The 61,025-nt window shown below is 44.7% G+C and overlaps 1 protein-coding gene across 7 annotated transcripts; it reads right to left on the reverse strand.

Annotated features, from left to right (window-relative positions):
* Positions 1 to 4,866: 4,866 nt before the first annotated feature.
* LOC117873503 (epidermal retinol dehydrogenase 2-like) lies at positions 4,867 to 31,172 on the reverse strand. Of its 7 annotated transcripts, none has more exons than XM_034762954.1 (7): positions 30,983 to 31,172; positions 16,466 to 16,809; positions 11,898 to 12,029; positions 10,552 to 10,651; positions 8,871 to 9,015; positions 7,819 to 7,944; positions 4,867 to 5,686 (listed from the first exon to the last, which is right to left on the reverse strand). In XM_034762954.1, the coding sequence occupies exons 2-7, from the start codon at positions 16,784 to 16,786 to the stop codon at positions 5,593 to 5,595; spliced, it is 918 nt and encodes a 305-aa protein (XP_034618845.1). In that variant the 5' UTR covers positions 16,787 to 16,809; positions 30,983 to 31,172; the 3' UTR covers positions 4,867 to 5,592. The 7 variants fall into 7 exon arrangements, with proteins under 7 accessions (XP_034618845.1, XP_034618844.1, XP_034618850.1 ...); XM_034762953.1 differs by having other exon boundaries at positions 16,466 to 16,812; XM_034762959.1 differs by lacking the exon at positions 30,983 to 31,172 and adding an exon at positions 30,912 to 30,931.
* Positions 31,173 to 61,025: the final 29,853 nt, after the last annotated feature.

The following is a 61,025-nucleotide window of genomic DNA, read 5'->3' on the forward strand; positions in this document are numbered from 1 at the left end:
TTTGGGGAATTTTCGCACTGCATTTTGGAGGACACACAAGTCATGCGGGGGTGGGGGGGAGGGAGGAGGAAGAGGAAGGATCTAGGAGCAAAGGGCCAAGTTCCCAACATAAAACTTTCTCTGTCCCATAATGTCATTCTTAACCCATAATTTTCACACTTAAAAAAAAAAATGCCATAAACCTATGCAGCACCTTTCACTGTCTGCCATCTCTGACAGACGCATGGAGCCTGCACAGCCCTGCACTGTTATCATGAAATACAGTTGAACTTGCCTTGAACTGAGACACGGTGGTCTTGTTATATTACAACAGGGATCAGCAATCTTTGGTGCTGGCCACCGCTTCCTGCAGCTCCCATTGGTCTGGAGCGGTGAACCGCAGCCAGTGGGAGCCGCGATCGGCCGAACCTGTGGACGCAGTAGGTAAACAAACTGGCCTGGCCCGCCAGGGGGCTTACCCTGGCGAGCCACATGACAAAGGTTGCCAATCCCTGTATTACAAGTAATGTGTGCTTTGAGGAGTGCTAGGTATTCTGCACTATATGTTATCAAATAATAAAGATGAATTTATTTCCAAATACCTTATTGCATACCAAAACCAGTGCAAAATAATCACGTGCAATTAAAAATAAACAATACAGTGCAAACCTAAAAAGTTACAGGACAGAACCTTAAAAATAGAATGGGAGAATCGTGCCATTTCAATCCCTTTCTGCCAAACATACAGCAACCATGGCTCTCACAGGTCAGTGTATGTGAAGCTGTGGTTTTCTTTGCTATCCCCCAGGGTGGGATGTGGCTTATGATGCCATGTGGAATGTGTGCGTGGTGGGTGAAATGGAGTTCTCCATAGGTTGTAAAGGGAGGCAAGCACATGACTGTTGGACCTGTAGGTCAACAAGAGCCTGCAGCATTTGTGTTTGCTGCCTGAGAAGCCCCATTATGTCCTGGTGCATCTCCCTCTGCTTTTCCCGCTGGGACTCCTGGGCCTTTCTCCTGTCCGTGCTTTCCTTCTCCACGCCGTCTGCTATATTCACTCTCCAGGCCCTCTGTTCACAATCGGACGCAGCACTGGCTTGCGGGATCTTGGTGAACACGTCTTCCCTAGTCTGCTTTTCTCCTTCTCCTCCTAAGGGTCAGGCATTCCATGGGTGTGGAGGGGGCACCCCTCAAAGCTGCAATGGCAACAACTACAGATAAAAAACAGATGTATCATCGTATTTACGGTCACAACGGAGAGCATTTAAACAAGACAGGCTCTGCACAGCACTGCTGTCCAACCACAGGCATGGTGAGTATGCTCTGCCACAGGTGAGGGCTGGGGAAATGAGGAGGAAATTGTTTGATTAAAACAAAATTTAGGCCTCTAGTTTCCATGGGCATGAGTATAGGCAATGGCATTGAGCAGTGGTACTATTTTCCACAGGCATTGGTGATTTTAGTGGATATCTCACTTCTGAGGGTCACAAAGGCACAGAGCGCACAGGTGCCCAGTCTGTATGCCACTGACCTGTTTATTGCAATGGTGCCTGCTGCAGTCATTGCAGAGTGGCATCAGAAAGCGTTCCAGCAGAGGAAGAAATAAGGCAGCCATCCCTAGAAACCTTCAGGAGAGCACTGCAGGGTATCTCCATGGAAGTTTTATCAAGCTCACTCAGGAGGATATAAGGGACATCCTTACATGCATACACAAATTGCTCTGTATGGTCCCACCACCTAATCCCACAGGGGAATGAAAAACAGATGGGGTAGAGTTGTTTGTATGAGTAAAATGATGAAAAGTAGATACGACTGTCCCTGCTAACTTGGCGTTGGGCCAGGAACCATTTCTACATTTACACATTGTAAGGGAGACTTCATGCACACGCTTACCCAAGGTTTGCTCCTCTGGATTGAGCTTATCCATGCTTGGCTGGACTGGCTAGACTCTGGTGGAGGCTCAAAAAATCCTGGCTCACAGAATTAGCTGGACCGCTTCCCTCCTCCTTGCTGTTCAGAGCAGAAGTCTGTGTCTTGGGTTCCTCGAAGGTATGCATAGTGGTCTGCAGGATGATGGTGGGATCGTGGCCACATACGGCTTGCAGCTCATTGTAAAAGCAGATCTGCAGCTGGGCACCAGACTGACTGTTGGCCCCTCTGGCCATGTGTTATGCCTGCCACAGCTCCTTCGCTTTCATGCAGCACTGGTACTGATCCCTGTTGTACCCCTTTGCCTGCCTCCCCCCCGGCAATCTCTTCATAGATGTCCACATTTCTATGACTGGGCTGTAGCTGTGCGTGCACAGCCTCTTCTCCTCATAGGCCCAGGAGATCCAATACCTCCTGGCTACTCCAGGCAGGAGTACGTCTAGAGCAGTTGAACACGTGCACACCACAAGGGAGAGTGGCTAGGTGTGCTCACCAAACTGGGCACTCAGGAAAAGGGGTGGCTTCCAGTCTCCATGACCCTTGGGCAGTGTAGTTCACCATTGTGACCAAACCGGTCACTGTCAGGCATTGTGGGATTGCTACTTGAGGACCCTTAGGGTTGCCATAGGTTACACAGTGTCTACACTCAGCCTGTGTCTACCACGTATGTCAACGATAGCTCAACATTGTTTGGGGAGGTGGTGTTACTGTGTTGCCATAATGTGATACTTAGATTGCTGGGAGACAAATTTCAGTGTAGACACACATACAAATAGGTAGATGCAAGGTGACTTTCATTGACTTATTTCTGTAGCCTAGATTAGGCCTGCCAAAGCCTTTAATCCTAAATCTGCAAGTTTTGTACAATTAGAAGTTAAATCACGTATGTTGCATTCTTTGTTTTTACTAGGTATTTTGTGAAAATAGACTTAATAACTTTTTTGGTTTTGGATAGTTAAACCATTAGCTCCCCACTCACTCTTCTACTGAAGATTTAGATGCCATAACTGTGAAGTGATAAACATTTCCCACCGGATACTTTGAAGGAGAGCACATCACACAACCCACCTGGCTTTCATTCTAACTTAAATATATATTTACAGTAAAACTGTAAATCATCTGAGGTATGATTATGTAGCATTGGCCACCTATCCATATAAGCATACATCTTTTTGTATGAATATATAAGCATACACCTTTTTGCTGCAAAAACAAACAAGTATTGATGCTCAAGTGAAATTTAGAACTTGATTAAAGTTTCTGGTCAAATGGTGCACTTCATCTCTGGGATAAGGGTTATCTGGCAAAAATATGAAGTCTGACCATTAGGGCATCCAAGGTAGCTTTTGGCAACCGTTTTTTTCCAATAAGCTAGTTCTTGTTTAAGGTGAAATGTGACTCAGATCTGTGTTTCTCTGGTATGTTTAAAGTTTACTACCAGTGGGAACAAGTTCAAGCTCTGCAGCTGGTGGTCTATCCCTTCAGAAGGGTCACATTTACAGAAGAGGCTTTTGGTTTCATAACTAGAAGGCCATTGCAAAACACTGAGGACAGACCATCCTTCCTTCCTAAGTTTTAAATACATGGTTTCTTAATTATCTAAACTTTGGTATGTTTACACTGCACACTCTTTGGCACCCCAGGCCCAGCACAGGTATAAATAGCAGTGTACATGATGAGGCACAGCTTAGGCAAGTAAAGACACTCCTGAACTCTGGGTATGTACCCTGCAGGGCTTCCTACTCTTCTAAGGAGAACCTTCCCATTTACACTGCTATTTTTAGCAGTGTAGTGTCCTGCTGTTGGGAGTCTTTCCCCACCGCGGGCAAAGCTCCAGCAGCTGAGAGGCAGCAAAGAAATATAGTGCTCCCCACTACCACCCCCAGCAGGGCCTTTTACTGATATATGTAGCTACATACCAGTGTGGACACAGCCTATTTTTCATCATTGCATGTAGCTACAACTACCTTACATGCTGTCACAAGAGGTGTACAGCAGTGTTGCCTCTAATTTTTTACAGCTATGTGTGGAAGGAATTTTGTTATGTGCACCAATATGGAGGTGATGTGTGGCAATATGGGGGTGGGGCAGAAGGATTTGGAGTGTGGGAGGGGGCTCAGGGCTGGGGCAGACAGTTGGGATGCGGGGGGGTGAGGGCTTTGGCTGGGGATGATGCAGGCTATGGGGTGGGGCTGGGATGGGGGATTTGGGGTGCAGGAGGGGGCTCAGGGCTGGGGCAGAGGGTTGGGGTGTGGGGGGATGAGGGCTCTGGCTAGGGATGATGCAGGCTATGGGGTGGGACTGGGGATGAGGGGTTTATGGTATAGGCTGCCCCAGGGCTGCGGTGGGAAGAGAGCACTCCCCCCAGCCCTCTCTCACCGCAGCAACCTGGACCTGGGGGAGAGGTGCCTCTCCCCAGTCACAGCAGCTCTGGCAGGGCCGGTCCAGAGGAGGGGAGGGGTGCCTCTCCCTGCCTGCGCGGCCCTTGATACCTTGCTGCGCAGCTTAGGGGAAACTTAGGTGTGCAGCACAGATGTAGCGTAAGAGAGAAATGAGGAGTGGCAGAGCTACTATAATGAATGAGATTAGTATAAATGATGCAAAGCCAATTCAGAGGAGCAAATAATAAGTTATTTAAACTTTTAAATTATTGCATGGTTGATAGTTTGTCCTTGTTGATTTTTACAGGTGTAGAATGATTCCATCCAATTTAACTTCCTCCACCACCACGCTCTGTAAGAATTTCTAACAAAGAAACTCATGTTAAACTATTTATTGCCAGTGGTTTGCTTTTAGTTGCCAGTTATCTCACCTGAAAGGATTTCTAAAGCCTCTTTCATTGCCACTCTTATTCAGTGCGTCTCTGTATCTCTTGTTTCAAGATAGCGTTAAGAGTTACAATATTTTAGACATAACTTTGTATTTTTACTTTTTTATATTTGATAAATGACTCAGTCCTACTAAAAATATGGGCATTTATTTAGAAGTTAACATTTGTAATCAGACAAGCATGTACAATTGTTGTATCCCTTCCAGAGATGGGCTGATATCTATAATCATTGGCTATTGGAATCTTTTCCACAGACGTTAATAGTAAATTGATTATTACCCTTCAGATGTATTTGATTAGTGAATCAACATCACAGGTATGGAAAATATTTTCAGTGTGTACAACTGCCATTTTACTTAATTTTATGAATGTGAATTTTAGTGCTCGTAAAAGATGCCAAACAGCTCAGGAAATACTTCCAATCATCAACTGAACAGTAAAGACAATGACAAAGATAAATTTTCTCAGACAGCCCTCACAGCAATATTGTTCTGGAGGGGACTATCTTGAAAGCATGCAAAGTCAATTTAGCTTCCCAGCCCATTACACCATTTCTTAACTGAGAATACCCATATAGGTGCCAATTGTGATTAGTTTGTGAAATGGATACCCATACTCATTCAATAAGGATAAGAGACTATGACAGGCATCACATCGAGGATAGCTATTCAGGGAATGAAGGAGAGAGAGCTTGTGTTGGAAACTGTTGATTAAAACTGTTAATTAACAAAAGCATGAGGCACAGTTATATAGAAGGCAAGTTCTGTGCAGCTGAAACAGCAGGCCATTTTTTAAACTCTAAACTGGTCCATTAATTTAGAACTGCTAGTATTGGATATTTTCATTCTTTATTTTCAGTCCTTCTTCACTCGACCTCTGAAGTTGTCCATGAAGTGGAAGGCCCCAATGTAGTCTCCAAGGAGTATTCCCATTTTCACAGGCAAAATACTGAAGGATAAAACACACCAGAGTATTTACATAGTCTTATAAATCACAGAAGTGATCCATGTGGCTAAGTCCAAGAATACAAAGTGTTACAGCTTCTAAAGTACAGTATTAACAGTCTTCAGGATGTATTTATGGGGTAGCAAGTATTCCCAGTGTACAGTGAGAAACTGAGGCAGCGATTCCCCAATATCAGAGCCAGGATTAGAACTCAGGAACCCAGTCACTAAATGGGCACATTCCTTTAGAACATATTGCCTCACTGTCCACATGATAACGTACATAAAGAAATTGAAATGAAAGACGTTCCCCAATCTGAGTGGGCCCAATTTCTCAATTTATTTTGGAAACTGTCAGTCTTAGGAATAATTATTTTTGTGCTCAAGACCTCAGAAGCCAAACTTCTTCATATTAGCATAACCCATCTGTACAACAGGACTTGCAGTTTTGTAGCGATACTTAACTCACTCAAGTGTTGGTAGAAACAATTACAAATATATAATTTTTATAGAAGTACAGGATTTTTGTTGAAACAGTTTTTTCACTCCTCCCTAAGAGCGTCTCATGCATGCTCACCTAGATGATCAATGTCTCTAGAGTGTTTAGGATGGGACTATGAATAGATGTCTATTAGAAAGACAAGGGCAAATGAAGAGGGAAATCGGGGGAGGAGGCTAGAGAAGCGAAGTTAGGAGGGAAAAAAATTTAAGCTGCCTTTCTCCCGCCTCTGAAGCTATCTTTTCAGCAGCTGTTTATGCTCTTCCTGGTACTTACAGAATCACTTTCTACCGTCAAAACCAAATTGGGAATGGTTACATTTAAAAAAAAATAAAAATAGAAACATTGATTTTAAAATAGGCGTTGGACCACTAACTGCTGCTGGGAGTGCTACCAGCCTTCAAATAGTCCAGGAACTTAAAAAAAAAAAAAAGCCTAAACAACAAATATATTTTGAAAGCACTAAGGAAAAAGGTCTTCATAGCCTTCTCTGTTTTATCCTAGGTTTTTTTTTTTTTTTTTTTTTAAAGCAGTGGGATAATATTGCATCAAGCGTCCAGTAAAGTTAATAAGCTCCAATAGAAATAAGCCACAACAGAGCATACATTATTGGTATGCTCAGCATTCAAAACAGCACACACTATCTGTGGCCTTCAACATACCCAGGGTGTGCAAGCACTTCAGGGCAGAAGCAGCATTTTTGTGTGTTTATGAAATGCAGCACTGATCCTCACTGGGGCTTCTAGATGCTAGTATGATAGCTCAATTAATACACAGCAATATACATGCCTATTAAATTGCAGCAAATTGTGTTATCTGAAGCAAGGAAGATGATAATATTTCCAGAACCAGTTTGTTTCTGATTCAGTAGTCCCTTTCTTTTCAAGGTCCTTCACAAATCCTTCTGAGACTCAAGTGGCTCCTCCCCACCCGCCTGCTATCCCTAATATTAGAAGTTATGTGCTACAGCCATCTTTGTTGACTGATTGTAGTCTCTGTGCTGTTACATGGGTTGTTCTGTGTCCCCATTTGTGCCTGCACTGCTTTAACGCATCCACTGTGGCAGTACTCTTGGCTCCCTTTGGCTTAAGTAGAGAGATTTAGAATCAAACTATGGGCCAAGATTTTAAAAAATAAAATAAAATAGGAGCCTAAATCTATATTTGGCCACCTAATTCAGTGGCCAGAGTTTCAAGAATGTTGAGCATCCGGCAACTCCTACTGCCCTGCATAAGTGCTCAATAGTATTACAAGGGCAGCCCTCTACACAGCCAAGAAGAAAACTGTTGCAGTTTTGTTCAGTCAACACTAACAACAGTTTCCCTTTAGAGATTATTTAAATATGTACAGCAATGAGAAAGTGTTCCTTACTGGGACTCTTCAGAGTCTGGTATAAGACATGTAGACATGCAAGTTATCCAAGACCACCACCTGAGGAAGGCTTCCTGTAGCAACAACTTATCTAAAACTTAAAAGCAACTTGAAACCCATGAAGGTAAACATCTAAGTAGGCTTAGACTTGACAGCCCAAGTAATCATTTGATATTGTAGCATGTAGAGTCCGTAATCATGCAACTAAACATAACGCATTTGACAGAAGAAAGACACAAACATGACAAGGAGAATCCCATCCTTACCTTTTCAGAAAACATAAAAAGTACATGCTTCGTGGCATCAGCAGAAGCACTTGCTCCCGTTGAATAGCACTCACAATTTTCTCAGCTGCATAGTTCGAATCTAGAATAGGAAGTAGACATGGCCACCTGGAAAAAGTCAACATACCGCTATTAATACGACATTGTCAAAACTTTCCCCTCTATGTTTCATCTGAATAACTTCAAATTTAGAACAAGACAGCTTCAAATTTAAAGTTGTGCTCCTTACAAAAGAAGAATACCCCATTTTACAAAGATTTCGCCTCTAACTTAGAGGCAAACATTACAAAATTAAGTTCTGTTCATGGAATTGTATAACACCTGACAAATCAGTTTGAAAGTGGTGAACAGCCAGTGTCTTGTTTTCACTTGGTATTGGTGCCTGTAAGCTCAATTCTTGCTATCTTCAAATCAAGCAAAGTTTTTATTTAGATAAACCTATTCTGCTTCTATATTTTCTGTGTTTAACATGCCATGAAAAGTTGTACTGACAATGACAAGCTACACTACTGAAGGTGAGAGATTTGGCAGCCAAATAGGAGACAGTTGAAGCTTTTGACATCTAGGGAGAAGGTATGAGACTGTAAGAAAAGAAACACATAGCCTGTGTCCTCTCAAATGAGCAGCGAAGTAGTTAAATGTGTTGACAATTAAAGTGACACCATCACTAGGTTGTAGAGTTAATAATTTGAGGGTCAGTTTACACTTTTTTTTCAGAGTTACTGTTTCAGGCTATTTGCAGAATCAGGAAGAGACACTTCATTGGATTACACTAGGTTGATATTTGGAAGAGTCATATTCTCGCCATGGGGCTAGAAATTGAATTAAAAAGTCTTAGATTCTGCAGTCTGGCAATCATTGGGCTTTGTCTATGAGCCCTAAAAATGGCACAATGGAGAAAAACCTACCTTATAATAGTTTCAGATTATGCCATTTCTACTGATTACTAATTTCCTTTCATAAATCATGTATTTAATCAAACATTTTTGACCTGCCATATACTAATTACATACAAAACTCCAAAATTCACTCACTTGGTTTTACAACCATCAAACATTCCTGTGTTGATGAAGTAAGGACACACAATAGTGGTTTTAATGCCGGTTTTCCCTAGAGCCAGCATTTCTAAACCGACTGCTTCTGCAAAGCCCACTGCTGCAAATTTACTTGCACAATAATCTGTAGAGTGAAGAAAGATGAAGAGTTATTTATTGCAGCTAATTATTTTATTAAGAGAAAAATCTCTCAACTCTCGTAAACAACCTAACTACATGGTTTTAGTCCAGTGTCTCATGCTGAGCAAACCAAGCACAACTTCTGGCTGAGAAGAAAGTCTGGCAAAATTATGCTCTAACAAGAGTAGTCCGGGTACTGTTAAAATAATTGTGCCTACAAATTTATCTTAATTGTGAGCTCAACTGCAAACAGTGAGTGTAAGTTTATGAATTGTCACAACAACCTGTAACAAATGCTGATGTGAATAGGTATGAAATGGAGACAGAAAGACTAAGTTAGTTCATACAAAAAGGCTGAATAATATAATTCAAGGACAGTGTTAAGATTATGCTTGGTCAACAAAAAAAGTGTGGGACCAGAAATTAATGAACCCAAATTGGTGTGTCAAAAATTAGGCCTACTTGGTGAACAAAATAATGAAGGGGATGGGCTACTCTGCCATTGCTCCCTTTTGGGGTCCTTAAAAGAAAAGACTCCCCACCACCAATCAAAAGCCATCTGACAGACAGGAAGACAGGAAAGGGACAAACTTTACCATCATAGCTGCCACCTCGACTGTCTCCTAGGACAAAGAATCCTCCGTGACACCACTGGGCTTTTGTCGTTCTAATCCTCAGACATGACCTGACTAGACTGGGCCAGAGAGAGGGATTCAGATGACTTTATCACCTCCACTGGCTCTGGGTAAACCACAACCATCACCTGGTATGTGAGATGCCTCCCGCCCCCATCATGTGTCTTTTCCCTTCCTCACAATATTTCTTTTCTTTCACCTTCTGTGGCTAACAGTGGCTAAGCCAGCCATGCCTACATGTTTATCAACACTGCTGTAAGCCTGTTATCGGAAAGGCAGCTAAAACCAAAGGTCCTAAACGGCCAGATGCTGGCACAAGTTTGCCAGGTCTCAGCGTGGCTAGTAAGACGATGTGCCATGCCTGTTTTTTTCCAGCAGTAATGCTGCAAGTAAGAGTCAACACCAAAGGCACAGAAGCTTCATTTTCTATCTTTGCTGTTCTTCTCTCCCATTGTGTGTCAGGATCAGACTTAGTAACAGCAGCAGCTCCAACCCTAGTCCATTTCAATTAGCGTCTCCTTCCCCCCAGAAGGGTAGTTGTTATCTTTAATACCATCTAAAATCTCAAATGAGGGGATAGGATGAAGGGGTGGAAATTCCTTGTACAAACTCTCCAGCTAAAAGTAAAAAGCCACAGGATGTTATAATAAAATACTTACTTAACACTTTATATTTCAAATGTTCTCTCCTTTCTCTCCCCATCCCCCACCCGGTCCTTTAATAAAAGGTGAAAAGAATTTTTAATGGTGCTGAGAACCTAGGTCCCATTGAGGTCAGTGACAGCCATTAAGTGTACAGGTGTCAGACCATTTTATTTAGATGACTTGGCCTAAGAGCTGTAGTTGAAGAGTATAACCAAGACCATACCTTTAGATTCCATTTAGAATGATCTCGAATACACTAACCTGCTAGCCCATTGACTCCAATCAGTCCTGCTGAGCTTGCAATACTAACCAAGTGTCCATGGTTAGAGGCCATCATGGCTGGAAGGAAGGCTTTGTAAGTCTATGAAACACATTGAAACCCACACTTATAGTTAAACATTACTTAAAGTGATTTAATTGTGCAATTAGTTAGAGCATTACTATTGAAAAGGTGCCACCTATTAAGGAGACCTATTAAGTCTTAATGTTTCTCCCTCATTCTACAGAGGCTAATAAGACACATATTAGTTAGGACAGGAAGTATTTCTCCTTTGTCTACTAACTGAATCCACAGAAGTGGCTCTCTAAGGACTCTCCAATATGTTTCCATCGTTTTCTTGATGTTGTAGTCATCCACTAGGGGGAGTCCGAAACTAGATTGCTGTCAGAGAGATTGCAATCCCTGAAGTCCTGGGAAGCTGTAAATTCCCTACACTTAGGAGCTCAGTACTGCAACATTTTCCAAGTAGGCTTCCATCTTAAAAATAGTAGCTGAGAAGGGAAAAGTGAACTCCTAATCTTTCTGCCATCACTTGCTGATTTCAGCTACTCATTCTGTGTCATTTCCCCCGTTTTCCAGCAAACAGAGCAGCATATTTTAATTCACCATTCCCTCTTTATTAGACTATAATTCACCTTCAGTGCTTTATTACAATACCCGTTCATCTCCTTCATAGCAATATGCAAATTAAATGACTAATTTTAAGATAAAAGTCTTCAAATCAATCATGCCAGCATATGTCAGTCTGACATTTAAGACACCAAGTAAGAGTGCTTTAGAGGAACCACTCTAATAGTGCAAGTTCCCAGCAGCAAACAGGTGATAGGATGCAATCAGAACAAGTTCTGACCCAACCCATGGCAGCACCTGAACCAGGCTCTTTTCTGCTAATGGTTGATGAAGTAGCCAGTTTATGGCTGCTTTGGCAGCCCTGCTCTGAGTCAGTTCATATCCAAGGCTATAGCACCAGACTGCCCACAATAACAGTACTTTTCAGCTTTACATTTCCCAGAAGTATCTCTTAATATCAGGCAACCAATACTGAGGGGGATCTCACATTTTATTGATTCTTTAGGCAGAAGTGATTGCCCACACAAGGGGCTAAACACATCCCTTAACTCACTCCCACAAGCTTTCTGTGGGCCACCTCCCCATCCCCTCTGTTTTCTGGAACTCACAAACAAACATTGAGTTGCGTGTAGGGCCTTACAAGATCAACCAGTTAAACAGCAATTATATAAGAGATTTCCCGCCTCATTTCCAAAACAGACTTAAGTGCCAATAGTCTTTCACAGTTCCCTATAAAAAAAGAATATCTGTATATTACCCAGAAGTGTGCCATGGTGTTCACCTCCATGGTTTTCTCCACAAGTGAATCTGGGGAATCAATGAACTTCTTTCCAGTTACAATACCAGCATTGTTGATTAGGATACTAACATCACCAACTTCTTTTTTAACCTAAAGGCAGGCAATCAAATCTAGATGTTATTCCATAGCCAAAACAAAGAAAGTCTGTTTAGTTATACGTTTATATTACAGGAAGTTGCAACATTGCTAATTTTACAAGGCTAGATAGTGAGAAAGCAGTTCATAAGACTGAAGTCTGTTCACTCTGCAACTTTTCCCTTTAGTCAAGTGTTAGAACTCTGCAGACAACAACTTTACAGGTCTGTAATTTAACAGATTTGTTTTATTTATTTATTTAATAAATAGCCACCCACACTTTATATACCATAAAGATGGCAGGAAAAACATGATGCCATGAAAGCTAGCGTAAATGGTCATCACAAAAAGCTAATGAGTTTGGAAGAGGGGAAGCTTTTAGTCAGACTTCACAGAAGTTAAACAAAATTTGAATATTTTGAATAAAGGAAATCTTTGTCATATTTCTAATACCTTCAATTAAGGTGTTATGAGCTCACAAAGAGATATATTCAACCTCCCCAGAGTCAGTGAGGCCCTGATAAGCCTCTTAGGGTATGTCTACACAGCAAAGAAAAACCTGTAGCTGACCCATGACTACAGATTTGGGCTGCCCATGTCCGGAAGTCTATACAGCAATGAAACAGCCCTGCAACCCGAGCTGGAGTTGGCTGGCATGGGCCAGCTACTTTGTTGTTGTGTAGACATACCCTTATGAATGTATTCATCCTATTCATATGAATGTATCATTTTTATATCTGAAGTTATGAGCGTTGGCTCTATGCTTGTATTTAGAGTGTTTGCTGTAGAGAGCACCTAAGGCAGATCTGATCAACATAGTGTGAACGGGTTATTCAAGTAATTGGCTAACAATGGGCCTTGACAGACGCCAATCCACATCTGAACTTTCCTGGGTACGTTCCGGCTAACATGTGGGCAATGGCGTTGGCCTGTAGAGAACTGAGTCATGCATGGACATGTGACTTGCCCACGTGACTCCAAAACTCCACCTTGTAGCTATGATTCTACACAGGGGGAGAGAGGGGTTTCCACCCACAAGAGAGAGACTATATAAGCTCCTGGAAACCTCTCCATTTTGTCTTCAGCTGGCTCAAGAGATAGCCTCTGCACCCCAAAAAAATGCCTGAAAGAAGCTGGAACAAAGGACAGTAATTACAGGGGTGTGAATGATTGCTGGACCCAGACTAGGAGGAAGTCTAATCTGTAAAAGAAGCGTAATGGAACATCTCTGAGGTTGAGGTTTACCTGCATTTAGTTTCTTATTGTATTAGGCTTAGACTTGCGTGTTTTTGTTTTATTTTGCTTGGTAATTTACTTCTGTTCTGTCTGTCATTACTTGGAACCACTTAAATCCTACTTTTTATATTTAATAAAATCACTTTTTACTTATTAATTAACCCAGAACAAGTATTCATTCCTGGGGGAGCAAACAGCTGTGCATCTCTCTCTATCAGTGTTATAGAGGGCAAACAATTTATGAGTTTACCCTCTATAAGCTTTATACAGCGTAAAACTGATTTCTTTAGGGTTTGGATCCCATTGGAAACTAGGTATTGGAGACAGGAGCACTTCTTAAGCTGTTTTCAGTTAAGCCTGTAGCTTTTGCGGGATGTGGTTCAGACCTGGGTCTGTGTTTGTAGCAGGCTAGTGTGTCTGACACAACCAGGCAAGGTACTGAAGTCCCAAGCTGGAAGGGAAAACAGGCTCAGGGGTAGTCCCAGCACATCAGGTGGCAGTCCCAAGGGGATTTCTGTAACCCAACCCATCACAGGGTCAGTGGGGAAGGAAGGAGGTCACAGTAGAGGCAGGGAGCTGTGTAATCTGGAAATACCCAGGTCAGGAAGGAGAGAGACATGGGTCTCTGTCCAAGAGAGATGATGGCTGAAGAGCCAGGAACCTAGTATGGTGCTCTGGCTGGACCATGAGGGGGAATATAGGTGTCACTGCCCTGAACTGTGACAGGTAATACACAGTCAAATTACTGATGTGGCTGCAACTGTAACTTCATTTTGACTGCAAGTTAAAGAGACTCATTCTGTGTTGTGCACTTTCTATTATCCTTATACACACACTTGATAAAACTGTCAACAGTCATGTGTCTAAATTATTTTAAGTGCTAAGGTACAAGCTTTAATTCACACAAGCTGTGCATGCTCAGTTTAGACAGCTTATTTGTACGTTAGCAATCTCACGCGTAATTTTTGTGGATCCCTTATAAATAAGTCTAGTGTATTTGCCTTGTAATTTTTTTCTAGAATCCTTTCATGTGCTAGAAGTTACTGCAGGGTAATCTGTGTACCTTCAGTACAGTATGTGAAAGGAGGTAAGCATTCTAGATATAAAATAGAATTTAACTTAATTTTTGTGCAGAGAATCAACTAAGAAATCATTTTAATTTTAGCAAGTCCAATGCTTGATAACTACCATTATAATGCTAGCTTAAGACAAACTGGCATAATATTTGCCAGGGAGTATTAAGGAGGAGGAAACTGATTTTTTTTTTTTTTTTTTTTTTTTTGCATAAAAGAAATCTTCAAAAGTGTAGTTCTGTATTTATTAGTCACTTCCAGATTGAGTGTGCTCATTTTACATGTGGAATTATTTTCTTTTCTTAACGCCAGGCCTGTAAATGCAACCTGGCAACTAAAAATACAAATATGAATGTTTCCTACAAAGGGACAGAATAAAAGAAGTTGAATAAAAAGTCTTAGAACAGTTCTTAAAATAAGTAGTACATAGTTCATATCAGTGCTCAGATAATGTAACCTTCAAGTTAAGGCTTGTGTTACTGGAGATAATCAAAAGAAATAACCGATGGTGCAGAGTACAATGTACATTCTAGACAGACACGGGATTACACCCACACATATACACAGAGTTCTTTTCAGGCAGCACCCCTCCCAAACTGCTTTCTTGAGAAGAAATCTGCCAAATTTGGCAGTCCCCCTGGATCCATGGGAAGACAGGGCTATCCACGTGGAGATCTTGTATCCCTGTAATAGGCTCTATAAATTGTGTTAATCAACTCCTCTGTAGCACCACTATTTGACCCAGAATCCTCGCTCCAGGAACGAGCAGAAGCCAACACACTTCAATCCCTCTGGCTCCATTCCATCTGAGCACCATCCAACACACTGGCTTTCACATACTTAGTCATTATTTATAGAGCAGCATAGATATGCATGATGCTTTACAAAGCCAAGTGAGAAAAGTCAATGTCAAGATTTTAAGATTCTGCTGAGATTTAATAGCCTAACCGTTGGCAGACACTTCAGACAGGCTGCATTTAAAACAAGCTATTTTGAACTTACTCAGCCACCTATGGCAAGCTAGTTTGGATTGCTCATGTACAATACTGATCATTAAATTCCATGTGTAATAAATCCCAGATATGCAAAGTTGCTTTTTTACAATAGCAGAATCAAGATATCTGGGTTCTAGTTCTGTGTCTGACACTTGTTGTGTAATCCTTTGTAGCAAAGAAGTTCTGCAGCATGTATGTGGCTAATTTAGCTACATAGCAAAAGTGTATATATCCTGCAAGATGTACAGTGAGTCTTCTGCATATACTCTGATCTCAGTCTTTGCTCACGTTACAAGAACCACTAGAGTCCACGAGAAATGGTGTTCCTGTGTTGTCTAGTCAAGTAGTTCCAGATTCCACATAATTTCAAGTTTTTCCTTGAGACTCACTACTATGGTGTTTTTTTTAAAAACTAGAATCTTTCATGTTAAGACACCGTAAAGATTACATGATTATGCATTTAAGAATTCAGGTAATGCCAGTTAAGGTGGCATATACAACATCTAGCAAGGAAGCGGAATGGAGAGAAAGATTTACCATACAAATCCTCTCCTTTATCTTACATTCCTGAGGCTATTAAGGAGATTGAGATACAGACCTGGTAAACAGATTAGAAAAAAAAACAAAGGAGGAGCTAGAAAGGGTTATAAAGCAAAGAGACTCCCCAAAGGGGCTAAATAGAGAGACATTTGAGGAAATGTATAAATAAAATGGACAAGACAATGCCTCTCTCCACTCTGACTACTTTGCTTTTTGTTTTCTCTCCCACGTGACTGTAAACTCTTTGAAGCATGCACCAGGTCTTCCCCTATTTGCACAATCACTACTATATTGCATAATACTGTAATATTCAAAACAATTAACAATGGCATGTATGCTGAGAATATGGCAGAGAAGTGTATATAAGTTTTCCCTATGGCAGGGTAGGGAAAAACAAAGCTGAACAAGGGAGCTGAACAAGTTGACGCGAGAAACTTAAGTGTGTGAAGATAGGTAATGTACACAGCACTGGATTAATATGGAATGAGTGACATGAACTCTGGACTCAGGAACTCTGTTCAACGACATCTAGGTAAGAGATCAGTGCTTTATGATCAGACAGTATTTTATGGGATAAAAAAAGAAACATTAACATGTAATATTTTACCTGATCTGCCACTCTGTAGATCTCTTGCCTTTTGCTGCAGTCACACAAGTAAGCATGCACTCTCACGGCTCCATTTTCTCTAGCTAGTTTACTTGTTTCCTTGTTACCTTCTTGATTAATGTCCCAGAGAACAAGGGTGACTCCAAGGCGGGCAAATTTTAATGCTAGAAGTCTTCCAATTCCACTTCCGGCTCCTGTTATAAGTACTATTTCACCAGCAACATTCTTCTTTCGCACAGGAACAAACAACAACACTAGAGATTCTAACAGGAAATATATTGAGAGCACCAGGACTTTGAGTGTTTCCAGGAAGAAATTCATCTTGGAGAAGATTTTTCAAACACCTGCTAATGATGAATATTTACCATTTAGAATGAAACAACAACAGTGAAACTTCAAATATTTTAGAATTGAAAAAAAATATTGCTAAATATAGCCCTTCTATGAATACATACAACAGTGGAAACTATTAAAGAATAATAGGTAGGACCCTACTAAATTCATTATCCATTCTGGTCAATCTAATGGCCATAGACCTTCAAAATTGGCAAATTTCATGTTTTCATATATTTAAATCTGAAATTTCATAGTGTTGTAACTGTGGGTGTCCCAACCCAACACGGGGCAGGTGGGGGTTGCAAACTTCTTGTAGGGGGGTTGTGGGATTGCCATCCTCACTTCTGTGCTGCCTTCGAAGCTGGGCTCTGAAGGCAGCAGCCGCAGAAGTTTCCCGGAGGTGGGTCTGATCTCACCCATCCTGCTGGGAGTGCCCCAGCAAGGGACTGCTAGTCCGACCGGGCTGGGGAGTGTTGAGATGAGCTCCTGTCTGCATCCTGTAAAACTTGCCCATACCGGTATTGCCCTGGCCTCTTCTTTTGTCATTCAGTGTTGCACGCATTCTAAAACCATATGCATGTCCTCACCTTTTGGGGGTGAAGCCAGACTTTGAGGCACCTGCTCCCCACTTGGTGTAAACTTTGCTTGTGCCAATCAGAAACTAACATAAACAGGTTTTGGGCCCCGTCCCCTATGACACTTCTATGATGTCATAGTTGGTACTTTATGGGCCTGCCTGCCATGTGCAGGCAGGGAGAGGAGAAAGAAAAACAAATCCCGTGTATCCTGTGTACACCCGTAACCGAGCCTGATCACCTCGAAGCCTCTCTCTCAGCTCACGTGTTTCAAACAGAGTTTCTACGTTTGCCAGTCGTTATGCGTTGGTTTGTATTTGTAAGTATCAATTATTACTAAATGCTGCATCTTTGTTTATAAATATTGTTAGTAGATATTTTAATCATTGTGTGTTTTAAGTTTCATTAACTCTATTAGCTAATCAAATGCTGCTCCCTTACCCCTTGTAATTATCCCCAATAAAACTTTAAATTGATTAATGGTGTGTGTGTCTGCAGTTTGCATCGTGACCCATACTCTCCTTGCATCCCTTACCAATATAGTCTATTGCCACGTGCAGCCTGGTAAATAACAGGCCTGCATTTTCTTTCGTCCCTGCGTGCCCGTGGCAATCCACGTGGCATCATGAACAGGATGCAAGGGAGTTGGGCCATGCCCGTGGCATGCTGCAGACCGCGCTGATGATGAAACTGAACAGTTCCAACATTTGCAGTTTCACCTTTTTACTAGCCAAAATTCGACTGATCCAAAAATAGAATGGATCTGTTCCCTTGGCTTGGGTAAAACTCTAAAAGGCTATACTGTACCACTAACCCTGGCAGATACGGGATGCCTCCTTCGGTGCCACCCGAGCTTTAGGTGTCAGCCAGCCGATGTTCCCTACAGCCTCAGTGCACAGAGACTGTGGAGAACCTCGGTGCTGCAGATCCCTCTCAGCTTTGGAAAGAGTGTAGCTGCATTGTTAGAAAATCCGGAGGTACCGTTTCCAAATTGATTCCCCCACCTCGGGTAATACCTGCTGATCCAGCACACAAATTATTATGCCAGATGATAAAAGAATTAGATTTAATTAAGAAAACCAAAAAATTGCGACCCGATGAATATAAATCTGAGGATGTTTCCACCGTCCTGTTTAGCATGATATGTAAGGCCCTCGATCTGTACTCTGTCCTCCAGGGGGGCACAATGTTTGCAGCTAAACAGGCAGCCCCAGGCTCTCCTAAAGATGATAATGAGGAGAAGACAGAAAAGGTAGAGCCCATCACTACCTCCCCCTCTCCAAGTCCCTCTCAGAAAATTTTGCCACCCCCATATGAAGCTCCTAAAACTCCTGTGTATCCAGCTCTGCCAACAGCCCCAGAATTTACTGAATCTGAAACTGTAGCAGAAGCTTTGCCTATTGCGATAACCCCTACAGGATGTGTCCGTGTTAGCCTATGTAGATGACATTGTCATTTGTGGGCCCAATCCACAAGCAGTTCGAAGTACCACCCAAATGATAATAGATGCATTAGAAGCAGATGGGTGGCAAATTAACAAAACAAAGAGCCACCTGCAGGCTAGCCAGCAATTCTCATTCTTGGGACTCCATTTCACTCCCACCACTCACACACAAGCCCCAGCCAGCGTATTAGACCCTTGGACAGAAGCCCCTCCAAAAAATAAACGAGAGCTTCAGCAGCTACTAGGTAAAGTTTCATTAACTCTATTAGCTAATCAAACGCTGCTCCCTTACCCCTTGTAATTATCCCCAATAAAACTTTAAATTGATTAATGGTGTGTGTGTCTGCAGTTTGCATCGTGACCCATACTCTCCTTGCATCCCTTACCAATATAGTCTATTGCCACGTGCAGCCTGGTAAATAACAGGCCTGCATTTTCTTTCGCCCCTGCATGCCCGTGGCAATCCACAGGGAGGGACAGGACTTCCTTTTCCTCTGCACGGCTGCTCTTGCTACCTCTCCTGGCTACAGAAAGTTCCACACCGCCCCACTCACTTCCTGCCCCGAGAGATCTTCAGCTGCGGGGGGGAAGTCACAGTACAGTGTGCGCTCCCCGTCCTTCCAGATGCAATTATTAGCTTGTTTCAGTCATGTGAACTTGACAGGATTTATTGACTCTTTACAGCAGCAAATAACACTAGCAAGTGAAAAAATATGTCGGCATGGACCATCCAGCAACTTCACTCCCTGTCTCTGCGCTGAAAACACTGTGTGCATCCACAGAGTTCACTGGAATTGTCAGTGCCAAGCTAACCTTGCGAGATGGGAGATTCTGCCTTCCACTGAGTTCCAAAACTGTAGCACAGGCAAACTACAGTCCATTTCTTTGGTAACATTTTTGTAAGCAGGAATCTCTAGCCTAGAATACTTGTCAAAGCCAGGAATTGCATTAAGCAAGGTTAAATCCATCTGCATTTGTGCAGATTCGCATATACGCACAGCTTCTAGGAACCCTGCTGCAGGCTGTTGAAACTTTTGAGCCATTTTTCCTGCATCACTTGACTCTTCCCTGTATTGTCTGAGCTTCTTTGCCATGCAAGAAAACGCCTGCTGAGCACTGGCGTTTAATTCAGCATTGTCAGAGTGATTTTCGTTTGACTGTGCTTCAGTCCAGAATAGTACATCCATTACTTTGTTGTACGTTTGGTGTAGGGGGACCAGATCGCAAGAGTGAAATATCGGGAAACGCTGGGGGAGCGGGGGGAGGGAGGGGAGGGAGATGACGACAATGACAGACACAGGTGCACAGACCCATGAGAGGGGGCCCTAGGGAGCTGCGAGAGGGGTTGTACGGCCCCTGCTGCAGTCCGCACCACAAGCGACAGGGCAAGGACACCTATTGAATTCAATGAGAATTTTGCATGTCAATTGATGTACCTAGTTCTGAGATTATAAAGCCAGAAGGGATCCGGTGATCACCTGGTCTCACCGCCTGTATAGCACAGACATAGAACTTCCCCAAAATAATTCCTAGAGGATAGCTTTTAGAAAAAACCTTTAGAAAAACACCATGACCCTTAGTATATTGTTAATCGTTAATTACTCTCACCATTGAAAAGGTATGCCTTATATCCAGTCTGAATTTGTCTATCTGCAATTTCCAACCGTTGGCTCATGCTCTACCTTTCTCTGCTAGACTGAAGTGCCCATTATTAACTATTTGTTCCCCATGTAGATACTTACAGTCTATAACCAAGTCACTTCTTAACCTTCTTTTTGTTAAGCTAAATAGATTGAGGTCCTTGAGTCAATCACTATAAGGCATGTTTTATAATCCTTTAATCAGTCTTGTGACTCTTCTCTGAACACTCTCCACTTTATCAATATCCTTCTTAAATTGTGCACACCAGAACTGGACACAGTATTCGAGCAGTGGTTGCACCAGTGCCAAATACAGAGATAAAATAACCTCTCTATTCCTGCTTGAGATTCCCCTATTTAGGCATCTGGTCACCCTATTTCTGTATGCATTTCCCCAGGTTTTTTTTGTAAAAATCAAAACTGAACTGCCCCAGAAATTCTGTCGTGTGGAATCATCGTGAAACTCGCATGGCTCCAACCCTGCCGATGAACCTTTAGATCCACTGCACAGACTTCTGCCACTTGAGCTAATGGAGTAAGTGATGGCAGAGGCAGTAGGTTGTCATCCTATATGTGATAGATCAGCTCTATAGGGGGATGAGACACTTTTTTTGCCTCTGGGTTTCACAGATATCTGCTGACAGAAGAGGAACTGTGAAACTCAGGAATCCTGGGTCTACTCCAGGCTCCTGAACGGAGTGGTCTCTAGTAGTCAAAGACCCTTCTTCCCCATCCCCTTCAGTCTATGTCTATCCTATTGCTGTCTAACCCACCCCAGCTCCTCATCTGATTTCAACTACCCCCACTACCGCTCTGGATGCCTTGTCCCAGTTTCCTGGTCCTGTCTCACTCTCCTCTCTCCCCGCCCCCATCCCTCAGATGGGATGTTCGTTCTAGACTGCAAAATTATAAGGCTTCCCAACATTTCAACACTTCCCATTCTAAATTTTCGGCTGCTTAACTATAGACTAGCTCTGCCTACAACAAAGCATATTCAAAACCTCTGATTAAAGGGATTATAAGTGTAGCAACCTCCATCATAGTTAGTCACCAAAAATTGAACCTGAGCCATTCAGACTTAAAAGCATGAGCTTCTACTACTTTAGTTCAAGATATAACTCACTTAGCTGGTAGCTATACAGTTATCCTCTAAAAATCTACCAGAGGAGGGCACAAAACACATGTTGGACAGTGAATTACAAAAGTGCCAAATATTATTATTAGACCTGCAATACTTTTCACAATGAACATCAGTGGGGGATAAACTGGGAGTTTAAGAATATTTGGAAAACAATTTTAGAATAACATTCAGTGCTGTGGTTTAAAAGAAAAAAACCCTGTTAAAACTCATAACTTAGCAGCATTCAGTGTTTGGAAAAAAAAAACCAACAACTTCTAGGAGCTATGGGATATAAGTTAAGAAATATAAGTTGAAACAGGAAGATGTTCTGCTTAGTTACCACTTGGGCAAGGAGGCATGCTATATAATACTTGCAAGATTTCACAGTAATGTTTTACAATATATAGCAGCGCAATGCTGATTCCATTGATATTGTTGAGCAATTCATGTTGATTTTATTTCAGCCCACATCTTAATAGTTTTGAATACTGTAGATCACAATTTTCAGGTCAGTTGGTCTGAACATGCAGAGCTTTAAAATTGCTATGCTCTAAACTGTATATTAACTACAATTAATACAACTACTATAAAATTGTAGTTAATATGCAGTTACTACTAGACAGTGGCACAGTCTAGTAGTTAATTGTATTTAATATACAGTTAAATTGTAGTTAATATACAGTTACTACTAGACAGTGGCACAAGGCAATTCAGTGTGTGAATCACAGAAATGTAGGACTGGAAGGGTTATCAACAGGTCATCTAGTCAAATTCCTGCACTGAGGCAGGACTGAGTAATAACAACTAGACCATCCTTGACAGTTGTTTGTCTAACCTCTTAAAAAACTCCAATGACTGCTATTCCATAACCTCTCTAGGTTACACTGCTCTACAGCCAAAATGCTTCTGAAATAAATGTAGTCAAACTTTACTAATTCTGGGTCACTGAGAACGAAAATGATGCTTAAAATTGTTGATTGGCTCTAGTTTTCAAGATATGCTATTGGGTCAGTATATACAACCCTTGACTTGGGAATGGCGGAGGATAAGTAAGTTATAAAGGGAAGGGATCTCAATTTAAACCAGAAATGACTAAAATACATCTTTGACTGGATCTATGACTGGGTTTGGACAGTACTTGCTTTTTAGGCAAAACAATGAATGATGCAATCTGAAGCTGGCATTGCGTCATACATGATATGAATTGCATCATGTTATTCCTAGAAGTCATGGATGATGCAATCATAACGAAGCTTACATTACTCTGCTGAACAAATTGCCCTATATCAGCTCTAGAAATCATACAGTGTCGTGCTCTCTTATTTGTCAGTGTTTGATTTTGCAAAGGGACACATTTCTGTTTAGCCAAAGTGAGCAGAGATGCCTCGTACTTGTGTGAACAGTGCAGATAACTTCTGCTATGTTTGTGGTGAAGTGACTTTTGCATCAAAAAAGCGCAGTATAACCACTATGGTTAAGAAAGCCTATTACCTTTATTTTGGCTGCAAAATTGGAGGGACAGGGTCTGGAGGAGATGAGACAAGAGGGGAGCAGGACTGGAATGGTGGAAGTTGAGGGGGTGGGACAGCAGGGAAAGCGATGGGGGTGGGCTGATGGGGGAGGCTGAAGAAGAGATTTGGGGTAGGGCAAGGCTGAGGGCAGTGGGTTGGGGGGAGCAGGGGGACTGTGGGGGAGGCTGTTGGAACGGGGGCAGGGACTGAGGGCAGTGGGTTCGGGGTGGGAGGTACAGGGGGGACTGCGGGGGAGGCTGAAGGAACAGGGTCAGGGTAGGGGCTGAGGGCAGTGGGTCGGGTCTACACTAGCACTCTCAGCATTGCTGTGCCGGGCAGCAGACCTGCACCAGCTACCCTGGAAGAGTCCTCAGTGGAAATGCAGACTTCATGACACAGACCCTCCTCGTCACTTCAAACCTGGGGCTGCTCTTGTCAGTCGCTAGGTTCTTGTCACTTTCAAACCCATGCAGGGTATCTGGCTCTTTTTCAGTTCTCAGGTAAAGAAAAGCCTCTGCATTTTGTGAGGGCTTCAGCATTCACTTTCCTACTTGACAAACTGTCTGCCTGACACATTGCTCCCAGGGCATTCATCTTTATTCATTATCAGCAGGTCCATCAGATTAATGAGCAACACAGGGGGAAGCAACACAATGGTGTCATGGATTTTTAATTTTTCAAACCACTTTGGCCTCAACAGGGCTAACAGCAAATCTGGACAGAGCAGATGGGTGTCAGGATGGGTTTGGGTATTTTTTTTTTTTTTTTTTTAAGTGAAAATGTTTGGGTCTGAACAAAGGCTGCAAACTTCCCTTTGGAAACCTCTGCTGATCTTTTGCCACGGGGGCTAACGACAACCTGGAATCCGGAACAGATTTCCACATCCATGCAGGGTAAGATGATCGGGGGGGGAGGGAGAGGGACTGTGGGGGAGGCAGAGGGAACAGGGTCGGGGGGCTGAGGGCAGTGGATTGAAGGTGGGGGGGACACTGCAGGGGAGGCTGAGGGAATAGGGTCAGGGTGGGGGCTGGGGGCATTGGTCGGGTGAGATGATCGGGGGGAGGGGAGGGACTGTGGGGGAGGCAGGGAGAACAGGGTCAGGGTGGGTGCTGAGGGCAGTGGGTCTGAGGGGAGCCCCCCCAGAGGGACCTGTCAGGGGGCCAGGTGAGCCCAGCAGTGCTTACCTGGAGTGGCTCCCAGGAAGCATCCAGCAGGCAGGTCCCTCCCAGTCCCTCTGGCTCCTTCCTAAGGTAGGGTCGGGTCGTGTCGAGGGGAGGGGGGGCCTCTCTGCCCGGTGCCTGCTGCCGGAGTCTACAAGCCCCACCCCACTGCAGTAGGCACTGGAGCGAAACCTCCTCGCTGCCTCTCTGTGTGCCTGGGGCAGGGGCAGGGCTGCGCTCTGCAGGCTGCTGCCGACCGGGTGGTGGGCCCTGCGGGCTGGCGCCACTGCACTGGGAGCTCAGCTGCATGCTGCCCCAGGGAGGAAAAGTGAGTGGCGCCGGCTTACCGCAGTCCCCGTCATATAGGGTGACCAGACATCCCGACCAATGTAAGGTCGGGACGCGGGACAAGTCCCCTAAAATTGGGACTGTCACGATAGTATCGGAACATCTGGTCACCCTAGTTTGGTGGATTATAACATCTCGAGATTTGAACCAAGGGATTAAGTCCATCAGTGCTGTGGCATTCTTGGCAATGAACTGAACTTTCTCATTCAGCTCAGCATTGTTTAGAAGGGTTGAAAGTTCTGTTAAAACCTGCATTTTCATTGTCAGTGTCAGCTCTTCCGAGAGGAATGGAGAGTAGTATTTCAGGTGAACTGCATGGTACTGTACAGCCCTAAACCAGGAATTCCATAGAGTACTGGCTCTGGGGGAACTGCAATTTTTTGTTTCCCGATTTCAGTCATGTTTGCAATGTGCTGCCTGTATCGAATTTTGCAGCTAGGGCTGTGTTTTAAAGATTTCTTTAATGTAGCTGACCAGTTTATCAACTTTACTAAACTTACATCTCCACAGTTCAATGATAAAAGAAATGATATATGCATTACAAGGACAGCATTTAGCATTACACCTTGGAGAACAGATTTGAAAGATTTTATCCTGTACCTGAAAGGAGGTTCCAAAGAGGATGGCTCTAGACGAGTAGTTCCCAAACTTGTTCCGCCGCTTGTGCAGGGAAAGCCCCTGGTGGGCCAGGCCAGTTTGTTTACCTGCCACGTCCGCAGGTTCAGCCGATCGCAGCTCCCAGTGGCTGCAGTTCGCTGCTCCAGCCCAATGGGAGCTGCTGGAAGCGGCGGCCAGTAAGTCCCTTGGCTCGCGTCGCTTCCAGCAGCTCCCATTGGCCTGGAGCAGCGAACTGCAGCCCCTGGGAGCCGTGATCGGCCGAACCTGCGGCAGGTAAACAAACCGGCCCGGCCCGCCAGGGGCTTTCCCTGCACAAGCGGCGGAACAAGTTTGGGAACCACTGCTCTAGACTGTTCTCAGTGGTACCAGATGACAGAACAAGGAGTAATGGTCTCAAGTTGCAGTGGCGGAGGTTGAGGTTGGATATTAGGAAAAAAACTTTTTCACAAGGAGGGTGGTGAAGCACTGGAATGGGTTACCTAGGGAGGTGGTGGAATCTCCTTCCGTAGAGATTTTTAAGGTCAGGCTTGACAAAGCCCTGGCTGGGATGATTTAGTTGGGGATTGGTCCTGCTTTGAGTAGGGAGTTGGACTAGATGACCTCCTGAGTCCCTTCCAACCCTGATATTCTATGTAAGTTGCATTGTGGCTTATGAAAGCAGATACTTTGTCAAAGTTTGCACCATATTTTGAAATTATTTCAATTATTGCTTGAGAAACTGTAGTGTAGTTAACAGCATCCAAGTAAACGCAATTGGTGAGCTCTGTTCTTAACTTTCCTGTCTGTACATCTTTGGCCTTGTCAGAAATAAAATCAAACAGAACATGCAGTACATAGTTGTCTTGCTCACCTATGGACTCATCCAAAATAACTCCAAAAGACTGACATGAGTTAATTTGAGACTTCATCTCCCCAAAATGTGTAGCAAAAACCTGTGAAAGGTAGTCCTGTTGTAACTTATTCGTAGTTGGTAAGCATCCGGCATTTTGTACATTCCACTGAATTAACTCACGTAACTTTTGGTGATCAAGTTTTTTCAATGGTATATTAGCACATTCAAATGCATCCACAAATTCCATTCTAGCTAAATGATGGGTCTCAGAGCTGTCATCTGCTTAAAAAGCGATGAAGTTGTTTTTTGTATTTGTAACTTTTTGTTTATCAGCCATGCACTATCCACAGCCCTCTTTCTGCTTCAATAGGTTTCCGAGTCTATGTGGCGCTGAACCCATGCTCAATGTGCGTAATCCAACGAAACATTGCAACTTCAACAAAATAGTTTGTCACCACTGGCACGTAGAATTTAGCTTCCAAATTCTTTCACGTGATCCGCTGCACTAATGATTTCAGAGGTTTTTCATTTACTTTGGACACTCATTTTACACTTGTAGTTTCAGTTGTCTTCTGGTAGGCTGCCAAGAGAGATCACTGCACTACAAAAACATCCCAATGTCCATATCTACTAATCTGTGAGTTGATCCATGAGTGTGATGCGTTGCTGTAAAGTGTCAATCAAAAAATTCTGTTAAGTTCTTCACCTTTCTTTTTGTTTTTATTGAAACAAGCTAATAAGTGCATGGGAGGGGGAGGGGGTAGTTCTCTGGAAAATGTCCCCTCCTGCGACTGTGAAGCAATGGGAACAGGAAGCAAGTGAGGGAGAGGGGGTGCAGAGCTATCTGCAGCCTGGAGAGGTAGCCATGCAGGGGAAGGACAAATCCTGTCCCTTCACAGTCTGTGCAGGAATTGCAGCGAGGAGCCCCCATCTGGGGCGCTCTCAGCAGCATGGGGGTGTTCATATTTCACGGGGAGGGACTTATTTCGTGGTCCGTGACATGTTTTTCATGCCTGTGAAATTGGTAGGGACCTAGTGATAGGGCTTGATAAGCAGGTATTCACAATTCCCCTAATCACTTCATTTACATATGCATACTTTTCATTGATTAGCACTGTAATGCTATTTATTTTATGCAAGACATCTTAATAGGCATTTGTATATTTATTTTCTATTTACATTTCTACTAGTCTGTATTTTTACTGGTGTGTCTTAGATGTAGTGTGAAAATTCCAAAATGGAATCATAGCTGGGCCAACAATTAATAGCTCAAATCCTCTTTTTTAAATCAACCATGGAGAAAACATTCCTGGAAGACAGGCTTCTGCATTGAATAGGTCAGGGATCGGCAACCTTTGGCATGCGGCCCGCCAGGGTAAGCACCCTGGTGGGCCGGGCCGGTTTGTTTACCTGCTGTGCCCACAGGTTCGGCCGATCGTGGCTCCCACTGGCCGCAGTTCGCTGCTCCAGGCCAATGGGGGCATCGGGAAGCGGCAGCCAGCACATCCCTCAGCCTGCGCCGCTTCCTGCCACCCGATTGGCCTGGAGCAGTGAACTGCGGCCAGTGGGAGCCGCGATTGGCCGAACCTTCGGACGTGGCAGGTAAACAAACCAGCCCAGCCCACCAAGGGGCTTACCCTGGCGGGCCACGTGCCAAAAGTTGCCGATCCCTGGAATAGGTAGTTCCTTCTTGTCGAGGTACTGTATCCAGGGCTAAAGCATAAAGCTTACTCTACTTGAAAACTGTTAGCATAGAGGACTTCAGAAAACAACCTATTTTTATAAACTCACCAAAACACTTGAGAAAAATGAGATACTTACGTGGCTCACATGACAATAACTTTATCATCTCTGCTGGCTTTTTGCAGGTGAGCTACAATGTAAAAACTGTTTGTACCCCTTACAATGTATATCCAAACAAAACCCTTCCTTAAAATTAAAAGGTCTACTTTGTGTTAACCAAACATGCAGTAAAAATACTAGTGTCTGACTTGAGCCCCAACTCCACAAAGTCTCAAGTGTGCTTAACTTTATGCACTGTACTCAATGCAGTTAAGCATATTGCTTAAGTCTTTGTGGGATTACAACTTTATTTCACCTTGCATGAACATATGGAATAGGATTTTAATCACAGAAGGATGTTGAAATCTAGCTCTGCCACTGTAGCCTTAAGAATCAATATTTTACCTTCCTCGGGTGAAGGTTCAGTGTACTGGGCTCAGAGATCAACTTTCAGCACTGAGACTAAGTTTTTAAATTTAGGACGCTCCACATTTGTGTTGCAAACTGCATATAATTTATTTTAGTTCAAGACTGCATGAACATTAGAAGCTGGGTAGAGGTTCCTTTGAGAAATTGGACCATGATGTTGGTGTACCGAAAAGACAAAGGTTTCCAGAGTCCTACATGAACCCCTCTCTCCAGCCCCAAAAATTAAAGCACTTCATTTATTGTACACTGCTACGTATACAGACAGCAGTGGTATATAAATAGTGACTGATAAAACTACTCAGATTCTTGATTCTTTGAGAAAAGTTCAGTGAAATTTAGCAAGTTGATGCTCTCAAATTGGTGCGACGTGTGGTGACCGCACCATAACAACTCTTACTCAGGAACCAATCCATGCAACAAACCTCGATGCCAACTCTGCCCACATATCTACACCAGCGACACCATCACAGGACCTAACTAGATCAGCTACAACATCACCGGCTCATTCACCTGCACATCCACCAATGTTATATACGCCATCATATGTCAGCAATGCCCCTCTGCTATGTACATCGGCCAAACTGGACAGTCACTACGTAAAAGGATAAATGGACACAAGTCAGATATCAGGAATGGCAATATACAAAAACCTGTAGGAGAACACTTCAACCTCCCTGGCCACACAATAGCAGATGTAAAGGTAGCCATCTTATAGCAAAAAAACGTCAGGACCAGACTTCAAAGAGAAACTGTTGAGCTTCAGTTCATTTGCAAATTTGACACCACCAGATCAGGATTAAACAAAGACTGTGAATGGCTAGCCAACTAGAAAAGCTAGTTTCTCCTCCCTTGGTGTTCATACCTCAACTTCTAGAAGAGGGCCTCACCCTCCCTGATTGAACTAACCTTGTTATCTCCAGACTGATTCTTGCCTGCATATTTATACCTGCCTCTGGAAATTTCCATTACATGCGTCTGATGAGGTGGATATTCACCCACGAAAGTGTATGCTCCAATACATCTGTTAGTTTTTAAGGTGCCACAGGACTCTTTGTTGCTTTGAACACACATTGTATTTTTTACACAAAACCTTTGATAAGCATAGCTTTCAATTCTCCAAGAATCAGATGGATGATCTTTGCTTTTATAGTGTGGTAGAAAGATAGTAGGGTGGTGTTTTTATGTTTTTTAAAACCTAAGAAGAGTGATTTCTACCATAGTCACATAGGCTTTTTGGTGTTCATTAGACTAATTTAGCAGTTTAAAATAGGTATCTCATACCTACAAAAAACATTTGTGCTGGAGGAAATGTTGGCATTAATCGCAAGCTTCATACGTTTGCCACCTTTCATCCCCCACCTTGTTCATCATTTAGCTCCCCAAATACACATAGCATCAGCACATAAGAGCTGTGAACACTAAATTTTAGGTAGGTCCCAGCTAGCTAATTAGATTATGTATACACCAGAGAATCAGAGAAGTGGAAGCTGAACCAGCTGGACAGAAGTAGATTAAGTTCTACTAGTTCAACTGCATCCAAGGTGGTTATGCCAATATTGGTTAAAAAGCACGGCACCTTTTGCCCCACTTGTAGAACACGAGTGCTTCTTCCCGAATCCCATCAGCTGCATTGTACCTAATCCACAACTCCTAGCATTAGTCCCAGGAAAAGTGGAATTTGAGATATTTTGGAAGGCCAGTGCTGTCTTGGGCGACGGTAGAGAGGACGACTGGAACCTGGTGAGCTAGTTCACATTCTACCTGACCCTTAAAGGGTTCAGACACAACAGGTCTTTAGACCTGCTAAATGCAATTCTGACATTGCATGCATGCAATTGCCAGGAGATTTGCTGCCCAGCTGTGAGGCACTGTCCAAGCATTGCAGGGGTTAGACAGGTGCCAAGAGCTGGGAATTTCTCCCGGAGTGGTAAGACTGTAGAGAAGACCATCTCCTACCTTTACTGGTATCAAGTAGTTAGAATGTAGCCACCAGAATCCTCTTCCACTGAGCCCTTACCAGCTTCTCATCCCCCACCTTGTCCTTGCCCTTCCCTTTCCAAAACATAACCAAGCTGCCAACCTCAAGGCTTGTTTTGCCAGACCAACACCTCTAGCTCTACAGTGCAAGAAACCCCGGCTAACCCCTCAACAAAGAGCCCACGGTTAGAATTCGAGATTGGGGGTCCTCCACTCTCCCCCCGGGGCAACTCTTCACAAACACCGGGGGGCAGCAAGTTCTCAGCCCGTGTAGACACACAACTCAGGGTCACTAATCTGCATTAAAAGGCGACTCGTCGTTAATATCTCTCCCCGGCGGGTGCCCCTCACTCCGGGCAGCGCTGGCCCGGTTTCCTTTTTGCAGCCGCAGCCTCTTCTCCCGGCCTGGGCCTGGGCCAGCGCCCTCCCGCCAGCACAGCCTAGCAGCCGAGGGGAGAGACGCGAGCTGAGGCGCCAGGCAGCGCTAGAGGCAAAGCGGCGCGGGCCCCGGGACACCCAGGCGCTGGGACCCCGGAGAGGCGCCTCGCTCCCCTTGCAGCGCCCGCAGGACAAGCAGAGCCGCGGCCCCACTCCCCGCGCTGCCAGCTCCCCGGCACCTGCCCCAGGCAGCCGTCCCGCTGAACTCCCTTCCCCCGCTTTCCGGCGGCGCTTACGCCTGTGCAGCCACCTAGCGTTCCCCGGGAGCGGGCACCAGGGCGCGATGGCGTAGCGGAGCGGAGCCTACCTCCAGCTCCGGTCCGTTCCCTCCTCCGCGCTGAAGAAGCTGGGCAGGCGGGCTGGGAGCTCACACAGAAGAACTGGGTGGGGAGGGGAGGATTGTAAAGCTGGACATGGGGCGGTTCCAAAGGGTGACAAGATAGCAACTGTGAACAAATGGGACAGGGGGTGGAGGGTAATAGGAGTCTATGTGTAAGGGGACTGGTGCCGGTTACTAACACTCAGTGGGGGTGTTTTGGTTGGCTAGCTCTCAGAACCGAAAGAAAGGGGAAGAGTCAATGGGAAATCAGGACCCTGAGACTGACAGTCCCCAGGAACAATGGGGAGAGGCCAATGCTCCAGGTCAGCCTGATTGACAGGGTGGACAGGCTAATCAGGGAGTCAGCTGGCCAGGGTGGGTCCTGTCCTCTGTGTGAGCTGCAATTGGCTGGGTCAGACAGGGTGGGGCCGAGTTAAGGAGAGACCAGGGGCCCAAGCTGAGGAGCAGAGCTGTAGCCACAAAGCCAGAGAACCTGGGGGCTGGAGGTGGAGAAGCAGCATCAGTGCTGAGGTAGAGTTGGAGCCAGGTGTGATGCGCAACTGGGGCCAGCCAAGGGGGGACCCTGGGCAAAGGGCCCAGTGCAGAAAGACACCTCCAGCCAGGGGTGGTAGGTTTGTAGAAATTTTGGTGGTGCCCAGAACCAGTCCCTGCCCAAAGTCTGCTCCCCACCTGCCCAAGGCTCTGGGAGGGAGTTTGGGTGAGGGAGGAGGTCTGGGGTGCAGGCCCTAGGCTGGGGCAGGGGATTGGGGTGCAGACTCTGGAAGGGAGTTTGGGGATAGGGGGTGCAGGGGTGAGGGCTGTGAGGTGTGGCTGCAGATGAGGGGTTTGGGGTGTTAGAGAGGCTCAGGGCTGGGGCAGAGGGTTAGGGTGCGGGGGAATGAGGGCTCTGGCTGGGACTGGAGATGAGGTGTTGGAGGGGCTCAGGGCTAGGACAGAGGGTTGAGGGTGTGGTGGGGGGGGGTGAGAGCTCTGGCTGGGGGTGTGGCTAGGGTGACCAGACAGCAAGTGTGAAAAATCGGGATGGGGGTGGGGGGGTAATAGGAGCCTATATAAGAAAAAGGCCCCAAAATCAGGACTATCCCTATAAAATCGGGATATCTGGTCACCCTAGGTGTGGCTCTGGAGTGGGGCTGGGCTGGGGATGAGTTTGGGGTGCAGGCAGGCTGCTTTGGGACAGGGGCTAGAGAGGAGGACTCCCCCCAGCCCTTTCCCTGCCGGCAGCAGTAAGCTCTGGGGGAGGAGCCCACCTTTCCTGCCCCCCGCCCCATCAGCACACTCACCTCCACCACTGTCACTGCATGTGCTCTTAGGGCCCCTCTCAGGTCCAGGAATCTCCCTCGCCTCCAAGGTAGTGGGTGCTGGGGGGGCCTCCTTCCCTGCTGTTGCCCCTGACTGTAGCCGAGGGATGGGGGTGAGGGATGGGGCTGCCTCCTTGCCCAGCATGGGGCAGAAGCGCTGACTGCAGGCGGGGAGGGGGAGGGGAGCTGTGTTGCTGGAGGGTCCGACCGGAAAAGGGAAGGGTCTGAGGTGGAAGGGCAGGCTCAGTTAGTCTGCCCTGGTAGTCGAGATGGGGGCACTAGGACCCTGCGGCAGCAGTTGCTGCAGGGAGGCAGCATGGAGCTGCACGGAAGAGAGACAGTGACTCTCTTCTCCGGGGCCCCCGGGAAGGTGATTAGGGGCAGCAAGGGGGGGGGGGGGGCACCCGGCCCAAAATATTGGTGGAGCTGGGCTCCTGGGCTCTGAATATTGCTGGTGCCTGGGCACCACGTGGGACTGTAACTCGCTGCCTATGCTCCCAGCCAAGGGTCCTTACAGGCCAGACTGGGAGGGAGATCTTAACCTGACAGGGGACTGATGCTGGGAAGAAGGGTCCCACCACCCAAAGCCTGGAGGTGTGTGGCCTCCACCAGAGCAGGTGTTCAACCTGCAGCGTCTCTGCAGCACAGCCAGGGGGAGTGCCAGGATGAACTGGCTGAAGTGGCCTTTCTTCTCACTAACCATCCAAATTTAGAGCTCCAGATAGGTCACAGTTCAGGGCAACTTTATCTGTATTTCCCCTCAGTGGTCCAGCAAGGACACCCAGTCTTAGGCTTCCAGCTCCCCCACTGTTGCCTCTCCTGGGAAGGAGACCTGTGTCTCACCCTGATCAGAAGGGAGTATGTCCCAGATTGAAGAATTCCCTGCCTTCATTGTGTTACTCACAGCAAAAACGTGCTTGCTGTCTCTTCAGTCTGATAACAGTCCTACAGGTATAAGGTACCACATGTTTTTTTCTAAGCAAGCCTACCTTTATTCTTAAGGTAGAAATCATTACAGAGAAAACATATTAAAAATAAAAGAACCTACATACATGCTAACAAGCTCCTGGTTCTGGTTCCTGACTCTAGCTCTGATCTTTGGTTCTGGTTCCTGACTCCTGCTCCTGGCCCTCTCCCACTCTGTTTCTAACCACTAAGATGTACTTCCATCATCTGGGCTTCTGACACTTCCTGGACCATAAATGAGGAATACAGGTAGAGTTGCCCCAAACTGACATTTCATCTGCCTTTATTTGTCTTATTATTACTTAGACTGCAGTACTCTTTAAATTTCTGTACTGCAAACTCCTCTGCCTGAGTTAAATGAAAACTATCATTAAACATTCCAGTGATTCAGAACCAGCCACTGTCAAAAATAAGGCTACATTCTGAATTTCTTCCTTTTAGTGGCACCCATTGCTTGCAGATATAGAGTAAAGGGCTGTTTAAACTTCCTCTGCTGTCTTCCACATCACAGCCACCCTTCAATATGGGTCAGAGACTTCAATAGCCATCATATGTCCTGGGGATATGATGACAACAATACTGCAGGTGAACAACTTCTCGAATGGGCCTTGAATCAAGACAAGCATCTACAGTTTGATTATAAGCAGCCAGGAACTTTCCATTCTGCACGATCAAGAAAAGACTATATGCCAGACTTGTGCTTTGTGTTCTGTGACCAGAGTGCATGGCCCTAATGGCAGATCTAACTGTCCTCAACAATTTTCTGCATAGCCAACACTGTCCTGTCATCGTACATGTTAGTCTGCAAGTCTCCCTAATTGCATCACTACCAAAGCTGTACTGGAACTATAGGAAGACTGACTGGAATGATTACATGGAAACCATAGTGTGACGTTGCACCCCATAATGCTTTATGGGAATGTGCTTATGAATGTATATATGACAACTGAAATATGCTACGCATGCCATGTAACATATCTCTGTAAAGGTTATGATCTACTGAATACATTTCTCTTATTTGTATACATGTATCATTTTTGTATTTGAAGTTATGAATATTGGCTATGTACTTGTTGAATTTTAAATAGCTTCAGTGAAGCAGTTGGTCAGCTTCCTGAGAAAAGACTATTCTCAGTAAGTGCCCAATCAAGAAACCCTTAAGCCAACAATGAACTTGGAGATGCCAATCCACATCTGAGCTTTTTCCAGGAATGTGGCTTGGCTGGTAAGGAACTCAGTCATGCATGGACATGTGACTTGCCTAGGTGACTCCAAAACTCCATTTTGTAGCTGGATTCTACACAGGGGGAGGGAGGGACGGAGGGGTGTCCACCCACAAGAGAAAGTCTATTTAAACCCTAGGAGACCCCTCCATTTTGTCTTCAGCTGGATCAAGAGCGAGCCTCTCCACCCCCAAAGGATACCTGAAAGAAACTGGAACAAAGGACGGTAGCCACAGGGAGTGTGAGTGATTGCTGGACCCCAGAATAGAAGGAGACTAGTCTGTAAAAGGAAGCTTACTGGAACACCTCTGAGGGTGAGGTTTTATCTGTATTCAGTTTTCTGTATATATTAGGCAGCATTCAGTATGTATTAGGCACAGACTTCCGTGTTTTGCTTGGTAATTCACTTTGTTCTGTCTGTTACTACTTGGAACCATTTAAATCCTACTTTTTGTATTTAATAAAATCACTTATTAATTAACCCAGAGTATGTATTAATACCTGGGGGAGGCAAACAGCTGTGCATATCTCTCTATCAGTGTTATAAAAGGCAAACAATTTAAGAGTTTACCCTGCATAAGCTTTATACAGGGTAAAACAGATTTATTTGGGGTTTGGACCCTATTGGGAGCTGGGCATCTGAGTGTTAGAGATGGGAACACTTCTTAAGCTGCTTTCAGTTAAGCTTGCAGTTTGTGGAACGTGGTTCAGACCTGGGTCTGTATTTGTGGCAGGCAAGCGTGTCTGGCACAACCAGGCAGGGTTCTGGAGTCCCAAGCTGGCAGGGATAGTAGGGGCAGAAGTAGTCTTAGCACATCAATTGACAGCCCCAAGGGAGTTTCTGTGATCCAACCCGTCACACGTAGGAAAAAGTGTTTCATCAAATACCTGCCAACATAACCAGCTATGACAGGTTCACCAGCCTCCTTAATGTGGCAGTGAAAAGGAACATCATCTGCAGCTACAGGAACACCTATACTCCCTGCTGGTTGGCAAACAGAGAGGCACTTCTAAATGCATTCAGGACAAGAGGTGACCCTGCAACTGCTTTCCTGGAATTACTGACCTCCGTTAGATGAGAGTAATGGTATGACAGGGCCACCTTGGTCCTGCTTCTGTCTCAGTCTACAAACCATGCAGAGACCTTTGTGCTGCTTCAACACCCTGTGCAGTTTATTTATAATTGAGTCCTACCAGCTTAACAGCATACCTACTGCCTTTACAGGCAGGGGGAGAGCAATCTTTCGCTCCCTCTCACTGCTTGCTTTCCCCCCTTTTTCACTTCCTTCCTGTGCCTATTTGTGGGCTTTGGCTAATGGCTTAATTATCCTTTCTGCCCTTTCCCACCCACAAATTAGGCACAGCTCTTCTTAGTCAGCTCCAATCTGCATTGCCTGATTGTCACAAATGGATAGATGTAGAGCCTAGACTTCTCCCATTGAAGCAGGAAAGCCTGAAGGCTTCTTCACAACCTTGGAAGTAGGCGCTGCTAACCCTCCCCAAAGCAGAGTGCCCCATGTTACAGCTAATGCTATCACCAGTCAATCTGTGGAACTCCTGGCCAGGAGATGTTGTGAAGGCTGAGACTATGACAGGGTTAAAAAAGGAACTAGATAAATTCATGGAGGATAGGTCCATCAATGGCTATTAGCCAGGATGGGTAGGGACAGTTTGCCAGAGTCTCGGAATGGGTGACGGGGATGGATTTCTTGATGATTTTCTGTTCTGTTTGTTCCCTCTGGGGCACTTGACATTGGCCACTATCGAAAGATAGGATATTGGGCTAGATGGACCTTTGGTCTGACGCAGTAAGGCTGTTCTTATGTTCATCCAAATGCTCTTGAATTCCAAGGCTCAGACAGATTATCATCAAAAAAGGAAAGTGAAGGAAAAACTTTATCAATCCCTAACCGACTGCCCAGCAACATTAAATCTATCAAAGCCATTCACTAGAGAAGAAGTGGACAGGGCCATAACACTTACCAAATTAAGCAAAGCTGCAGGCGCAGCTGGCATCTTCCCAGAATTTCTGAAAAACCTAGGTTGTTATGCTTAAACAAAGCACACAAGATCTCTCAAAGGGGAGAAGGCAACACGCCGCATTTATTGAGAATACAGCAGTTAGTATATGCTTTTCAGTCACACACACTATGCACACAGTCCCACCAGTCGATGTTTATAGTTACCAGTCCAGAGTCTGGATCAATCCAGTGGCCAGCCAGATTGGTCACAGAGGGGAGCCGGGCTCTGTCGGTCACAATCCGGTGCTCCTGGAGTAGTGACAAGTCGAACCCAAAGTCCCATGGCAAAGCACCCTGTTCTTATAGTCTTTTTTCTCTGTTGAAGTCTATGGATTTTGCTGTGTCAGTTTATGACCGGTTACTTCTTAATTGGTGTTATCTTTTGATGTAAACATTCCAAAACACCTCCGAGAGGGTCATCCTGTCCTGGATTTGATTTAATCAATTGTCTTTAGGGGTGCCAGCCTATACCTCAGGGTCATCAATCTACCCTTCCTCGATCATGGATGCGCGTTGATGGTTCTCTGGCGTCAATAAGTCTCAATAAGTGTCTTCGCTCCTCCTTTCTTGACCATCTGGTTAACAATGGCCTTCACACCTTATCTTTTTCTGATGCATGCATTCCTCATTCACACAAACAGCCTTTTACAGAGCCCTTTGAGAATACAAACAGCAGTATTTTATATCGAGCAAAAAGACATTGTAAATTAAACCTTGCTAAGTTTTATAACCAAAACAATTCACATTGAGACCCCGGCCTTCAATGTTCCTCTAATCTACTTAACATAGACACAATACAGGATCCTGTTTCTTACTAACTAAACCTCAAAACAAAGAATTAAAAAGGGCCCAATATGTAATGCATATGGGAAATAGAATCCCATAGTCCCAGAGGCTCATTCCTTTCTGCTATTCAAAAAGGGTGGCTGGCAGGATGAATTCAAATCATACATTAATTCTCATAGTCCAATTACGAAATCCTGCTCCTACAAGGTCAGCATGGCCATGATTAGCTGACACATTTCTTTGCCAACCTGCATGCCTTTGGCCAAATGCCCACGATATGGCAACTGGCAAAGGTCGCCACCATCCTGAAACCAGGGGAAGGAACTGACTACCCAAAAAACTACCGGTTGATATAATTACTATGCATAATGTACAAACTCCTGGAAAGGATGCTACTCCAGAAACTTACACCCATCTTTGAGGACTACATCCCTAAAGATCAATCTGGGTTTCATAGAATCATAGACAGGTAGGTCTGGAAGGGACTTTGAGAAGTCATCAAGCCCAGCCACGTGCTCTGATGCAGGACCAAGTAAACTTAGACCATCCCTGACAGGTTTTTGTCTAACCTGTTCTTGGAAACCTCCAATGATGGGGATTCCACAACTTCCCTTGGAAGCCTATTCCAGGCTTAATTACCCTTATAGTTAAAAAGTTTTTCTTCATATCTAACCTAAATCTCCCTTGTTGCAGATTAAGCCAAGTACTTCCTGTCTAACTCCAGTAGACATGGAGAACAATTGATTGGGAAGAAACACTGTTACCCGCACACTGTAGGGCACTCACTTTTACCCAGTTCCTAGGGCTCAAGGTGTAACTCAGTTAATTTAGGCACCTACCCATACCCAATTCGTAGGACTCAGGGCATAATCTTCTGAGGGTTTGCAGGACCTTTTACCAGTGAAAGAGTCTTACACAGTAATATCCTTAACCTCTGTTTATTAACAATCACCAAGCAGAATACACACATTAAACATACAATGCTATGCTCGCCAATCCTGATCATGCAGAGGGACTTTCCCTGTTTGTCAGGCAAGGTCACAGTCTTGTTTGGGTTCTGGTTGCTGCATGTCATGGTCATGCCTAGGATTCTTGTAGCTCTGATCTTGAACTGTGTCTTGTATTCTGTGTCAGACGCATGTGTCTGATGAAGTGGGTATTCACCCACGAAAGCTTATGCTCCAATACATTGGTTAATCTATAAGGTGTCACAGGACTCTCTGTTGCTTTTTACAGATCCAGACTAACACGGCTACCCCTTTGATGTAAGGTAAGGAGATAAGGAATTGTTCTTCTTTTCCTTCTCCTCCTTATTTCTTTCTTTCCTTCCTTCCTTCCCAGCTGGTGTCCTTCTTGAACCTCAGTTTATATAGTGAAACTTGAGTCCTGCTTACCTATACCTTAACCAATCATTTTACTAAAATATTACAAAATAATTCTTTGAGCAATCCTAACATATTGCAAATCAATTCTTTACCCAGTCGTACCTCACCTTAAATCTGACTTAAATCTTGCATAATTAATTGTGCAGCAGACAGAAACAATCAAAGAACCATACAGAAATCATACAGATAAACAATAGATAAGTAGGGACCATAAAGGCAAAACAATACAGAGGTAGAGATTTCACAACTACAACTGTTGATAAGTGATTCCTTGCTGGACAGAATGCTATCAAACAAAGTTTTCTTTAAACATCTTAAGATCTGTTTTTTGATCTGGTGGTGGTGGGTACTATTAGTACAGGAGCGCTTTCTTAACAGCTTGATATTTCATTGTTTTAATGTAATTTAGATAGAATGTGAGGATGAGACAATCTGCTTCTTGGCTTATGGCTACTGCTGTCCTAACGTGGCTGCAGAAAAAGGTCTCAGACCTTACAACACCTTTGTAATTAGGTAATTGCACTGAAGATGTACATTGAAGGTTGAAAATAGTGCATTGCAGACCAACATTGCACCTACTGACAATCATGCTCACCAACTGCAAAGATGGGTTTTGTGTACATCTAATGGAACAGACCAGCAGATCTCTTCTAATCGACACCAGGCTTCCACAAGGATCCATCATGGCACCATTACTGGTTGTTGTGATTCTGCCCAAACCCTCAAATAGCTGTCTCTGCATTCCACCTGAGCAACGAACATGCAAAGAAGCACCCAAATGTCACCATCTGCAACGCCAAACTCAGGCATGTGGATTTCCTAAAATATATGGGAGTGGTTCTAGATCATATCCTCACATACTTCCAATATCTGATGAAGCTGCTGCCAAGATAAAGACTAGGATCAACATAATCCATGAACTAGCTGGGACCAGTTGGGGAGCAGATGCGTGCTAGTATGGGCAGACAGAGTACATATGAAACTTGTAGACATGCAGTTGAACACTGCTCTGAGCATTATCACAGGAGTGCTGAGTCAATACCAACAGTCTGGCTCCTTGTCCTCACACATCTTGCCACCATCCCCCCGAAGAGAAGCAATAATACAAAAATACAACTATACAATAATGAACTCAGACCTCTGAAGATCTCCAATCCCCCTCTCATCTTTCCATACCAGAACATCCTGTAATACACAGTATGGCTTCAACCATAAAGAAAATAAATCTCTTTTTATTATTACCCAATTTCCACTACTTTATGTGCATGGTATTTTATTTATTTATTTATTTTAAAATTAGCTGTTGCCTGTGTTTCTGCTCCCTTCTGGCTCCTCTTCACAGGTTGCAGCAACAGATGCTTCTGCTTCCACTCCCTTTTCAGTGAGGTTTATCTCCTCATGATGACTCACCTCATGTGGCTGCACTTTTGATGTGGCATGCCACTTCAGGTGGCAACCTTGCTAGCATACTAGGCCACCAAGCATTTGCAGTCGCTGTAGGCAGTAGGATTTAGACCCCTGACAACGAACAGATGGATCAATCTGCTCTCAGGGGGAAGGGATGCAGGAGAGGACTTGCTGCAGGATATGCATAAGGATTTCTCCAACTGTTCGACTGACTATGAAATGGACGTGAAGGAATTAAAGCTGCTTGAGGATCACAAGGCCTTACCAGAGAAACTAAAAGAGAAGGAGAAGAGGATGGTTGTCACTGTCTGGAGTGGCTCACGGCCATGAGTGCCTATCTCAGGACAGACTGTCACAAACAGGGAAGACACCTCAAACTGATGGTATGTTCTATAATTAGTGTTCACTAACTCTGTAATAAATGTGAACTCCTGGATCACTATAACAGTTTTACCATGGAGTCACAGACAGTCTGCTTAGGCTCTTCAGTTTATCTTGCCACACAGGCAAGCTGGACTTAGTGATAAATGGTCACTTACATGAAAAAAAAAATGTTCAGGTTGCTTCCAGTCCAAGAGATCAGTCACTTACCCCAGATGAATTGTTACCCTTGATCTTACAGCAAAGACAACACCTGTAGCCAATCCTGTAATAAACTATCTAAAGATTTATTAACTAGGGAAAAGAAATAAGAGTTATTTACTGGTTAAAGCAAGCAAACACATACACACAAATGAGTTACCATCTATGATTCCTAAAGATGATGAAGATGTCCTAATCTGTCCATTCAAAATATCTTTCAGGGCAGACCCAGGTTGATCTTAGAGATCTCTGCTTTGGTTTAGTGTCTCTGTCACTGTGATAATTCAAATAGCAAAGAGAGAACCATTTCTTCTTGTGAGCATTTTTATATGACCTCCCCCTGAGTTCAAACTGATGGGATGAGGGCTCCTGCACTTTGCTCCATCCACCCATGAAGAAGTTACCAACAAAGCTTTTTGTCTCAAATGGCCCATTAAGTCTTGATAGTCTTCTTGATGGGGGGGAGGAACCACTCTTCCCATCTGAGTCTACAAGTTTGAGCAGGCATTTTTACAATTATAAAACAAATGTGTTTTACCTTTAGACATTACAAGTGAGATTAATACATGTGAAAACTTACAAACATTTCAGAGAGTCTAAACACTAAATACATTCTTATAAGTCCCTTCCATTCCTTCATGCATAAACTCATAGACTCATAGACTCATAGACTTTAAGGTCAGAAGGGACCATTATGATCATCTGGTCTGACCCCCTGCATGCTGCAGGCCATAAAACCGTCCCTACCCCTTCCCTGGACTCTGCTGTTGAAGTCCCCAATCCTGTTTTAGGTGACTTCAATTGGCAGAAACCCTCCTGCTAGAGATCCCTGCCCCATGCTGCGGAGGAAGGCGAAAAACCTCCAGAGGCTCAGCCAATCTGCCCTGGAGGAAAATTCCTTCCCGACCCCAAATATGGCGATCAGTAAGACCCCGAGCATATAGGCAAGAGTCTCCAGCCTGACCCCTGTCAGCCATTATACAATTTACCTACCATTTCTTGGTTTTCCTTGACTACTATGTTTTACCATTAAACCATTCCCTCCATAAATTTATCTAACTTAATCTTAAAACCAGACAGGTCCGTCGCCCCCACCGTTTCCCTCGGAAGGCCGTTCCAATATTTCACCCCTCTGACGGTCAGAAACCTGCGTCTAATTTCAAGCCTGAACCTCCCCACGGCCAGTTTATATCCATTCGTTCTCGTATCCACATTAGTACTAAGCTGGAATAATTCTTCTCACTCCCTCGTATTAATCCCTCTAATATAGTTAAAGATGGGCTACATTAAGTAACTCTTGTCTTTTTAGTTTTTCTGGAACTCGGTTAGGGTGATTTGTAGTGCCATTTGTTGGCTTAGATGTGTCAGCACAGACATTCCTTTTCTGACTTTTGGTTACAACTGCTATGTCATGCTGTCGGGCTATTGTATCTACCCGATTATTCCAGGTGACCTTCACACCCGTTCCTTTACTCTGTACCCTTACATATTGCATCTTTAACTGTTTAGGGTTCTTTGTTACTCACTGGTAAATCCATTTTCATTTCTTTGAATATGCAATATTCTTTTCATTTGCTGCTTTCCACCCATTCCTATACCAATCACGTATTCAAAACTGTATCCCCTTCACACAAAAATCACTGTCAGCATAAATATACACAGGTCATGGGGAATTTTCATATTGTCTTAAAACCTGATAAATTGCGTGGAGCTCGGGATGCTGGGCCGATCCATAGTCTAAATGTCCCTGAATGACTTCCTCTTCTAAGTTAATGGCAGCATATTTTACACATCTTTTTTCTTTTACTACCATTGCACTCCCATCAGTAAACCAGACATGCTTTACTTGGTCCACGGTATTACATTTTTCCAGTAGGGGTGCCTCTACCAAGGCAATTCTTTGCTCCGAAGTGACCTCTGGATATTCATGTCAGTTCCCTTTTTCAATATTTTGTAATAGTGTGGAAACCAAGGCCATGTTATTAGTCACCAAACGAATAACAAGGCTGTGCTTCATCAGAGAAACGCAGGCGGTGCTGTGAAAGCCGTCTGTTTTAGCAGGGTTAAAGCGGAGTCCTGCTCTGTTCCCCATTCCCATTTTGTCTTTCTTTTTTAGCAGTTTTTAAAATAGGTGAGTTATTTCAGCATATTTATAAATATGTAGTCTAAGAAAATTGAATCCTCCTAGCAGTACTCTTAAAGAGTGGGTGTCGATAGGGGCTGGCATTTCTACTAGTGCCCTTACCTTTCTCTGATCTACCTGTCTCCCTTTGTGTTCTTTGGTTTGACTCCTTTGTGCTGCCATTTATGGACAGTTCTTTTCTTCCTTTATTAGTTAGGTAATTTGCATTAACACAGATGCTTTCTGGTTTGCTTTTGGATCCAAAGCCATCAGCAGCTCAGAGACTCTGTCTTAAAAGGGACACAATCATCATCTGAGTTTTGATTACTTTCCACTTTTAACTCCTGCTTCCAAAACACACAGCGATCTGAGAAAGGGTATGTCCACACTACGGGATTAATCCAAATTTATATAATTCGAATTTGGGAAACAGATTGTATAAAGTCGAATGTATGCGGCCACACTAAGCACATTATTTCGGCGGTGTGCGTCCATGTTCCGGGGCTAGCGTCGATTTCTGGAGCGTTGCACTGTGGGTAGCTATCCCATAGCTATCCCATAGTTCCTGCAGTCTCCCCCACCCATTGGAATTCTGGGTTGAGATCCCAGTGCCTGATGGGACAAAAAACATTGTCGCAGGTGGTTCTGGGTACAACCTCACCCCTCCCTCCCTGCATGAAAGCAACGGACGGCAGACAACCATTTCGCGCCTTTTTTCCTGGGTGAACACTGCAGACTCCATACCACGGCAAGCATGGAGCCCGCTCAGCTCAAGACAGCAGTCATGAACATTGTAAACACCTCGCGCGTTCTCGCGGAGTTTATGCTGAGCCACGACCAGAAAAACGAGGCGAGGAGGCAGCGGCGGCGACAGCGCAGCGACAAGCGTGATGAGGACATGGACATGGACATGGACACAGAATTCTGTCAAACCACAGGCCCCGGTGCTTTGCAGATCATGTTGTTAATGGGGCAGGTTCTATCCATGGAACACCGATTCTGCGCAAGGGAAACAAGCACAGACTGGTGGGACCGCGTAGTGTTGCAGGTGTGGGATGATTCCCAGTGGCTGCGGAACTTTCGCATGTGTAAGGGCACTTTCATGGAACTTTGTGACTTGCTGTCCCTTGCCCTGAAATGCCAGAATACCAAGATGAGAGCAGCCCTCACAGTTGAGAAGTGAGTGGCGATAGCCCTGTGGAAGCTTGCAATGCCAGACAGCTACCTGTCAGTCGGGAATCAATTTGGAGTGGGCAAATCTACTGTGGGGGCTGCTGTGATGCAAGTAGCCAAAGCAATCACTGAGCTGCTGCTACGAAAGGTAGTGACTCTGGGAAATGTGCAGGTCATAGTGGATGGCTTTGCTGCAGTGGGATTCCCTAATTGGGGGGGGGGCGATAGATGGAACCCATATCCCTATCTTGGCACCGGAGCATCAGGGTACCCAGTACATAAACCGCAAGGGGTACTTTTCAGTGGTGCTGCAAGCACTTGTGGATCACAAGGGACGTTTCACCAACATCAACGTGGGCTGGCCGGGAAGGGTTCATGACGCTCGCGCTTCAGGAACACTACTCTGTTTAAGCGGCTGCAGCAAGGGACTTACTTTCCGGACCAGAAAACAACCGTTGGGGATGTTGAAATGCCAGTAGTTATTCTTGGGGACCCAGCCTACCCCTTAATGCCATGGCTCATGAAGCCATACACAGGCAGCCTGGACAGGAGTCAGGAGCTGTTCAACTACAGGCTGAGCAAGTGCAGAATGGTGGTAGAATGTGCATTTGGCAGTTTAAAAGGTTGCTGGCGATCGTTACTGACTCGCTCAGACCTCAGCCAAACCAATCTCCCCATTGTTATTTCTGCTTGCTGTGTGCTCCACAATCTCTGTGAAAGTAAGGGCCAGACCTTTATGGCAGGGTGGGAGGCTGAGGCAAATCGCCTGGCTGCTGATTACGTGCAGCCAGACACCAGGGTGATTAGAAGAGCACACCAGGAAGTGCTGTGCATCAGAGAAGCTTTGAAAACCAGTTTCATGACTGGCCAGGCTACAGTGTGAAATATCTGTTTGTTTCTCCTTCATGAAAACCCGCCCCCTTTATTGACTCAGTCTCTGTAAGGAACCCACCCTCCCCCTTCCCCCAGCTTGCTTTCAAACCAAATAAAGTCACTATTGTTTAAAAATCATTTATTCTTTATTAATAGATTATAAAAAGAGGGAGGGAACCCGGGTGGGGTTTGGGAGGAGGATCGGCGGGAAGGAAAAGGCCACTAAAAAAAGGTTAAAAAAATGACAGCCTTTTGCTTGGGCTGTCCACTGGGGTGGAATGGGAAGGTGTACGGAGACCCCCCCCCCTGCATTCTTACACATCTGGGTGAGGAGGCTATGGAACATGGTGAGGGGGGAGGTGGGTTATAGAGGGGCTGTAGTGGCACTCTGTTATCCTGCTGCCGTTCCTGAAGCTCCACCAGACGCTGGAGCATGTCTGTTTGCTCACGCAGCAGCCCCAGCGTTGCATCCTGCCTCCTCTGATCTTCCTGCCGCAACCTCTCATCTCGAGCGTCTCTCCTCTCCTCACGTTGGTCCCTTCTGTCCTCACATTGGTCCCTCCTGTCCTCACGTTCACTGGCTTCTTTCCTATACTTTGAAACCGTGTCCTTCCACTCATTCAGATGAGCTCTGTCACTGCGGGTGGATTCCATGATTTCTGCAAACATCTCGTCTCACGTCTTCTTTTTCCGACGCCTTATCTGTGATAGCCTTCGGGACGGAGGAGGGAGGCTTGAAGAATTTGCAGCTGCTGAAGGGAGGGAAAAAAGGAGAGAATTTTTTAAAAAGATACATTTTGCAGAACAATGCTTATACTCTTTCACGGTGACCAACACTATTCACATTACATAGCACATGTGATTTCTGTGCAAGGTCGCATTTTGCCTCTTAATATTGAGTGCCTGTGGCTTTGCTGCTAGAGATCACAGACGCAGGTCCGGGCAACAGAATTCGGCTTGCATGCGGCCATGGTAAGCCATTGTCTTTCGGCTTCTGCGCCCTCCTTTCCCACATACCAAGCAAAGCCCGTTGAGTGCTGCGGTTTTCCTGTTAACATTCAGCAGCAGAAAACAAACTAACCCCCCCCCCCATCCAATTCTCTGGATGATTGCTTTATCCCTCCCCCCACTGCGTGGCTGGTATCAGGGAAGATCCCAGCTAGCCCAACGCGAAAAGCTCTGGGCCAATTCGCCCCCCCCGCTGCGCTTGGCTAACTGCAGGGAAGGATTTCTTTTCAGCCACAGGCAAACAGCCCAGTAGGAACTGCCACCTCTGTCCCCTTAATTAAATTCCCATATTTCAACCAGGTTACCATGAGCGATATCACTCTCCTGAGGATTACACAGTGAGATAAAGAACGGATGTTGCTTAAATGCCAGCAAACACCGGGACCATACGCTGCCAGGCTTTGTCATGCAATGATACCAGATTACTTGTTGCAAGCATGACGCGGTCAAGTGTCCTACCATGGAGGACAGAATAAGGCTGCACTGCCCAGAAACCTTGTGGCAAGGCTTTTGGAATGCCTCCAGGAGAGCTTCATGGAGATGTCCCTGGAAGATTTCCACTCCATCCCCAGACACGTTAACAGACTTTTCCAGTAGCTGTACTGGCTGCGAATGCATCCCAAGTCCTCAGGGCAAAGTAATCATTAAAAACCCTTGCTTTTAAAACAAGTTTTATATTTTAAAAGGTAAACTCACCTGAGGTCCCTTCCATGGGGTCGTGGTCTTGGATACTGGGTTGGGAGGGTACTTCAGTCAGTCTGAGAAAAAGGTCCTGGCTTTTGGGGAGAACGGAGTGCTGGGTGTTCTCTGCAAGCTCGTCGTCCTCCTCCTCCTCTTCCCCGTCCACAGAATCCTCAGGTGTAGCTGATGAGATTATCCCCGCCTCGGAATCCGCGGTCAGAGGTGGGGTAGTGGTGGTGGCCCCCCCAGAACTGCATGCAGCTCGTCGTAGAAGCAGCATGTCCGTGGCTCTGACCCGGAGCGACAGTTTGCCTCCTTTGTTTTTTGATAGGCTTGTCTGAGGCTCCTTGACTTTCACGCGGCACTGATCTGAGTCCCTATTGTGGCCTCTCTCCATCATGCCCTTGGAGATTTTTTCAAAAGTTTTTGCATTTCATCTTTTTGAATGAAGTTCTGCTAGCACTGAATCCTCTCCCCATATAGCGATCAGATCCAGTACCTCCTGTACGGTCCATGCTGGTGCTCTTTTTCGATTATCGGCCTGCATAGTTACCTGTGCTGATGAGCTATCTGTGGTCACCTGTGCTCTCCACACTGGGCAAACAGGAAATGAAATTCAAATGTTCGCGGGGCTTTTCCTGTCTACCTGGCCAGTGCATCTGAGTTCAGATTGCTGTCCAGAGCAGTCACAATGGTGCACTGTGGGATCGCTCCTGGAGGCCAATACCATCGAATTGTGGCCACACTAACCCTAATTCGAAATGATAAAATCGATTTTGGCGCTACTCCGCTTGTTGGGGTGGAGTACAGAAATCGATTTAAAGAACCCTTTATTTCTAATTAAATGGCTTCGTTGTGTGGACGGGTGCAGGGTTAATTCAATTTAACGCTGCTAAATCCGAATTAAAGTCGTAGTGTAGACCAGGCCAAAGAAAACACAACCTATTGTGGCTCCCTTTGGAGCCCTAATAGGATTTTAATTAAGTAGTATGGTATGTTTTCACATTTCTTTTACCCCTTCTACAATATAAACTGCACATGTTCTGGGGAAAATGCACATTCCTTCCATAGTTTAACTTCTATAACATTAGCCATATCAATTTTTACATAAGATGTAACTGTTTCTTTTGTCAGAGGGGTAGCCGTGTTAGTCTGGATCTGTAAAAAGCAACAGAGGGTCTTGTGATACCTTTAAGACTAACAGATGTATTGGAGCATACGCTTTCATGGGTGAATACCCACTTCATCAGAGGAATGTAATGGAAATTTCCAGAGCCAGGTATAAATATGCAGGCAAGAATAAGTCTGGAAATAAAGAGGTTAGTTCAATCAGGGAGGGTGAGGTCCTCTGCTAGCAGTTGAGGTGTGAACACCAAGGGAGGAGAAACTGCTTTTGTAGTTGGCTAGGCATTCACAAGCCATTCTTTGTTTAATCCTGATCTGATGGTGTCAAATTTGCAAATGAACTGAAGCTCAGCAGTTTCTCTTTGGAGTCTGGTCCTGAAGTTTTTTTTGCTGTAAGATGGCCTTTACATCTGCTATTGTGTGGCCAGGGAGGTTGAAGTGATCTCCTACAGGTTTTTGATATTGCCATTCCTGGCATATATAACATTGGTGGATGTGCAGGTGAATGAACTGGTGATGTTGTAGCTGATCTGGTTAGGTCCTGTGATGGTGTTGCCGGTGTAGATATGTGGGCAGAGTTGGCATTGAGGTTTGTTGCATGGATTGGTTCCTGAGTTAGAGTTGTTATGGTTTGGTGTGTGGTTGCTGGTGAGAATATGCTTAAGGTTGGCGGGTTGTCTGTGGGCGAGGACTGGCCTGCCTCCCAAGATCTGTGAAAGCGAGAAATCATTGTCCAGGATGGGTTGTAGATCACTGATGATGCGTTGGAGAGGTTTTAGCTGAGGGCAACAACATCACCGGTTCATTCACCTGCACGTCCACCAATGTTATATATGCCATCATGTGCCAGCAATGCCCCTCTACTATGTACATTGGCCAAACTGGACAGTCACTACGTAAAAGGATAAATGGACACAAGTCAGATATCAGGAATTTCCATTACATGCGTCTGACGAAGTGGGTATTCACCCACGAAAGCTTATGCTCCAATACATCTGTTAGTCTTAAAGGTGCCACAGGACTCTCTGTTGCTTTTTAAAGATCCAGACTAACACGGCTATCCCTCTGATACTTGACACCATTCAAGGCATTGCATTTAGCCGTATGGAATGGAAATCTATCAACCTCATGAAGAAACTTGCACAAGTACAGACTGATATCATCTTCCTTTCCAAATGCACACAGATGGATATAATACCAAATGGACTGAAGGTGAAAAATCCATTGCTATCTACATACTGCACAGACCACAGTGAGAGATTATGCCATACACTATCAAAGAAACTGAGGAACTGATCAGCATCATATACAGCAAACAGGAAAACATCAAAAAAGAGCTCTCCAACCTGGAGACTTCCATAAATAACCAACCCTCCACACAAATGGATTTTACTAAAATAAGACAGGAGATCTACATTACACACTTCACCTCTCTACAAAGAAAAAAGGACCGTAAGCTATCTAAAATCCTACCTGCCCCATCAGGCCACAACAGTGGTACCCCTAACTCACCCAGCAATATCGTCAATTTATCCAGCTACACACTCACCCCAGCAGAAGAGTCTGTCCTATCTCGAGGACTCTCTTTTTGCCCCAGCATCCCCACAAACATGATACAGTTCTGCGGTGATCTGGAAGCCTACTTTCGCCACCTCCGACTCAAAGAATACTTTCAAGTTAACACTGAACAGTGCACTGATACACAGATACCCCCCCACCAACAACACAGGAAGAAGAACTCCACATGGACTCCTCCTGAGGGTCGAAATGACAGTCTGGGCCTATACATAGAATGCTTCCGCCGACGTGCACAGGCAGAAATTGTGGAAAAACAAACATTGCTTGCTTCATAACCTGTCGTGCAGAACATAATGCCATCCACAGCCTCAGAAACAACCCTGACATTATAATCAAAGAGGCTGATAAAGGAGGTGCTGTTGTCATCATAAACAGATCTGACTACCAGAAGGAGGCTGCCAGACAACTCTCGAATACCCAATTCTACAGGCCACTTTCCTCAGATCCCAATGAGGAATACACTAAGAAACTGCACCATCTACTCAGGATACTCCTTACACTAACACAGGAACAAATCAACATACCCGTAGAGCCCTGAAAGGACTATCCAGATATGTGGACTCTCTGCTCAGACCCTACGCCACCAGTACTCCCAGTTATCTCCGTGACACCACTGATTTCCTGAGAAAACTACAATGCATTGGTGATCTCCCAGAAAACACCATCCTAGCCACCATGGATGTAGAGGCTCTCTACACAAACATCCCACACACCGATGGAATACAAGCTGTCAGGAACAGTATCCCTGATGATGACACAGCACAAATTGTTGCTGAGCTCTGTGACTTTATCCTCAGGCACAATTATTTCAAATTTGGTGACAATATATACCTCCAGACCAGTGGCACCACTATGGGCACCCGCATGGCCCCACAATATGCCACCATTTTTATGGCTGACCTGGAGCAACACTTCCTCAGCTCTCGTCCATTCACACCCCTTCTCTACCTATGCTACATTGATGACATCTTCATCATCTGGACCCATGGGAAGGAGACTCTGGAAAAATTCCACCACGATTTCAACAGCTTCCACCCCACCATCAACCTCAGCCTGGACCAATCTACAAGGGAGGTCCACTTCCTAGACACCACAGTATAAATAAGTGATGGTCACGTTAACACCACCCTATACTGAAGACCGCTATGCCTACCTTCATGCCTCCAGCTTCCACCCCGGAGACACCAAACGATCCATTGTCTACAACCAAGTGCAGAGGTACAACCGCATCTGCTCCAAGCCCTCAGACAGAGACCAACACCTACAAGATCTTCACCAAGCATTCTCAAAACTACGATATCTGCACAAGGAAATAAGGAAACAAATCAACAGAGCCAGACGTGTACCCAGAAGCCTCTTGCTGCAAGACAAGCCCAAGAAAGAAACCAACAGAACTCTACTGGCCATCACCTACAGCCCTCAGCTTAAACCTCTCCAACACATCATCAGTGATCTACAACCCATCCTGGACAATGATTCCTCACTTTCATAGACCTTGGGAGGCAGGCCAGTCCGCGCCCACAGACAACCCGCCAACCTTAAGCATATTCTCACCAGCAACCACACACCGCACCATAACAACTCTAACTCAGGAACCAATCCATGCAACAAACCTTGATGCCAACTCTGCCCAAATATCTACACTGGCAACACCATCACAGGACCTAACCAGATCAGCTACAACATCACCGGTTCATTCACCTGCACGTCCACCAATGTTATATATGCCATCATGTGCCAGCAATGCCCCTCTACTATGTACATTGGCCAAACTGGACAGTCACTATGTAAAAGGATAAATGGACACAAGTCAGATATCATTATTAAAGTGACAGTTTAATTACACAGAGCCACCTTAAGGTTCAGTGTGGGGCACTGTTTTTCACTGCAGCTCTTATTTGCTATTTTGTTACCAAAAAACAAATCCAGAATCTTTTTTCATTCTCCCGTTTTTGACTGCCCTACTGCAGCCATGACTTTGGTCTTTTAAAAAGATATTGAATGTATAAGCATTAAGGTACCTTAAGGGTTAAATGCTAAATACCAAAGCTAAACAACTCTAGTTACCTGTGTCTGGCAAAAAGTGTTTCTTGGTTTTGCAACTTTGAATGAAAGATTCAAATGGATTTTAGTGGTATTATTTAAAAACAAAACCAATTCATCTTAAACCTACAAAACAAGAGTTTTACAAACCAGGAGTGTTGCTTTAGGTCCTAAACACTCTACATATTTACACATTATATTTATACACACATTCTTTTTTTTAACATTTCTTACACTGCTTTAATTTTTACACAGCTGTACATAGATTACATTTGTATACCTTTGGGGGCAGTTAAGTTCCAATAGAAACCCCTTATGTTCTTTTAGTGAATTTGACTAAATTGTTCATAGTCAAATGATTTAAATGAGATTGTCTCTTTGCCTGGCTTATTTACAGACATTCCCTTGGAAAAGGGCCCATTTTTCCTTCAGAATGGCTGTAAAGAAACGAAGAATTCTCTTTTTAGAAACCTTTTTCTTTTTAACATTTTTACAATGTTCAATTGCTTAAATTCCCTCCAGATTCTGCAGAGTTAACTTCTTACTAGTTTTTAAAATCACTTGCTTATCACCTTCATCAACTCAGATTTCACCATTCCAAGTATCGTTCCAGGGATCTGAAATCCCCAGGCCTGTACTTATTATTATTATTTTTTTTTTATACTCCTGCCACTCAACCCTCAGGGTTTTCAACCTGTTTTCCAGTTTTTTTATTTGTTGCCTGTCTGCTTGTCTGGGCCCAATCCTGCTTTCCTTGGTGAACTGTCCCTTTTCACGAACACAGGCTTTGTTCCACTACCAATTTAGCAAGGAGGGTGGGCTTCTTAACTAGCCCCCACCCCTCCTGGTCCCTTTCCTTAAGCATTTCTTTCAGAATTGTGAAATCACCAAATCAGTGAAATCACTCTCAAAAAAAATATTACACTGCCCAAACTCCTATATCCTTCAGAGTTTGGTTTAACAGAGCAAGATCTGTTTAAAAGGAGTAATCTCTTGAACAAAGTATCATCTTTGGATTGCTTCCTTTTAAACATGTCCTACACAGGTGCTACCACTATTTGCCCACACTCCTATATCCTTCAGAGTTGGGTCTCACATAGAAAATACCACCTGACCATATTTCTTTATGAATCTCTTTTACCTTTATAACTTTTCCGTGCCCACGCTCATGCTGGGACTTACAAAACACAAAAGTCTATACCCACTAAAAAGAACTCTGCCTGACAGAGTAGGAGGGGGAAATGCTAAGCCCCCTACCTTTTGGGCTCGATCCTGCTACGACTGAGGGTATATTCACCTACGCAATTTTTCCCCTACAGATGAGTAGGAGCGAGGACATTAACCCTCCCCCTTATGGCCCATCACCTCTACGACCGGGGGTGTATATACTTAGACAATTTGTATATATCTTATCTGTATAGTTTTCCCCGACAGACGGGTCGGAGCGAGGACTCTAATCCTGCCCCTATTGCCCGGCACTTCTCCGACTGGGGGTTTGCACACCTGAATGATCAATCACTTTATACGTATGGTTTTACCTTTTAGCAATATTTAGCAGCATGTTCAACAATCACAGTGCATGTCTTCCCCCTTTTGCAATTCTCCACCAAAAATGTTATGCTTATAAGAAGCACACGGGATCTTTTTCAGGGGAAAAGGCAATATGTCACATTTATCAAAGATACGGCAATTAGCATATGAATTCAATCACACACACACACACACACATTCCTGCCAGTTGATGTTATAGTTACTAGTTCAGAGTCTGGATCAAGCTAGTGGCCAGCTAATACAGTAGGAAAACTGAATACAGATAAAATCTCACCTCAGAGATGTTTTAATAAGCTTCTTTCACAGACTAGACACCTTCCTAGTCTGGGCCCAAACCTTTCCCCTGGTACAGTCCTTGTTCCAGCTCAGGTGGTAGCTAGGGGATTTCTCATGACTGCAGCCCCCTTTGTTCTGTTCCATCCCTTTATATAGCTTTTGCACAAGGTGGGAATCCTTTGTCCCTCTCTGGGTTCCCACCACTCCTTCTAAATGGAAAAGCACCAGGTTAAAGATGGATTCCAGTTCAGGTGACATGATCACATGTCACTGTAAGACTTCATTACCCAATTACCAGCACACAGGTATAAAGGAAGACTTACAAGTAAACAGAGCCATTTAAAACTAATTGTCCTGATTAATAGGAGCCATCAAGATTCCAAGCCACCATTAATGGCCCACACTTTGCATAATTACAATAGGAACTCAGAGTTATATTTCAGATTTCTAGCTTCAGATACATGAATAATGCATTTATACAAATAGGATGAACACACTCAGTAGATTATAAGCTTTGTAATGATACCTTACAGGAGACCTCTCATCAGAATATTTTCATAACATCATATGGAGTGCACTGACACAATCTCCTCCTGAACTTACTGCCAGAGACTTGAACACTGTCCATGCTGGAGGCAGTATATCTAAAATTCCTCTTTGGGCTCCCTTCTGGGGCAGACACTCCTGTGTACCCCCCCAAAGGGAAGGTGACCCTGATCCAACTGTGGGCTTACAGCCATCAGCTATGACAGACCCTTTACTGGCCAGCAAAATCTCCCCTCCCCCTTTCACTCAGGTTGGGCTTGCTTTCAGCTACAGAGTCATTGGGGTCTGTTACCACTGTAGCAGTCATCTTCCAACTTCCACCTCCAAGATACATGTTTCTGTGCACCTCTTCCACCCTGTTACAGCCAGTTCATGCTTCTGGGTCTCAATTTCTTTGTCTTTCAAGTCCAGGGTTTGCTGTTGGGCAGCCTTTTCCCAGGCAAATTGCATATCAATTTCCATTTGTGTTCCCTTGAGTCTGTCACTTGATGAGCTGGGGTACCACAGAGAACCTCCTCCTGCCAGAACAGGTGCCCCTCCACTGCTGTCTTGCTCAGTTGGACATTCCAGTCACCTTCTGCAAAGACCCAGAGGTTGGGCCACACCCCTCTGCAGTTCACTGAAACTGAGATCCACTCAGCTAAGGGGCTTCTTAGTTAACAGAGACTTTCCCAGCGCCCAGTGTTCCACCTTTCTGGGCAATTTGCAACCTGTGCAGTTCTAGCTTCTTCTGATCTTCAGTCTTACTTATTTTTCTGTCCCTATTTCCCTTACCCAAAATAAGCAAACAGAAAATAACAAACCAGTTACCACTTTATCTATTCTCCAGCCACCACACCCAAAACTCACTTAAAATCACTACCAGTATCTCAAAGCAATCAGCTGTGCACAGATCCTGCTTGACTACACCACTGTGATGGGTTGGATCACAGAAACCCCTTTGGGACTTCCACCTGATGTGCCTAGACTACCGCTGAGACGGTTTTCCCTTGCAGCTTGGGATTTCAGTGCCATGCCTGGTTGTGCCAGACACACTAGCCTGCTACAAACACAGACCCAGGTTTGAACCACGTCCACCACAAGCTGCAGGCTTAATTGAAAACAGCTTAAGAAGTGCTCCTGTCTCCAGCACTCAGAAACCCAGCTCCCAATGGGGTCCAAACCCCAAATAAATCCATTTTAACCTGTATAAAGTGTATACAGGGTAAACTCTTAAATTGTTCGCCCTCTATAACACGGATAGGGAGATATGCACAGCTGTTTACCCACCCCCCAGGTATTAATACTTGCTCTGGGTTAATTAATAAGTAAAAAGTGATTTTTATTAAATACAAAAAGTAGGATTTAAGTGGTTCCAAGTAATAACAGACAGAACAAAGTAAATTACCAAACAAAATAAAATAAAATACACAAGTCTAAGCCTAATACAGTAGGAAAACTGAATACAGATAAAATCTCACCTCAGAGATGTTTTAATAAGCTTCTTTCACAGACTGGACGTCTTCCTAATCTGGGCCCAAACCTTTCCCCTGGTACAGTCCTTGTTCCAGCTCAGGTGGTAGCTAGGGGATTTCTCATGACTGCAGCCCCCTTTGTTCTGTTCCACCCCTTTATATAGCTTTTGCACAAGGTGGGAATCCTTTGTCCCTCTCTGGGTTCCCACCACTCCTTCTAAATGGAAAAGCACCAGGTTAAAGATGGATTCCAGTTCAGGTGACATGATCACATGTCTCTGTAAGACTTCATTACCCAATTACCAGCACACAGGTATAAAGGAAGACTTACAAGTAAACAGAGCCATTTAAAACTAATTGTCCTGATTAATAGGAGCCATCAAGATTCCAAGCCACCATTAATGGCCCACACTTTGCATAATTACAATAGGACCTCAGAGTTATATTTCAGATTTCTAGTTTCAGATACAAGAATGATACATTTATTAAAATAGAATGAACACACTCAGTAGATTATAAGCTTCGTAATGATACCTTACAGGAGACCTCTCATTAGAATATTTTCATAACATCATATGGAATGCACTGTCACACCCTCCTCCTGAACTTACTGCCAGAGACTTGAACACTGTCCATGCTGGAGGCAGTATATCTAAAATTCCTCTTTGGGCTCCCCTCTGGGGCAGACACTCCTGTGTCCCCCCCAAAGGGAAGGTGACCCTGATCCAACTGTGGGTTTACCAAGCTATGACAGACCCTTTACTGGCCAGCAAAATCTCCCTCCCCCAACTTTCACTCAGGTTGGGCTTGCTTTTAGCTACAGAATCATTGGGATCTGTTCCCACTGCCGCAGTCACCAGGACCGCAACTTCCACCTCCAGGATACATGTTTGTGTGCACCTCTTCCACTCCGTTATAGCCAGTTCATTCTTCTAGGTCTCAATGTCTTTGTCTTTCAAGTCCAGGGTTTGCTGGTGGGCAGCCTTTTCTTTTTTCAGGGCAGCCTTTTCCTGGGCAAATTGCGCATCAATTTCCATTTGTCTTCCCTTGAGACTGTCACTCAATGAATCACAGAATCATAGAATATCAGCTTTGGAAGGGACCTCAGGTGGTCATCTAGTCCAACCCCCTACTCAAAGCAGGACCAATTCCCAACGAAATCATCCCAGCCAGGGCTTTGTCAAGCCTGACCTTGAAAACCTCTAAGGAAGGAGATTCCATCATCTTCCTAGGTAACCCATTCCAGTGCTTCACAACCCTTCTAGTGAAAAAGTTTTTCCTAATATCCAACCTCAACCTCCCCTACTGCAATTTGAGACCATTACTCCTTGTTCTGTCATCTGGTACCACTGAGAACAGTCTAGATCCATCCTCTTTGGAACCCCCTTTCAGGTAGTTGAAAGCAGCTATCAAATCCCCCCTCATTCTTCCTTCTGGAGACTAAATAATCCCAGTTCCCTCAGCCTCTCCTCATAAGTCATGTGCTCCAGCCCCCTAATCATTGTTGTTACCCTCTGCTGGACTCTTTCCAATTTTTCCACATCCTCCTTGTAGTGTGGGGCCCAAAACTGGACACAGTACTCCAGATGAGGCCTCACCAATGCTGAATAGAGGGGAATGATCACGTCCCTTGATTTGCTGGCAATGCTCCTACTTATACAGCCCAAAATGTCATTAGCCTTCTTGGCAACAAGGGCACACTGTTGATTCATATCCAGCTTCTCGTCCACTGTAACCCCTAGGTCCTTTTCTGCAGAACTGCTGCCTAGCCATTCGATCCATAGTCTGCAGCAGTGCCTGGGATTCTTCCTTCCTAAGTGCAGGACTCTGCACTTGTCCTTGTTGAACCTCATCAGATTTCTTTTGGCCCACTACCACTCCTCCCAGTTTAGTGTCATCTGCAAACTTGCTGAGGGTGCAATCTAGAGTTGAATGAATCTGATCCACAGATAGTCACAAAACCCTGCTCAGCTGCCACCTAACCTTGTGGGCACCTAAACTCATTCGGTGCCTATGTTTTGCAGCAAAAGTTTTCTGAGTGCCTGTGTTTCTGCCTCTGAGCATGGACACTACTGCCTTACTCTAGGTGACTGAATGCCTGTCTCCCACCTAAGCCCCAGTGCGATTCACAAACTGGAGGAAATAGGTGTTCCTGCACCTAACTCGCATGCAGGGCCTGATCTGACAGGTATGCTCAGAGGCCACCTAACTCCACACAAAACAGCAGTAGTCCTTCCTTTCTTATCTTTGGCCCAGTGGTTAGAGCACTCACACAGGATGTGGGAGATCACTAGTTCAAGTCCTCACCCCCTCCTCTGTCTTCCAACAAGAAGGGATTTGAACATGTGAGTGCTCCAGTTACTTGGCAGTGGGATATTGTGAGGTGAGGCTTCCTCAAGCTCTTCTGTGGAAACTGTTACAGTTTGGATGAATAAAGTCATTGGGCCAAAGAGCAAGCAACAATGACTCTATAGCTTGGTGGTTAGCACACGCATGTGGGCTGTAGGAGACCCAGGATCTGGTCCCCCTGCTCTAGTGACTAATTATTTAGGCACAGTGGAACAGCTTCAACAGGAGAGATTGAAGGTTCCCTACATCAGAATATCCCATAGTCCAGTGGTTAAAACATTCATCAGAGAGGTGGCAGATCCCTGTTTAAATTGCTTCTCCTCAGGAGGAGGAGAACTGGAATGGTGATCTTTCACACTGTGGGTGAACACCCTAACCCCTGGGCTAAAAGTTAGGGTGGCCATCATCACAAAAAGCACTGTAGGTGCCTAACTACAGGAGAGGGCTCACAGCTGAGTCCCAAGCACAGGTAGGAGACTCCCTGCAGCCTGGATTGAGGCACTGAGCTCCCTGAGAGGAGCAGGGCTTATGGCACACCCCTCTTCTTAGCATCTCCTGTTGGCTAGGCTAGGCGGCTCTCCACTCAGCATGGTGACTTGTGAGTCCTGTTCTTAGGCACCAATCTCCCTCCATTGATTATATAGGAAGCTTGAGTGCTGACCTTAGGCTTTGTCAATCAGTGATGTTCTAGGCATCTAAAAGTTAGGCATTGCGCCTCTCAGCATCACAACACATAAGTCCCTTTGTGAATCTAGCCCAGAGTGCTTATGTATGTACAATAGGTATAAGGCAACGCAGATTGTGAGCAAACAGAGGGGCAAAGTATAATTTTAGTGTATTTTCCCCCATTCTCAATCTAAGAAGATTTCAGTAGGTATATTAGGACTCATTATAATTTAATGACTACATTAATTATCCACCGAACTAGCACAGTGAAGACTATAGTAATGTAAACTTCTTCACACTGCCCTGCCAATGTATTTTAATACTATTCTAGAGGGATTACCTTTAGGAATGTGAATTTAGGTCAACTTCTGTATCTATTAAATCCTTGCTCTCTTAGCAGAGAGTATCCAAAAATGTGCCAATTGAGAACAGTTTGTGATGTGGATATTCGTTCACCAGACTCATTCACCAGCCTCCTTAGGCTCTGCCCTGAGAAAAGGTGCAACATACTTCTACCACATGTCCCTAACCGGCTCTATTGGCAAGAGGAGCGGGGCAGGAAGCCATAGTTCTGCCTTTTCCCTGCACACTTGATTTCTTAAGGAAACTGCTACAATACAGCATATGTGTTATGCTCAGGAACTGTAGTGAAAAATCTGGTAGCCCATACAGGGCCTTGCAGAAGGGAGTTGGGGAGAGCAGGTATTGGGGGGCATTAACCCAATCCAGTCCTTGTGGAGATTGCCAACACCTCCCTTTGGTAGGACCAGCTGTCAGCTTCTCTGAAAAAATACTTGTTAGGTTTCTGCTAAAAATCTGTCTCTTGATGCAGACAGTCTCAGCCGTATAGATTTATTTCAAACTCCCTTTTTGACGGACTTTATGGTGAGGCAACTCCAGAAATATTTGGAGGCTTCATATTTCCTTGATCCCAGCCAAACTGGTTGCAGGCCTCATTATGGTAGACAAACTATATTATCTGCTTTAGTAGATTATTTCCCAGAAGTAATGGACAAAGATTAAGTGTCTATATTGATCAGCTACAGCAGTAGGGATAATGATGTTTTGGGGACATCTGAAGTAGATGGATATACTCCAGAGTGTCATGGTTCTTAAGTTCTAAGAGAACGTTGGGGACAGTGCTGGGCAATTGTTTGTCCTGTCTAAGAAGGCAGTCCACATCTTAAATGTGTGAGAGACAATCTTTAGGCAATCCCAGCCAAGCTGAAGTTGGAATCTCTTCTCCCCCAGGAATAGAAAATGGGTGGTGAAATAAAATCTTCAAGCTCTTGTTTGTCATTTAGGCAAGTATCTTATAATTTACATGTGGATGGAACTTCCCTCTCTTCCAAGGTCTAGCTAAAAAGGGTATGTCTACACTGAAGAGTTAGCCCAAGGTAGCCTAGCATGGGTGGAATGTCCCCACTGCACGGCCCTTCCTATGCAACTGCATCCAAAATGATGCTGTACTAGCCCATGTGCAGGGATGGATTTCTGGTGGGCTATCCCATGGTTTGCAGTGCATTACATTGGGCCGCTCTATGAATTCAGTCACAGAGACTTTCACTCTCTCTGGCTTAGCATGGAAGCAGTTTGCCTAGCATATCATCTGTGGCAGTGACATGAGAACAATAATTTAAGTTATTAACTTCCAAGTGCAGTTCCTCATTATTAATGCAGACAGTTCCGAAGGCAACAAGTAAACTGCATTTGGCAGCAAGACCTTTTAATGAGAATGTCATTAAACAATTCAGCCTACAAACCACAAAATGATTTGTAGCGCACCCAACTGACTGCTCTGTCTGTTTCTCCCCTGTGCATTAAACATAAATTATCGTTTCGGATACATTTCCTAAATTATGGATCTAACTGATATCACACCCCAGTTTTAGCAGAAGGCTGGTGGTGGCTTCTGGCCAACTGGCAGCAAGGAAAGAGAATCGCTGGTTAGAAATACTGAGCTACTGTACGTGATTTCCAGGGCAGACTAAGGGAGGAGGTAGATAAGAAGATGCAGCTCAGTTGGACTTGTGAGACAGTATTGGAGGACTAACAGCACACAGGCGTGATTAGCCTGTATTCTCACTGCAAAGTAGTCAGGTTGCTAGTCTGGGCTGAAGTGAAACTTGAGCTCAAGCCTATGCCCTCAGCCACACCTCCTAGCCTGGACTTAAAGCACCCTGTGTGGATAGAAGAGGGGTTGAGGGCAGCACACAGGCTAGAACCCAGGCTAACGCTGCTGTGAAGACATACCCTTAATTGTCAGCCTTTAGGGTAACACCCTATTTCCAGTGCAGAGTGGTCTATTCTGTCCTGTTAATCAAGTTACAGAGATTGGAGGGGTGGGTGGGAAAGAGGGTAAATTTAAACCAGCAGGAATAGCTATAAACAATAGCTATAATATAATAGCTGAAAGACACAGAAAACTGAAGATTCCAGAGATCATATTTCCTGATCCCCCAAAGCTGTCCAATATAGTTTTCACCCCAAATTAGAAACTTTACATTTGTCTGCCTTATGACTCTCTATACAGTAACTGCTCACTTAAAGTCATCCCAGTTAACGTTGTTTTGTTGTTACATTGCTGATCAATTAGGGAACATGCTCATTTAAAGTTGTGCAATGCTCCCTTCTAATGTCGTTTGGCAGCCGCCTGCTTTGTCTACTGCTTGCAGGAAGAGTAGCCCATTGCAGCTAGCTGGTGGGGGCTTGGAACCAGGGTGGACCAGCAGCCCCCTATCAGCTCCCCGCTCCCCTAAGTTCCCTGTGCAGCAGCTGCCTACAGTTCAGCTGTGTCCCTCCCCCCACTGCCATGTGCTGCTCCTGCCCTCTGCCTTGGAGCTGCTCCCTGAGACTCCTGCTTGCTGTGCGGGGGGGGGGGGGGGGGGGGAAGGAAG

The sequence above is a fragment of the Trachemys scripta genome, chromosome 2, assembly GCF_013100865.1.
Source record: "Trachemys scripta elegans isolate TJP31775 chromosome 2, CAS_Tse_1.0, whole genome shotgun sequence".
NCBI classification, from domain to species: Eukaryota; Metazoa; Chordata; order Testudines; family Emydidae; genus Trachemys; species Trachemys scripta.

What these genes read in the sequence shown, in the direction of transcription:
- LOC117873503 (XM_034762954.1), bottom strand. Translation starts at nt 16,786, where the DNA reads ATGAATTTCTTCCTGGAAACACTCAAAGTCCTGGTGCTCTCAATATAT. An exon ending in ACACCATGGCACACTTCTGG is followed by an intron (nt 10,652 to 11,897) that starts GTAATATACAGA and finishes TGTGTTTCATAG; the next exon opens with ACTTACAAAGCCTTCCTTCC. An exon ending in TTTTTATGTTTTCTGAAAAG is followed by an intron (nt 5,687 to 7,818) that starts GTAAGGATGGGA and finishes TTTATCCTTCAG; the next exon opens with TATTTTGCCTGTGAAAATGG.